Here is a 72,089-nt window from a genome sequence, read left to right on the forward strand (position 1 = left end):
GGGCTTACCCGAAAAATGGCAGAAAAATGGTAAAAAATAAAATGGCGTCGGATCTTCCCGAAAACATGATAGAATGAATACGAGATGGGTGTTTATGGAGAAATGGGTAGAATTAGTAAGATTGGTCGTCGGCTGAAAAATGAGTAAAACGAGTAAGGGCCGGGGGTTACCCGAAAAATGGCAGAAAAACGGTGAAAATGAAAAGTGACTATTTTGTGTCCAATAACACTGAAATTGATAGAAACATATGAAAATGCATATACAGTGTGTGCCGTGACTCTGCTAGAAGAATCCCGCATTTGGTGTGAGTCTGGATCGAATATGATGAAAAGTGACTATGTGTGACAAACTACTCACTTGATGACAAGTGAGTAGTTTGTGTCAAATAACACTGAAACTGATAGAAACATATGAAAAAGCATATACTGTGTGTGCCGTCACTCTCCTTGTACAGTCAAGCATTTTGGATGAGTCTGGCTCAATTCTGATGAAAAGTGACTAGTTGTTGTCAAATAACACTGAAATTGATAGAAACATATGAAAATGGATGTAATGTGTGTGCCGTGACTCTGCTACTACAAGAGAGCGTTTTGGAGGAGTCTGCTTCAATTCTGATGAAAAGTGACTAGTTTGTGTCCAGTAACACTGAAATTGATAGAAACATATGAAAATACATATATTGTGTGTGCCGCGTCTCTGCTAGCAGAATCCCGCATTCGGTGTGAGTCTGGATCGATTCTGATGAAAAGTGACTATTTTGTGTCCAATAACAATGAAATTGATAGAAACATATGAAAATGCATGTACTGTATGTGCCGTGACTCTGCTACTACATCAGAGCGTTTTGGACGAGTCTGCATCGATTCTGATGAAAAGTGACTATTTTGTGTCCAATAACACTGAAATTAATAGAAACATATGGAAATGCATATGCTGTGTGTGCTGCGACTCTTCTACTGCAACAGAGCGTTTTGAAGGAGTCTGCATCGATTTTGATGAAAAGTGACTAGTTTGTGTCCAATAACACTGAAATTGATAGAAACATATGAAAATGCATATACTGTGTGTGCCGTGACCGTGCTACTACAACAGAGCGTTTTGGAGGAGTCTGCATTGATTTTGATGAAAAGTGACTAGTTTGTGTTCGATAACACTGAAATTGATAGAAACATATGAAAATGCATATACAGTGTGTGCCGTGACTCTGCTAGAAGAATCCCGCATTTGGTGTGAGTCTGGATCGAATATGATGAAAAGTGACTAGTTAGAGTGGAATAACACTGAAATTGACAGAAACATATGAAAAGGCATATACTGTGTGTGCCGTGACCCTGCTACTACAACAGAGCGTTTTGGAGGAGTCTGCATCGATTCTGATGAAAAGTGACTAGTTTGTGTCCGATAACACTGAAATTAATAGAAACATATGAAAATGCATGTACTGTATGTGCCGTGACTCTGCTAGCAGAATCCCGCATTCGGTGTGAGTCTGGATCGAATATGATGAAAAGTGACTAGTTACAGTGGAATAACACTGAAATTGTTAGAAACATATGAAAAGGCATATACTGTGTGTGCCGTGACCCTGCTACTACAACAGAGCGTTTTGGAGGAGTCTGCATCGATTCTGATGAAAAGTGACTAGTTTGTGTCCGATAACACTGAAATTGATAGAAACATATGAAAATGCATGTACTGTATGTGCCGTGACTCTGCTAGCAGAATCCCGCATTCGGTGTGAGTCTGGATCGAATATGATGAAAAGTGACTAGTTACAGTGGAATAACACTGAAATTGTTAGAAACATATGAAAATGCATGTAATGTGTGTGCCGTGACTCTGCTACTACAAGAGAGCGTTTTGGAGGAGTCTGCTTCAATTCTGATGAAAAGTGACTAGTTTGTGTCCAGTAACACTGAAATTGATAGAAATATATGAAAATGCATATGCTGTGTGTGCCGCCACTCTTCTACTGCAACAGAGCGTTTTGGAGGAGTCTGCATCGATTTTGATGAAAAGTGACTAGTTTGTGTCCAATAACACTGAAATTGATAGAAACATATGAAAATGCATATACTGTGTGTGCCGTTACCGTGCTACTACAACAGAGCGTTTTGGAGGAGTCTGCATCGATTTTGATGAAAAGTGACTAGTTTGTGTCCGATAACACTGAAATTGATAGAAACATATGAAAATGCATGTACTGTGTGTGCCGTGACTCTGCTAGCAGAATCCCGCATTCGGTGTGAGTCTGGATCGAATATGATGAAAAGTGACTAATTAGAGTGGAATAACACTGAAATTGATAGAAACATATGAAAATGCATATACTGTGAATGCCATGACTCTGCTAGTACAACAGAGCATTTTGGATGAGTCTGCATCGAATATGATGAAAAGTGACTATTTTGTGTCCAATAACACTTAAATTGATAGAAACATATGAAAATGAATGTACTGTGTGTGCCGCGACTCTGCTACTACAACAGAGCGTTTTGGAGGAGTCTGCATCGATTCTGATGAAAAGTGACTATTTTGTGTCAAATAACACTGAAATAGATAGAAACATATGAAAATGCATGTACTGTGAGTGCCGTGACTCTGCTAGCAGAATCCCGCATTCGGTGTGAGTCTGGATCGAATATGATGAAAAGTGATTAGTTAGAGTGGAATAACACTGAAATTGATAGAAACATATGAAAATGCATGTACTGTGTGTGCCATGATTCTGCTACTACAACAGAGCGTTTTGGAGGAGTCTGCATCGATTCTGATGAAAAGTGACTCGTTTGTGGGGAATAGCAGTGAAATTGATAGAGATGAATAAAAAAGAGTATGCTGTGTGTGCCGGGTCTCTGCTAGCAGAACCATGCATTAGGTGTGAGTCTGGATCTAATCTGATGAAAAGTGACTAGTTTGTGGGGAATAGCAGCGAAATTGACAGAAACACATGAAAAGACGCATGTTGCTGTGTGCCATGACTCTGCTAGTGGCATCAAGCGTTTGGGATGAGTTTGCATCGATTCTGATGAAAAGTGACTAGTTTTTGGGGAATAGCAGCGAAATTGACAGAAACACATGAAAAGACACATGTTGCTGTGTGCCATGACTCTGCTAGTGGCATCAACTGTTTGGGATCTGTTCATGTCCACTCTGTCAGTCTTTGAAAGAAATGTAGAGATTTACAAAAGTTTGAACATTCACAGAAATCATAAACATGTATATTTTATTAATGTACCTGTTACCTGAGCAGATCTTGCCCTGATTCCTTTCTTCTTTTTCTCACCATTAGTGAAAAGTTAATCCCATTTTACACATCTAATTGTTTGAATGTAATGTACAGTAACAACTTTAAAGCAAATGTAATACAAGGCCAGTAGACTTGTCATCATGGATTATTATTACACTTTTGGCTGATATGGACACTTAGTAACACAAACAGCATTGGATAATTTTCAGTAAACTGTTCCAAATAATTTATGTTAACGTTCTCTGCAACCATGTTTACACAAAACCGTACTCATAAGTTATATATGTCACATTCAACACTTAAGTACATATAATGTATAATATGAAGGAAAAAACACCATATCACAATTGTATAGAATAAAACTTTATTTTAAAATAGAAAAATGTGAAGGATTACACTAATGTCCAGCAGGCACAGCATAACCCCTGGATGCTTCTTCCTGAAACTATCAAACAAGCTGATGTTCCCATCAACACACCAATACGGGCACCATCACGCTGTTTCTGCTTGCTGTGCAGACTGTGAGGATGATATTCATCTAAGGAACAGTTTTAATTGTGTTTATTTATTTTCATATTTCCTTGAATATTTATTTATTTTCAAATTAACCTGCACATTTATTTGATAATTGGGCATTTTATTTCTACATTTCTTTCTTTATTGTTTCATTTATTTATTTATTGAGCCATGTATTTATTTATTTATTTTTGATTTTGGCAGTTTCAGTCCTTCATATTCTTTCTTTGTATTTGATGTTTATGTTCTTGGCTCACCAGTATGGCTTCCTTGGACACTTGAAAGGAATTGAGCCATCATTAATCTTTTCAGTTCCACCAGTTAAAATGTCTGCTGTGAAAAAGGTCTATTATAACAAATATTTAGAATGAGTGACTCTGTGGTACTAAAACAAAGTTCACTGGATTTCCAAATAGTTTTTTATCAAGGCTCCCACATAATCAGTAACCTGGCCAGCAGACTAAGAGCAGAGTGTTTGTTTTTCATTTCCTGATGAAGTACATAAGTGAATAGAAAAGACAGTAAGCACAGTGAACCTTATGATGGAAACATCAGTTTTCTGTCTTTTTGCCCTGTTCAGATCAGCCCTGTCCACATGCTTTTGGTCTGTTTTTTCCTGCTTTGGCCTCTTGTTCCAGAGCATTAAGAAACTCTAGTAGTGTTCTTCTAACTCTGTGGCAACAGTTTGGGGAAGGTTTTGAATGAGGGACAACCTTCTGCAGGACAAATGAAGTGTTGTGCTGCACAGCATAAAACAACGTGGTGATGTAATGTTTTGAGCTGAGTTTTTTTTTTCTTTACTTTGAGTTAAACCTTAATACATCCGTGGTTTTGAGAACTGCTTAAACGCTAGAGTACAGTAACAGCTGGATCTGTCCATGGTGCTGAAAATCAGGCTGGAGCCTGCTGGACTTGCTGCTGCTTCACTTTAGGTTATTTATATCCTGATTCACATGACAGGGTGCATGCTGACAGATAGACTGAGGGGCAGATTTGTTTGCCCTCGGTAGAGCAGTCTTGACTTTGTGCTTTAACAGAGCTCAAAAGGTATGCAAACAACCGAGAGACAGGCAGAGAGAGGGAGAGAGTCAGCGACAGAGAGAGAGAGAGATAAAGAGAGATATGGGGGGGAAGGGGGGGGGGGGGGGTGTTAGGAGGATGATGTCATAGGTTTTAGTCTGTGCCATGGAAGAAGCGAATGGCTGCAGCCCTCCTCCTTGTCCTTCGCTCCCGTGGCCATTCCCATCCCCAGCGTCAGCACCAGCATTCATCCAGGGAAAAGAGTGACAAACCGCAGAATCAGAACCCGTTCAGGTAGGCTGTCTGCAAGTGGAGGAAACAAAGCGGAAAAGCCCTCCTGTCGGCTGGATGTGAGCGGATCGTCAATCCAACGAGAAGTCAGTCAAGACGTGATATGGACCCAAACACCGGAACAAGCACAGGGCTACGTTCTGCCTTCTGTCTTTTTGTCTCCGTTCTGTATTATGACCAGCCGGCAGTGTAGAGGAGCTAGTCCTGCCCAGAAAGGAGGAGGAGGAGAGACACGCAGAAGGGTGTCGACAGTGAGAGGAAGGGTAGAGGAGAAGAGGAGGGGAGGAACGTAGAGGAAATAATAGAGTAATATTACAAGCTTCTAATAATGGCGGCTAAATCGGACGGGGTTCTGAAGATGAAGAAGAGCGACGTGGCCTTCACCCCCCTGCAAAACTCGGAGCACTCCGGTTCGGTGCAAGGGCTCCATCCGGGCGGCCAGCCCGACTCTGCGGGTACCGGGGACGGGGACTTCGCTAACGGGGAGTCGCGTTGCTGCGGCGGGAGAGGCTCCAACTCGACGTGCCTTCGCCTGCGCAGAGAGCAGCAGAAATACACGGTGTGGGACTGCCTGTGGATCGTAGCCGCAGTGGCCGTGTATTTGGCCGATGTGGGCACTGACGTGTGGCTGTCGGTCGATTACTACCTCCGCCGCGACTACTGGTGGTTCGGCCTGACGCTCTTCTTCGTTGTGCTCGGCTCCTTCTCGGTCCAGCTCTTTAGCTTCAGATGGTTCGTCCACGACTTCAGCACAGAGGACGGTGCGGAATCCGCCGCTGATTGCTCCCACATGGACGGGAACAAGCTATTGAGCGGCTCGGCCTCACACGGTGATGTTACCGCTCAACACCACCCTGCCACGCCGCAGAGACAGGCGTCGACCGCCAGTAAGAACACCACGACCAACAGCACCGCGAGCACCGCGGCGGGCAGCAGGAGCAGGAAACGATCAGTCTACTACTCCTTCTGCGTCTGGTTCGGCCAGTCCCTCATCCACATCCTCCAGTTGGGCCAGATATGGAGGTAGGATGCAGGCCTTGGGATGGGTAACAATGGGGGTGTGTGTGTGTGTGTGTGTGTGTGTGTGTGTGTGTGTGTGTGTGTGTGTGTGTGTGTGTGTGTGTGGGTGTGCGCGCGCGCATGCATGTGTGCATGTGTTTATTTATGTGTATGCTTGTGTGTGTGTGGAATAAATGAATGAATGACCAGAGGGATGCTCTGACAGCACTCTTGGCACGACGATGGCCTTTAAATGATGCCAGCTCCTACAGTATGGCTACCAGCTGCCATCTTTAGCCTGCTCCCTACTACAGGGCCAACACACATGATACTGTGGAAGGCATTCAGGTCACTCTCTCAGATAAAGCAAGCTAAACAGGAATGATACTTTTATCTTGTATTATGAACACAGGGAGTCACACGTAATGTAAAGCAGTGCTGCTGGTATTGAGGATATTTTCTCCACTGGAGAGAGCCTCCATGGTTGGCCAAACAGCTTCTGGGTGGGTCATAAAATGGACATTAAACCAAAATATTAACTACACGGTGGTGGTCTGAGCACAACTCTGGCACCATTATTTTTAAAATCTGTACAGAAACAAAATATGCAGCCGACAGTGTACTGAGACAAAAATGAAAGCTGTAGGCATATAGTCCTGGGTTGCACTTACAGTAACCAATGATAGAAGAATCCAGATTCTTTTCTTAAGTGCAAGTAGTAATGCCACAATGTAAAAATACTCAAATACAAGTAAAATCTTACGTAAGTATCAGCATGTCTAATGAAGTATCAGCAAAATGTACTTAAAATATCAAAATTCAAAGTACTTTTTACGCAGAAAATGTCCCATGCAAGTGTTATATGGTTATATGATATTATTGGGTTGTTAAAGCATTCATGTGTAAGCAATAGGGGAGAACAGGGTAAATCAGGACATTGGGTAAAATGAACCACCCCCTTCATCTAGGTAACCATAAACAAAAGTAAACATGTGACCACAAATTAAGAAAGTATAGTTTATTATATAGTGTGTTACTCAATCAATCTTGAACTAAAGCACATGGAGAGAGTGGTGAGCAAAACAGAGCAAAAAAAATTGTCATGCCAAGTGAAACAGTTTTGTCAAAATGGAGGTTGTGGGGTAAAATATGCAAGTGATGTTGGGGCAAGTTGAGTCATTGGCTCAATTTACCCCAACAAATTATTTTCTCATATTCTTGAGACTAGAGACACTGTTCATGTTAATGTTTTGTCACTGTTAAAAACCTAATTGTTGACTCATGTTAAGTATAAGCCACACACAAACATGCTGTACATACAGACGGGTGACAAATTAAAGGAAAAGCCAACATTAAGTGTCTTAGTAAGGTATTGGGCCACCATGTGCCACCCGAACAGCTTCAATACAACTAAGCATTGATTCTACAAGTCTCTTGAACTCTTCTGGACGGATGAACACCATTCTTCAAAAAGATATTCCCTAGTTTTGATGATGGTGGTGGAGAGCGCTGTCTAACACCTCAGTCCAAAATCTCCCGTAGGTTTCAGTTGGTTTGAGATCTGGTGACCGTGAAGGCCATAGTATATGATTCACATCATTTTCATACCCATCAAACCATTCAGTGACCCCTCGTGCCCTATGAATGGGGGCACTGTCATCCTGGAAGAGACCACTCCCGTCAGGATAGAAATGTTTCATCATAGGATAAAGGTGATCACTCAAAACAACTTTGTATTGATTTGCAGTGACCCTTCCCTCTAAAGGGACAGGTGGACCCAAAACATTCCAGCAAAATGCCCCCCACAGCATAACAGAGCCACCAGATCCCCTCACTGCGGGGGTCAAGCATTCAGACCTCTACCAGTTTTTCTTTTAATTTGTCACCTGTCTGTGTATACAAAAGCACATTTACACACACGTTCTTTCTGTAGCTAAGACACAAAGGTAAATCTTTACTGAAAATGATTAGGTAACATGTTGAACAACAGGGCACAAACATATTATTTTACTTAAAAGTACGAGTTTTTGCCTTTGTTAAATTGATGGCATTAATAAAGTTAAAATTATCTCAAAATTATTTGATTTTGTGTCATTTTTATATCAGTATTTAATGGTAGCATTAATTACCCCTAGAACACTCAATTTACCCCATCTCCATGCTCATTTTACCCCTACCTTGGGGTAAGTTATGCCATAGGACTAACTCTTTTGATGGATCATTGTTCTAAAACCATTATAATTAGATAACTTGTTTAAATTTCCATGGGTACACAACAACCTGAGGTATATATATTAACTATTATTTGAAATAAATACACTTTTTTTGAAGTAAAATCATCAAATGTAAAAAGTGGGTCATGTTACCCCATTCTCCCCTATTTTACTGTTTCAGCTGGTCCAGTGAGCAAATCGTATGTACTATTGGGTGGTTTAATCTATAACAGTGCATCATATTCTGTAGTAGTTTTTTTTTCTCCCCATGAATATGTTAATCTGAAAAGTGACCAGGACTGTAATTACAGCTGTGACAATACTTCCCTCTCTAATGGACTGGAGTAGAATTGGCCTGCAACTAATGATTATTTTCATCATCAATTAATCTGTAGATTATTTTTTTGTCCTAAAAATCTCATCACCATCATCATCATCAAAAGTCTCATGAGCAGGTCAATTTAGTTGCTGTCCTTTGAATCACATCACATGATCTTCGTGAGTAGTTGTCCAGTTATCATAGAGATGTAGATGTTCACATTTTAATTTTTTCACAGTACTTTAAGGACTTCTCTTCCATGTTGGCTTAAGAGTTGAAGGACTAAAGGACTCAGAAGTTCTTAACATGCTCAGAAAATGTAATTTTGAACATCTACAACATGTATTGTAATATGATCAAAAGCTCCAGAATAAACTGGGGTGAGATAAGGACATAAGAAGAGACTAGTAATTTGTTTTATTATTATTATATATTTGATGTAGGTGAAAATTGTCTTTAAACCACATAAAAGCCTCCTGAGAGTGAGGTAGTATTAATCTGATTAAATTCAACTACGTAGTGAAGTGGGAGGCCTAACTTTCAGTCACTGATTATTATCCCAGCAAAATATTTGCTCGCCAAAATTGAAAGTTACACACCATAAAGGATTGCTAAAACCTCAAATCCCCAACAAACAAGAGCATATGACCTCAGGGTGTAGCTATAGCTCTGGCTGCAGCCAAAGCATTACCGTCTGCTTGACCTGTCCTTGGGTGCACATGGTCTTCAAGTTTGCTTTGAAGTAGTAGTAGTAGTACTGTTACTGCTCTGTCTGTAACCAATTCATACTGAGATGGACTCCACCATCTCTGAGATGCTGACCTGGAATAAACAGATCTCAGAACAGGCTCCTGGCATTTGCAATATCTTTGAACATATGTAAGACAGTTCATTACAGAACTATTTGTTTGTTTTGGGGAGATTCTTGAGTTTCAACTGGTTTGTGGTGGTATGAGATGGTGATTTGGGATGGTAACCTTCAAACCTCAGAGATTGGAACAGACTTGTGAACGTGTCTGCAGCTCAGTAGAAAGTAGTTTGTTTCATACAAATATTTTAAAAATTATTTGTTTTTGGGAAGAAAAAAGAACCCGTCAAATACCAGTGCGCAGATTGGATACATCACTATCTCAGTCTCTCTCCCCTGCTCCGCTGTTACGTCTATCAGCAGGTCTCAATGAGGGGAGTCACATCCACCTGCTACATGACGCACATTTCCTAATTTGGACATCACTCCCGGAGTTGGGGATGTTCCCCAGAGATAAAGCCGAGCTACTGGCACATGCAAATGTTCTCAAGGGACTCTCCATAACCTGTTGTTCCCCTTCTCCTTTCCACAAAGTTAAGTTGTAAAAAATAGGCAATAAATGAAAAGTGCAAAGCAATAATCACCTTTGAAGTTCTTCCCTACACGTTACATGCTGTACTGTCTCTGTGTTATGGGTGTATAAATAGGTAGAGGTCTGTCTGCAATGAGGTGATGGGTAAAATTTTAGCTCAGTAGTCAGCGCAGTCGTCTATGATCTGGGAGACTCCAGTTCCAGATGGTGTGGGGACCTCCTTCTTAAGGTAGTTTATTCATGAACCCTTATTGTAACACTTTAATTTTCTCAAAGTGTAATAAAAACAAAAACAGGATTTTTAAGCCCCTTTCCACTTTTATTCAAATACAAATACAAATAATTTTACTGCCTCAACAAATACATATAAAAATACAAATACTGGGCTCTCTGCACATCCCTAGTAGGAAGATCTTCAGTTGGGCATTTCGTGGACATCTCTGAAGTATTGAGGTGAAATATTCTATGATTAATGTACTTTTAATCTTCAAAACAGGTTACAGTGTGATATTTGTGACACTCAAATTCTTCCTTATATATAAGAAAGGCTATCTATTGATCAATTAGTCAACAGAAAATTAAAAAAAAACAATTATTGATGACCAAATAATCATTTAAGACATTTAAAACTGGTTATGGCTTCTCTAAAGTGATGATTTGCTGCCTCTCTCTGTTTTATACCATAGCAAACTAAATATATTTGGGTTTTGGACTGTTGGTTGGACACAACAACATTTTAAGATCACTTTTACTGTGGGAAGTTGTATTTGGTATTTTTTTTGACATTTTAGTGAATAAATGATTAATCAAAAAAATAAATAACTGAAGTCCATTTCAATTTTAATTGTTCTTTATATGATGATTTACGGCAAATTCTTCAAGGTAAAATGTCCTTATTTGCTGTCTCCTTCTGGTTGAATGATAAAAAAGACTTGAGTTGTGTTTGAGGAATAGAGCCATTTTTGTGACAAATCATATTTGTAGAATTTGGGAGATGAGACAAAGTTCCCTGTTTACAATGTAATGTTTTATTTAACAAGTTATGTTTATTACTGCAGTGTTGCATATAGTGTCTTCTTGGACCATGTGGTCTGGGCATTGGATGTGTATGATGCATGAAGTAGACAGAATGGGATCTATATGTGATGTTTGCTATAGACCCAATTTTTGTGTAAACCATTTTATTTTATTTCAAGTTTTTTTTTTAATTATTATTATGGGAAACTACTTGGACAAACTGATCATTTCATCAAAATAAATATACCAGTGTGTTGGGCCTCAAATGCCATGTGCATGAGACAAAGGCAGGCCTGCACGCATTCATGAAGCCTGGTAACAAAGAAATGCACCAAGTCAAACAAAAGGACTCCAAATCTACTTCAACTCCCATCATGCTTTGCTCATCTCACACCTAGGTGTGAAATCAGGCAGAGCCAAACTCTTGGCTTCCATTGGATGAGACCTGCCAGAAACGTACGGGGGAATTTCCCCTTCGGGCCGTGACATCACTCAAAGTATAAACACTCCACTCGCTGTCTAACGTTTCCCAGCTGCTCACCAGCTTATGTAAGGAAGTAACTCCCGTACGTACATGACTGTAACTAGGCAGTACAATCGCAACCTCGCTGGACGAGTGGAGATTTCTCTGTGTTCAACCAAACACATCACTGGATCCAAAAAAGAGTGCTGTGCAACCCAGCGCTCTTCCACCTTTCCTGCAGAAGGCGGTGAATATGGGTGGGCAGATATCTTAGGATACATGTCATCAGATACAACACTTATCTTCACTTGAGCTGGCTTTAATGTAGGAATCGCCATAACCACCTTACAACATGACCAACATGGGGGTACAACTTCTCTTGGCTGCTACCATAACACTCTGCGTAAGACTCTACTCTCTCTATCCCTCTCAATGGCAAATGGTACCAGAGCCCTCTACTGGCTCGGGGCTGCAATAACATGCAACAGTCACCTCATGACAGCAGAGATAGGAAATGAAAGTGTGTTATTTTCAACTTTATTGCTGTTGCTTTGTTTAGATGTTAACGGACTGAGAGTCCGGTTGTTGCTGCTGATAATACAATTAAGTATTGTTGCTTGCTGCTTGTTTGGTTGTGTTTATCATACTAAACTGATTTATGTCTGTCCAACTGCTTGGACTGCTTTGTGTTAGCTCGCCATTGTGTGTGAGACCGTGGGTTGCATTTTATTTGTTGAAATCAGACCGTGGCTGGCAAATTAGGATGTTAGCATGCCATGTCTCTGTGTAAATAAAAGCAAGCGCCACCTCTCCTCATGATCACTGAGATCTTTTGTTCTTTGGTGCTTCCACCTCCTTTCTCTTCCTGCTAACCATGCACATACACAGACATGCACACACACAGCTGCAGTCAGATCTGTTGGGAATGGAGCTAGGTAGCATTGCAGTCAGACATAGCATTTTTTATACAAAGACCAGAGGGTACCAAAGTGTGGCATTTTGAAATCTTATACAATAGGGACTTCAATTTTATGAATGTAAAAATCCATTAATCAAGATCCAGTAATCCAGTAAGCTTTAAAAAAAATAAATAAATAAAATGCACTCATATTCTTGAACACTAATGCACATTCAGAGACAAGCATATATACACATTAATGCACATTCAATGGCAAGTAGAAAGTTTTGAGAGAGTGTTTTGATGAGTGTGTTTGTAAAATGAAGCAGACATGCAAATCTGCCATGTTTACACTAACCACACCAACATTGCTGCTGGATTTAAAGGCAGAATGAGTAGGATTTTCCTAATAACATTGTATAAACTTATACAAAAATAATCCCTCTCAATCATCACTTATGAACCACTAGAAGTGTGTGGCAGTGTATTTATCTGCAGAGACCCTTCTCTCTGCCAGTATTTTCTTATTTCGCTGTGTTCTGACGTTTCTTGGTGTCAACCTTTGGGCAGTGGTTATGTAGCCCCCAGCCAATCACAGCGCACAGGGTGTGAGGGCAGGACTTTATAAAAACATAGTTACATAGCGCTGCACTGCAGCGTAGCACTTCTGGTGTCATTGAGCTGGGGTGGACAATTCATGCACCGCTGTGGGTGTGTCGCAGGCCAAAGGCAAAGGCAAAAGTCAAAGTGCACCATAGATTGAGCATCAAAATGTACACAGAATCGTCTATAATTAGCCACATGTTGGCGCTATAGGTGCCATATTTTAATAGGCCGAGGGCATCCACATAGTACATCCACAGGTACCATGGTTGATGTCTTTTGCATTTATAGTTTTTGAGAAACTGCATAAAAACCAGGAGGAATTATCACAGTAACACGTTAGATAATAGCCTAAAAGGAAGGAATAATAAGAAGGATGGGGTAATAAAAGAAAAAGAGGATGACACAATTTAAATCTAGTGGGAATTAAAGCATGGTACCTATAGCATTCATATGCTCTTAAATAAAAACCTAAATGAAATGATACACTAAAAAATTATAAATGTTTTATTACTTTTTTGGACCATTAATCTTCTTCTTTTTTTGAGCAAGATCATAAACAAAAAAACAACAATGATTAACAAAAAAACATGTATGACACAGGACAGTACTAACGGGGGAAGCAGCAGGACCAGACAATAACCCAAAACAACAACATAAACAATAAATAAATAAACTTTTGGCTTTGTACTAAACTTAGCACAAAAAGTAAGGAAATTTGTGTTTGGTAGATTATTTCTTTGTTGTAACAATGCTTTTTGGCAATAAATCTTCTACAGTTGGAAGGCCTGTTTATTTCCCTTTTAAATGGTGCCACATTTGTAAGGAATATGCATTTGTGGGATGAGCAGTAGAGCTGAGTATGTGGGTTGCGCCCATGAAAAATTTGTCAATTCTTCTCTGCCAATGCCAAACAGCATATTTTGCTGTTGCTATTGAGTCTTGTTTTGAGCTTCTGGTACCCACAGGTGCTGCCAATCAGGTGCCTGATTGTGAGCATGAGCCCTGCTATAGTGGTCAGTAGGTGTCTGCTCCAAGAATCGGCATGCCACATTTGACTGATCTGGATAGGACCCGTGCGATAGGGCCACTTCAAGCTGGTGTTCCACAAAACCAAGTTGCGGCATTATTTGGAGTGAGCCCTAGTGCCATCTCCAAAGTGAGGGCCAAGTTCCATATAATGGAGGGTGTCAGAGACAGGCCACGAAGTGGGCGTCCCAAGAAGACGACACCCCAAGAAGACCGTTTCCTCACCCTGTCAGCACTCACCAGACAATCCTGAACAGACTACACGCAGCCAATCTCCAGTCTCATAGGGCTGCCAGGAGGCCAGCCATGACTGCCCTTCACCGTCAGGCCTGTTTGCGCTGGTGTCGGCAACACATGCATATATGGAGGAACGTTATGTTCAGTGATGAGTCCAGATTCTGCCTACGGCAGTTGGATCGTAGGGTCAAAGTGTGGAGAAGATGTGGAGAACACTATGCTGATTGCTGAACCGATAGAGTAACATCTTTTGTTGGAGGCAGTGTGATGGTGTGAGATGGCATCTCCCTGACTGGAAAAATGAGGCTTGTCATCATTGGAGTCAATCTCAATGCAGAGAGATATAAGATTCTGCAACCAGTGGCAATCCCATATCTCCACAGTCTGGGACCGAATTCTATCCTCCAGAATGACAATGCTCGCCCCCACAGAGCGGGGTTTATCAGACACTACCTCCAGAATTTGGGAGTGGAGAGGATGGAACGGCCTGCCAGCAGTCCTGACCTCAACCCCATTGAGGGGGATCAGCTTGGGCGTGCTGTTCGTGCCAGAGTGACCAATGCAACCACGTTGGCTGTTTGGAATCGGCAGAGAAGATTTGGCAAATTTTTCATGGGCACAACCCACATACTCAGCTCTGCTGCTCATCCCACAAATTCATGTTCCTTACAAATGTGGCACCATTTAAAAGGGAAATAAAAAGGCTTCCCAATGGTATAAGATTTATTGCCAAGAAGCATTGTTACAACAAAGAAATAATCTACCAAACACAAATTTCCTTACTTTTTGTGCTAAGTTTAGATGAAAGGCAAATGGAACAAACAAGTGAGAAAGCAGATGAATGATTTTGGAAATGATGTTTGATTCGAGGGCCTAAGTGACAAGTAGGAACCATTATGTTCGTGTAGTGTGTACTGTGTTCATGGAGAATTAGTGTTCTTGCTGGAGTCCTACATGCTCACGTTAATACATCTGATCTGTGGTATTGCTGACCCTGCTCTCTCGTACTCATGATCATGGTAATGCTAACAAACACTGACTTGATCATTGTAGTAAATTATCATGCAATAAACTCACTGAATTTTTTTTTCCAGTCGCTTGAAAATGCAATCAAATTAATTAACCTGATTATTTATTCTGGGCAATTGATTGAACTTGCATTGTAGTGTATAGTTTGAGTCTGACTTTGGCAGTACCTTTAAATCACATCACAGAGAGTCAGTCCACCAGCAGCTGTCCAGCAGATGGGAGAGAGAAGACAAACAGGCCTGTTTCTACAAAGGAGGTGACATGTGGCTGCTGTAGTGCTGCCTGACTAATGAAGTTGGACTAAACTTGTGTAAAGAGATGATTTATTTTTCCCATGGCACAAGATGTGTTTATCAGAAGCCAAATTAAGGTCACTCAGTGTGTGAATCAGTTAAATGAAGCGCAATTACTCTTCTCTACAGCTCTGCTGGAAAAACCAATGTGAAGCGCTGTGACATCTTCTGGATGACTATTAATATTTTTAACCCGTTCAATAGGTCACTTTACCAATCTGTGGAATGGTGCTCTATCACTCATTTGAATTGAATGTCATTATCCAGCAACTCATTATATTTTCAACCCATCCAGAGAGATTTTATGAAGTTAATTAAACATTAAATTGTACAGAAGTTAATGCATTTTCAATGTATTTAAGTCATGGCACAGGTAAACTGTTGAAATGATTTTGTAAGTTCTAGGGCAGGGCTCTAGTGGTAAGTTAGAGGCTGGGTTGACCCTCAGTTAATTTTATTGCGCTGCGAAACTGTGAAGGATGGATAAAAGAACCAATCAGCCTGTATGTTAAAAAATAGTTTAAACGCAAACCCAAATTACACATAAGTCAAAAGTTTCAATTGTAGGTAAAGAATACCAGTAGAATAACTTATAACTACCTTGGAATATTGCAGATTCATGTTCATAGTCATGTGCATGATCATTTACAGTACAGGAGCTTTTGATACCAGAAGAGCTCCGGATAGCTGTCATTATAATAAATGTCATAGAATGAAATGCCTCAACACAGAAAATGAACATAGATATAAATAGATAATATAAATAAATATTAGATAACAAAACATAGAACATAATAATTGTCTCATAACACCACTACACTACAACAACACAAAGCATACTCAGTGGCATAGGCTACATCCTGTCTTGGAGCATTAGATTTTTCTGGGCTCTGTAGCTCTCTTGTAGGGGATTTCACCGGTGGGGGCCCATTGCTGCTCAGATGCATACAGGCAGCCAGATGGTCTCCCTGACGCCTGTTCCTCAGGTGAGTCTTCACCTGGAAATACAATAATTAGTGAGGCAGTGTTCCTAATCTCTCACCACAAGTTCCTGTCAGCTACTTGAAACGGTGCACATGGTTTGCGTTGATTGTGATTATTATGCACAATGTGAAATTTCAGGAGCACCGTTTATCATTTAGCAAAAGTGCTGCGCCGCTGTTGAAAGTATACAGTGTAGTATTGTGTAATGTTAGTCCCTGTATTGGAAGATCTATCAATCATTTTATAGCAAGTTTCAATCTTGTTTACAATCTTAAATTTACATTCGGATAACAGATTGTGCCTTTAAAGTAATGATACCACACCAGTAATTCATCTAACTATAAGTTAGACTGTACCAGTTTTTCTGCTTTCTCAGAATTTATATCTCTCCATCACCAGACTTTTTGACTGTTTCCGCATGTATTTTGTCTCTTTTCCTCTTTTAATCTTTACTTTGCACTTTCTTTACTTTTTTATTTTTTTCTGTCTCCTTTGTTGCATCCTGCTTTTCCCCCTGGCTTCTGTTTCCTCTCTCCTCATCCCTTCATTCACTCTCTGTTTTAAAAATCTGACAGTGCATGAAGCAGTACTCAAACTGGCATGGTGTTGCAGCAATTGTGGATTTACAGCAAACTCTGGCGATGTATAATAAATGACCTATCATGCAGTAAAATCAGTCTGGATCATCAGTGATCCATGATAAAATTACAGTAACCACTTAATAAAAATGAAACCTAGTATGGCAGGGAACTATGTACTGTACAAAGTGCAAAAGTAGCATTGCCATGGCGACACTGGCTGTACTGACGGTGATGGCCTCGCTAGAGGGCTGAATGTCAGACTGAATGTCAGACTGAATGACTTGACTTTTCTTTTCAATGGATGTGAGTATAGCAGTCAGAACTGGGACACTTTCCTGTGTGGCAGGTTAACAAGTCTGATCTGTTTCTGTAGCAAGGGCGCTGTATTCATTTCAATACTGGAAACCGCTCTGCTCATGGTAAACAGTAACTTTACTGCCTGTAATACATCCGTGGCCTGTATGTGTCTTATTAAGTCCATATTTCTCTCCCTCCCGCCGTTGCGGGGCTTGGTTTAAACCATTCAAGGCTGAAGCAGTGGCGACCCACAGGACCTACAGGACAGACCCAAAGCTTTGGCACTGCGCTCACAGCTGCTGTGTTCAGTGTTGTTGTGGACATCAACACAAACAGAAAACCTGCTGTGTCATTTGAAGGGATACAGTGATTCGTGACTTAAAAAGAACCAGTGCAGTGCCCATTCAAACGTGCCTTTTTGGAACAGTCCTCGCTGCACTCAGACAGAGAACTGAGCGGCTCCGTGTTCACTTGTTTATTCAAAGTTTATTAAACATGTCATGTGTCCAAACAACTTCACACTCGACACTGCACTTTCTTGGGTCCTCAACAGTACTAACACCAAGTGTGAAGTCTAGTCAGAGCCCAGAAGCTCCACACTGCTGTGATGTGATGGTGTTTATATCAAATAGCTCCCTCTGCACTCAGACACAGAGCTGAGCAGCTCGCTGTTTGCTTATTTATTCAAAGCTTATTAATATTAAGTGTGGCGCGTGTCCAAATGGCACCACATTTGACACTGCACATCCTTGGGTCCCCAGCAATACACCCGCTGAATGTGAAGTTGATCGAAGTAACGTTTCTCGAGATATGCAAAGGACAGACAGACAGACAGACAGAAATTCCATGCTTTTTGGTTAGATGAGCTGCAGTCCTGTTCAAGACATGTCTGAGACATCCTGCAGTAAGTCTTGAACGTACATGCCAAGTTTCGTTCACAGTACACAGTTCAATAGTGGAGCTTAAGTCTCTCAAACTTCAAGTCATTAACACTATGGATGTAGTCCCACCTCCAACCACAATATGGGTTGCAATGACACGGTGGCGTTGTCTGTATTTCCGCTCGTTGACTCCACAGGCAGAAGAAGAAGCAAATCAACGTTGTTTATGAGGTATTTTTTATTTACTTTTTGAGAACCACTCATCCAAACAACTTCACATTCAACTCCCTGCACTCCCTTGGGTCCCCAGCAATAGATCCGCCAAGTGTACAGTTGATCGAATTAATGGTTCTCGAAATACACAAAGGACATACACACATACAGACATACATACTAGCATACAGAAATTCCTTCTTTTAGTAGAGATGTGGGAAGAAGGCGCCAGTGTTCTGTGAACTTAGAAAGACCAGCACCAACACACACACATAAACACAGAGATGAGAGATGTGTGATGTGCACCTATCCATGAACAAGCCGCAGCTTTAATGCCGTCAGCCCAGATTTCATTTTCAAATTATTTGACAATGGAACTTCATTTCATGACCCATTAGCCAGCTGCTAAATGACTGCAATGTGTTGGTGATATAGAGGGAGAGAAAGAATGGAAATGAATGAGGGAGACTGACAGAGAGAGACACATAAAAATGTAGGCCACAAACTGAAAAGGAATAAGGAATTTACTCCATTCAGCTCTTGCGTTAGGTCTGGAGAAATGGAGGTAGAGTTGAGGTACAGGTATTGAGACAAAATTACATATTGGACTTTTCTATGATCACAAAGTTGTGTGTGTGTGTGTGTGTGTGTGTGTGTGTGTGTGTGTGCGCGTGCGCGCGCAGTCCATCTTGCAATTGAGCTGTTCTGATGAAACTGCATGGTGCAACTATTGTTTAGATTATGTAGCAGAGGATACATTTTTGTGTCTTCACAAAGAAAGTTTATATTTTCTTTGAAATGCACTTTGCTGACTTTGGAAGTTTATAAAAGAGAAAGGTGTTGTGTGAGCAAGATTTGTAAGTACTTAACTAGTTTGACAAGTCCTCTGATTTTCCCCCAGCTGGTAACTTAAACCCACAGTGTGGAACTTTTACATATAAATGAATATTCGTTACATTAAAGCCCTTGCCAAATGAGTTCACACAATGTTGATTAAGCCCATCACTGCCAGATAAATCTCTGTATTTCACAGTATATGGAGTTTTTAAATCTCATCATGGGTATAACATTCCCAACCTGGCCGTTTGGCTGTTAATTGTGCAGCTCTTCTAGACTTTCCAAATCTTATAGGACCAAATGGATCAAATTCTAATAGTGAAACTATCATGAGGGTTGTATGAGTCTCAAAACTATTTATCCACCATTTTACAACTGCAACAGTAGGTTACGTTCAGTATGTACTGACCATCGGGCATACTGGGACAAATCTTGGTAGGCCAGTGGGCTGTCAAAAAATATGTTTTTGGGCCAGTGGACCATCAAAACATATCAGTTATTTCCAGCCCTCTCTCTCCAGCCTGTCATTCAAAGTGGCCATTAGAGTGTGCTGCATGCCTGTCAGGCCGCATTCAGACCAAATCAGACATTGAGGTGCACCGCCCCAGGGTTGAGCGGAGGTGTGTGGGGGTGTTGGCATGTTTGTGCCCTAGAATGTAACCACTGTGAAACAATCAGAACGTGATGTTTTATTGATCTGATTCACCGGCTTTCTTGCTACCACCGCTCCCTCTCCTCATTCACTCTCTAGTTTGCTCAACCACAGCTGTTCTCTCTCTTGCTTGCTGGTGCTCTCAGCTCTCTCTCTTTTTTCCTCGTCTTTTTTAAAATGAGTCGGGAAGCTGACAGAAAAGTCTAACTTTACTTTTAATATTATCAAATGAAGAGAAATGTCCTCACCTCATCCTAGTAACATCTTTGTACTCAGGCAATCACAGACGAGCTTTCTCCATTACTCTCGCTGCCAGAAGGGGGAGACAAAAAGTCCCACACACAGCTTTAAAAAGGTGAGGTATGTTTATGTTAAATAAGTTGAACTGAGCTACAAAAATAATAATAATAATAATAATAATAATAATAATAATAATAATGATAATACATCCAACTTATATAGTGCTTTTCAGGATACTCAAAGATGCTTTACAAAAGAAACAACAAAACAAAAAGAAATAATGTCCTTGAGTATAGTAAGCTAAAGAGCAATTTAACAGCAAGCTGAAAATCTTGTTTTTGCTGACCACTTCTCACCTTGCTGCAGCAAGGTAGAAGTGTACCCTTTTTTTAAAGAGTTAAATTAATCATTTAATAAAACTGTTTTGTTAATTGGTCCATCGTTTTGAGTCATTTTTTAAGAAAAAAATGTCCTAATTCTGATTCTAGCTTCTTAAATGTGAATATTTTCTGGTTTCTTTAGTCCTTTATGACAGTAAACAGAATATCTTTGGGTTGTGGACAAAACAAGACATTTTTAGGACATCATCTTGGGCTTTGGTAAACAGTGATTGACAGTTTTCACCATTTTCTGACATTTTATGTAGGGCTGCTCAGTTATGGCAAAAATCATAATCATGATTATTTTGGTCAATATTGAGATCACAATTATTCAACATGATTACTTTTTGACCCTCATTTTTGCTGATTGCCAATGCTGATATATGCACATATTTTTTTCCACCTGGCTGAGGAGACTATTACACATGCATTCATAGATTGTGCGAATGATAAAGAAAGACAATATATGAAGGAAGAACTTAAGAAGACCGGAGTTCCAGAGCTCCAGAGCTGGAGCAGTAGTTTTCTTTGAGTTTATTAGACAGACAGGATTAATGTGTAGGATTTAATCTTTGGTCCACAGTCTGAAGCAGAGGGTGGCAGTAATGCACTTAATACGCAGGTTGCCAACAGCTGTTATAAACCAAAAAGAAGAAAAAGAAAAAGTTTCTTCAAACAGAGTGGTACATCCTGTCAGCCAAGGGGTTTCCTATCTGGGAGGCTAGTGGAGCGCTAGCCGTAGCATGACTGGAGGGAAGCACAGCCAGTTAGCCTCTGCTAGCCTCCCAGCTAGCCCTGGCTCTTCGTTTGCATCCAACCGGAGCACCTAGCCCTGGTTTGTTTTCAGGTTAAAGTGGGAAGAAGCAGCTGGTCTGTCGGGCAGCTGAGTGAAGTGGAGCCTGCGGAGGAAGCCCCGGTTAGCCCCGGTTTAGCTGCAGACAGATTCACTCGCTACAGTGGGCGAGGAAATAAAACCATTGAATCAACAACTACAAACACAGTTGATTTCCACCTGTGGAGCCGACATGCAAACTATTTTGGTTTAGTAAATTTCAGCTGTCAGTTAGCCTGGTGAAGGCAGGTTAGTCAGCCACTGGTCAGCAGCTGCTGCTGACAGACAGCCAGTTCTGTGGACAGAGGAGCTTAATGCCTGTCGGAGGCGTTTAGGGAGGGGCAAAAGTGCACCGCTGTAAAGGAAAGGGTTGTGCTACATTTGCAACACAAGACAAAACGAGAGCATCACTATGAAATGACAATAATTCAATGGATTACCAATTATCTTGTTTTCATAATCGTTGGAAGCCAAAATTGTAATTGTTAGTTGCAGCACTAGTATACTCCAATTTGTGTCGGTACACTGTAACATCATTTTTGGATGTGATTACAGGTGCAACAGAGCACACTTCGGACCACACCCAACCACAGCCAGGTCAGAGGTGAAACTTAACTAGAGAGTGCAGGTGAACTCTACTTGCCAACCTTTATTGGATAGCTGACTATAGAGAGACAACATGGGAATGACATGCAACAAAGATCGTTAGCCAGATTCAAACTGGGGATGATGTGGTTCTTGGTGAGTGCCTTAACCCCCAGGCCACCAGGGTGCCCCAACTTATTGTTTGTATTAAAACAACAGTCAGGTGTCCATATGAACAATGAAAGAGGTTGTCTTCACTGTAATCATTCCTCCTAGTTCCTACTGACTATTAAAAGATCCCCTGCAAATGTGCTTTCAATGTAAGGGATGGGGGCCAAAATCCACAGTGTGTCCACAGTCATTTTGTGTGAAAATGCATTCAAAAGTTGATCTGAAGCTTATATGAGGCTTCAGCAGTCTGAGTTAGTCATATCAAGAGGATATCTGCCACATTTACAATCTTTTTAGCATCAAATTCCCTCTTTGTATTTCCTTGGACAGTGTTTCCCCGTTGAGCTGCGGTTGAAGTGTAGTAACAAAGAGAGGGACTCTGGCACTAAACAGACTGTATCGTTGAAAGACATCTACTTGATTTGACTCATTTGGATGGCTGAAGCTTCATATTAGCTTCAGGTAAACTTTTAAATACATTTTTGCACAGAGAAAAGACTGTGGATTTGTCCCCTGTAGGAGAACCAGTGTCCCTCCATCTCTTCCTAATTTCTATGAAAGCCCAAAGAAGGTCTGGGCTCAATCAACGATACCATCTAACCTCAAGAATATGGATGTATATAAGTTTGGAAATTCCTTCAAAGGTAGACTGGGAGTCCTTATTCAACATTAGAATGTCAGTTCTGACTCTTCCCAGGATAGTCCCCTTCTATCCTATATCCAGAGGCTCCCCAAGTGAGATTTATGACTCAGACTAAAAGAGTAGTTTCATTCTTCATCAACTCCTCAAGTCTCAGAAAACACTGGATTAAAAGACTTTTCGTTGAGAAAAAAAAGAGTTTTACCTCAATTTAACCTCATCAGTTTGTTTTGATGAGTTGGGACAATCCTATTTATTCCAAATTCTCTTTCTCTTTTTAACTCCATGCCTACACACACACACACACACACATACCAACACACTCATCCTCCCCCTTTTGTTTTTCACTCTGGGATGACTTCAGAAAAGATGCCAGTCATAAGTTAAGGCAAGGCTCTGCTCGAGTTTCTGTGTTTCTTAAGCAAAAGTTTGATTCAATGTTTATTAAGTATATAACCATCTTGTAACCTATGTATTATTGGTCACAAAGTAATGCCAGTCAAAATGGTCTAACTGAATTCTCTATGATAAAATATAGCTAAAATACTCATGTTTAGATTAAATAACCACTTATTGCATGTACCAACATTGCCCCCTAGTGGTAAAATTTAGTAACACTTTGAACACTGAAGAGAGATTTGAGATATGATTTGTAGTAGAAATTTAATGTGTGTATGGAGGATTACTTTGATAAGTGGAAACTTAACATTAGTAGTTAAAAATAGAATTTAATTAGGGCCTCAGCCCCAAAGGGGCAAAGACCCTCTTGTATCTGTTCTGTTTCTTTCTTTCTTTCTTTCTTTCTTCTTTCTTTATTAATCCACCACTTCAACCCTAAATTTGACCCCCTAAACATGCTCAAAAACTCATGAAATTTGGCACACACATCAGGTCCGGTAAAAAATTTGATAAAATGTAAAAAATTATCCGCAAAGTGCCAAAATGTGCTCTATAGTGCCACCTATGTCACTAAAATGGCCGCCACAGCCCCGCAGGAATGTCGTAGAGAGATTGAACCAAAACTCAATTATTCATCTCATCAAGACCTACAAATCATATGCCAACACCCCTGACCTAAATCCAACAAGAAGTCCACAATTCACACATGAAAGTATGACTTTGTGCCAATTTTGAACCCTGAATAAACGCTATCTCCTCCTAGGGCGTTAATGGTATCGGTTTCAAACTTGAATACTTGACTTATGACACTGTGCTGAACAAAAGTTGTTAAAAACTTTGTAATAACTCGAATGTTTAGATATTATAAGCCCTGAAAGTTGTAGTGCCACATCACACCTTACAATGTAAACCAATGGGGAGGCAATCTCTAGGCATGGACTTTGTGTCAAACAAATGGTTCTGATATCTAAACTATAAGTCTGACCACTTTGAAACCTGTATCAATGGATTCGGGACGAAATATCCTACAAAAAAATGTGATTTTGAATGTAGGATTTGGCCAAAGTCATGGGATTTATGAGGATATTTCACACGAAGAGTGACATTCTCCTCTCCAACTCAGAGAGAGAGAATAGGAGGGGGAGATGGGTGTGGGGGTTGAATGGAACTCATTGAGTGAGAGTGACAGTTTAGTGATAAAGTGTTGCAGAAAAATAAAATAAAAATTAAAGCTGCAAGCAGCGTGGAACGGGCCTTCGCGCCCTTGCGGACGTCGGGCCGCAGTACAGTCGAAGGGCTTCTATCATGGGCATGTAGATGTCTTCAGACCCGGGCTGTTTTAAGACAGTGCAAGAAAGAGATAAACATCACTTCTTTTGTCTACTGTTTTGTGCGCTGCTGGGGCTGCTTTGCTGCAATTTTGTAGGGAGCGCTATTCAGCCAGTTTGCATCACTGACTGAATATTGTCATGAAGATGTGTTCAGGCTGGGACTCTTATCAAACATGCAAAGTTTGGGGCAGACTGGAGCATTTGCACTAAAGTTATTGCAATTTCCTCTGTCATGGCGAAACATCAAAACTCAATGCCACACCACGGCCACACGCTCAACAATAGCTAAATTATAGCATATTAGGCACATTACCGCCACCCTCCGCTTCGGACTGTAGACCAAATATTAAATCCTACACATCAATCCTGTCTGTCTAATAAACTAAAAAAAAACCCAAAACTGCCACTCCACCCACTTGGCACTTTCATTAAAGTTTTAATGCTGAACTCTGGAACTCTAGTTTTCCTGAGTTCTTCCATCATATATTGTCTTTTTTGATCATACTTAGTACAATCTATGCTTGCATGTCTAATAGTTTCCTCAGCAAAGTGGGAAAAAATATGTGCATATATCGGCAATCGCCAAAAATGAAAAAGTAATCGTGTTAAAAAACCATGGTGTCAGTGTTGAGCAAAAATAATTGTGATTATGCTTTTTTCCATAATCAAGCACCCCTAAAGAGAACATAAATTTTGATTTACATACACACACACACAAAGCATTTAAATATGTATGTGATAAATTTTTGTCTTTAATAAACAGTTACTCGTACATTTTTCAGTGCACTCCTAAATTTCTGTGTGCTCCTAATTTTTTACATTTAGGAACACATGTACTCCTCGACAAAAAAGTAAGCATTGAACACTGCTGTCAGATGTGTAGAGACAATAAGTAACTGCAGCTGGACACAGAAAAATACTCAATATATTTGAATGGAGAGTGTGAGCGAACCGCTAGGTGCTTGGGCCCTAATAAAGGAAAAACTGCAGTACAGAGCTACAAATTTTAGTTTTGATTTTATTTTTCTGCAGCACTTTATCACTAAACTGTCACTCTCATTCCATTTTTTCCCTTCCCCTCATAGGTCAACCCCACTACTGAATTATACATATAAGACTCATAATTATTGTAAAATAAATGATAATAACACCAAACTTCATACAAAGTTTGTATATAATGTACTGTAAGTATATAGACCTTTCTGCTGTATCCTTCAAAAATGAGCTGCATTTAACCGTGACACCCATCCCCCCACTCTCTCCCTCTCAGCTGGAGAGAAGGATTTCAGAGTACTCCTCTTGTGAAATATCCTCATAAATCCCATGACTATGGCCAAATCTTACATTAAAAATCATAATTTAGTAGGAATTTTCGTCGCAAATCCATTGATACAGGTTTGAAAGTGGTCTGACTTATAGTTTAGACGTTAGACGCTTCAGTTTGACACAAAGTCCATGCCCAGAGATTGCCTCCCCATTGGTTTACATTGTAAGGTGTGATGGGGCACTCCAACTTTCGAGGCTTACAAAATCTACACCATTCGAGTTATTACAAATTTTTTAATAACTTTTATTTAGCATAGTGTGATAAGTCATGTATTAAAGTTTGAAGCCGATACCATTAACGCCCTAGAAGGAGATTATTCAGGGTTCAAAATTGGCACAAAGTCATATTTCATGTGTGAATTGTGGACTTCTTGTTGGATTTAGGTCAGGGGTGTTGGCATATGATTTGTAGGTCTTGATGAGATGAATAATTGAGTTTTGGTTCAATCTCTCTACGACATTCCTGCGGGCTGTGGCGGCCATTTTAGTGACATAGGTGGCGCTATAGAGCACATTTTGGCACTTTGCGGATAATTTTTACATTTTATCAAATTTTTTACCGGACCTGATGTGTGTGCCAAATTTCGTGAGTTTTTGAGCATGTTTAGGGGGTCAAATTTAGGGTTGAAGTGGTGGATTAATAAAGAAAGAAGAAAGAAAGAAAGAAAGAAAGAAACAGAACAGATACAAGAGGGTCTTTGCCCCTTTGGGGCTGAGGCCCTAATTAAAATTTGTAGCTCTGTACTGCAGTTTTTCCTTTATTAGGGCCCAAGCACCTAGCGGTTCACTCACACTCTCCATTCAAATATATGAGTATTTAGGGCCTGAGCCCAAAGGGTGAAGACCCTATTGTTTTTCGTGTGTTTGTTTCTTTCTTATTATTCTTTCTTTATTAATCCGTCACTTCAACTCTAAATTTGACCCCCTAAACATGCTCAAAACTCATCAAATTTGGCACACACATCAGGTCTGGTGAAAAATTTGATAAAATGTAAAAAATGAACCCCCAAAGTGCCAAAATGTGCTTGAGAGCACCACCTATGTATCTAAAACGGCCGCCACGGCCCGTAGGAATGTCGTAGAGAGATTGAACCAAAACTCAATAATCCGTCTCATCAAGCCCTACAAATCATACACTGACACCCCTGACCTAAATCCAACAGGATGTCCGCAATCTCAATTTCAAAGTACGACTTTGTGCCAATTTTGGACCTTGAATAAATGCTATTTCCTCCTAGGGCGTTAATGATATTGGCTTCAAACTTTACTACATGACTTATCACACTGTGCTGAACAAAAGTTATTAAAAACTTTGTAATAACTCGAACCGTTTAGATCTAGTAAGCCCTTAAAGTTGGAGTGCGACATCACACTTACAATGTAAACCAATGGGGAGGCAATCTCTGGGCATGGACTTTGTACCAAACTGGGGCGTCTGACGTCTAAACTATAAGTCCAACCACTTTAAAACCTGTATCAATGGATTTGTGACGAAAATTCCTACAAAAAAGTACTCTGAAATCCTTCTCTCCAGCTGAGAGGGAGAGAGAGAGAATGGGAGGGGGGAGAATGGGATAACTTTAAGAGCACACTGAAAAATGTTCAAGTAACAGTTTCCTTACTTTTTTTTCAAGGAGTACATGTGCTCCTAAATGAAAAAAAATTAGGAGCACACATATAACTTTAAGAGCACACTGAAAAATGTTCAAGTAACAGTTTCTTAAAGAAAACAATTCATTACATACATATTTACAATTTATCACATACATATTTAAACTGTGTGTGTGTGTGTGTGTGTGTGTGTGTGTGTATGTAAATCACAATTTATGTTGTTGTTAGGGGTGCTTGATTACGGCAAAAATCATAATCATGATTATCTTGTTCAATATTGGATCATAATTATTTAACACGATTACTTTTTGACTGTCATTTTTGCCAATTGCCGATGTTCATACATGCACATATTTTTTCCCACTTGGCTGAGGAGACTATTACACTTGCAATCATATATTGTACTAATGATCAAGAAAGACTATAGCCTATATGAGGGAAGAACTTTAATGCTGAGCTACTGGACTCCAGTCTTCCTAAGTTCACCTAAGGGTTTTCAATTTACTAATTGAAATTTCAAGTGAATGGGTGCAAAACTTGCATGATTTTGATGACACAGGTGTGAGCAAGGCAGCCATGTCTCACCCTGCAGAAAATTCTCATCCTCACACTGCTGAGATTTGATGTTTTGCCATGACAGAGGAAGTTGCTATAACTTTATTGTAACTGCTCCAGTCTGCACCAAACTTTACATGTTTGATAAGACTCCCGGCCTGAACACGTGTACATGACAATATTCCATCAGTGATGCAAACTGGCTGAATAGCGCCCCCTACGAAATTTCAGTAAAGCAGCCCCAACAGCGGGCAAAATAGTGGACAAAGGAAGTGATGTTTATCTCCTTCTTGCACTGTCTGAAAACAGCCCGGGTCTGAAGACATCTACATGCCCATGACAGAAGCCCTTCGATTGCGCCGTGGCCCGACGTGCGCAAGTGTGCGAAGGCCCGTTCAACGCTGCTTGCAGCTTTAATTTTCTGTGTCCAGCTGCAGTTACTTATTGTCTCTACACACCTGACAGTACACATTTCAATCAAACTTTGACCAGGTCATGTAAAAGTCTTTACTTTTCTAAAAGTAGACGATGAAAATTAGGGAGTGAATTTCTTTTACACACAAACTCATCAAAAGTTTTCAAATTATTAATTGAAATTACAGTGAAAGGGCCCAAAACTTGCATAATTTTGATGACACAAGTGTGAGCAAGACAGACATGTCTCACCCTGCAGAAAATTCTCATCCTCACACCGTTGAGATTTGATGTTTCACCATGACAGAGAAAATTGCCGTAACTTTATTGTACATGCTCCAGTCTGCACCAGACTTCAAAGGTATGTAAAGTCAGACCTGTCAGCCCAGGTCTGGAGACATCTACATGCCTGTGACAGAAGCCCTTGGACTGCACCGCGCCCCGATGTGCGCAAGGGTGCGAAGGCCCATTCAACGCTGTTTGCAGCTTTAATTTTATTATGTAACTTATTCAGAGCGTTCAGCTCAGGGTATTGGGATAGTGATTACGTTATAGATGTGTGTGTCTCTGAATATTTGAGTGATGTACTGAACTATGCAATTCATGTTTAAACATGAATTGCATAGTTCAGTACATCAAATAATAATAATTAAATATGATGAAACATGTAAGCTTTGATTTAAACTTAATTTCAAGTAACCAAGTCAGGGGAGATCATGTATTAAGGATTTTCTGTTTTGCATGGGAGATTATCCATCTCCACCCAAAAACATGCCCCTACCGAAGGCCAGGATAAATTAGCGCATTGAGCTACACCCGAGCTTCTTCCTTTTTGTTTCTCCTTTTTCTCTCCCTGAGGGCTTCTGTCATCTTAACATATCATGTGATCTCCTAAATTAAATTTATTTTCTTCTAAGCTATGTGCAGTATTGTAACTTCAGTGAAACAAACTTTATGTTGAAATTCTTTCGCACTTAATGTCTTGAAGTATCATTTTATTCAGCTGGTTTGTCAAATATCGTTAACCTCTAACTAAATTTTCTGGTAATTACGTTATCATTCCAGCATTTCACCATCAGTTACTCATAACTTAGATAATTTAAAACATATTACACTCATTCTGGTTCATCAATTTATCTGTTTGCATTGATATGTCATTCACTTGTTAACCATTTTAGTTAAATAAATTTGCATTTATCAGCATCTCGTTGTCTGTGGCTTCAATTTAAAGCAGAGAATTAGATCTCTGTATCATAACACTTTACTTCACAAGTGAGATTGATAAAAGTGTTTCTGTGTCTCCTCCCGGAACAGTTCAGAAATACAGGGGGGTGATGCCTTTATCATGAGCTTTGTGATGAATAATTGTGGATGTCCCTATACCGCCATCACTTACATTGTAAGTGCATTATGAAGGGATCTTCTGATGGCCAGTATGAACGGGAGGAAAGATTACAGCAAGAAAAATATGTTTCAATGTTCATTTGGGCTCCTGACTTTTGTTTTAGGATGGACTTGAAAAATTGTGAACCTTTAAATTATAATTAAGCTGTACTGTGTTAAGCAAAATGTGTGTTCTGCACCAACTGCAGTACCTTGGCTCGGGTTAGGGATTTGCGCTGTGCTCATTTGAAGTTTGTATGCAAGTGATACAAACTGCTAAAACTGTCATTAACAGTGATCTGGAAGAAATGGTGGAGTGTTAGAGGGTTCAAGAGGTGCAGCTGCAGAAAGTGAAATGCCCCAATAGTAGACTGTGAACATTACAAAAAGTGTACAATAATGCAATTAAGTCTGTGGTATTGTATTGTCTGCATTGTGAGTGTATGCTGTAGGGATGTGCAGAGAGCCCAGTATTTGTATATGTATCTGTATTTGTTGAGGAAGAAAAATTATTTGTATTTGTATTTGTACTTGAATAAAAGTGGAAAGAGGCTTAAAAATCCTGTTTTTGTTTTTATGATGCTTTCAATTTTAGAAAATTAAAGTGTTACATGAATAAACTACCTTACGAAGGAGGTCCCCACACCGGGTGTGTAACTGGAGTCTCCCGGATCATAGATGACTGCACTGACTACTGAGCTAAAACTTTACCCATTGCCTCATTGCAGACAGACCTCTACTTATTTATACACACAGAGACAGCGCAAGCATGTAACGCGTAGGGAAGAACTTCAAAGGTGATTATTGCTTTGCACTTTTCATTTATTGCCTATTTTTTACAACCTAACTTTGTGGAAAGGAGAAGAGGAACAACAGGTTATGGAGAGTCTCTTGGGAGCACTTGGCATGTGTCAGCAGATCTCTGGGGAACACCCCCAACTCCGGAAGTGATGTCCAAATTAGGAAATGTACGTCATGTAGCAGGTGGATGTGACTCCCCTCATTGAGACCTGCTGATAGACGTAACAGCGGAGCAGAGGAGAGAGACTGAGATAGTGACGTAACCGACCTGTACACTGTTATTTGACATGTTTTTTTTTTCTCCCCGAAAACAAATAATTTTTAAAATATTTGTATGAAACAAATATTTGTAAAACACCCACTATTTGTGCTTTGCCGAATAACGTATTTGTATTCGGGCGCACCCCTAGTATGCTGTTAATTGTATAAGAAGTATTTGGCTATTTGATTATATATATTTATGCATTTTACACCCATCATAATGTCCATTGTGTGACCAGATCTGCCAAAGCTCTGCTGAGGAAGGTGCTTGTATATTATAACGTGGTAGCCTGTTGTACAGGCTGGAAAAGCCCAACTATAGAAGAGAACTTTGGTGTGTACCCTGTTCAGCCATTACATTGTTCTGCTAGTGACTGGGAGGAATTTTGAGTAATATCAAGCGCTATAATAAAATCAAGGAGGGTCTCTTTAATTTAGGGATTATTAGTGAATGAGCCTACAGCAACATCACAACCAGGATCTTTGTCCAGCCTGGCTGTTTTGCACTGTATTTGGGCGATAATGACTTTGTTCAGGTGTCATACCTCATAGAAGCATTAGCAGAACAATCTGTCTCTCAGGTGTCATCACTGCTTTTCTCAAGTATTTATGAAAGGAAATAAAGGTGTGAAAGAAAGTTTGAGAAATTCAGTTGGGTGGAATTCAGTGTATTGTTGATGTGCTACATGTTATGTTTCATCCTACCTAGTTGATATTGATTGCAGTTTTCCTTCATTTCATCCAGGTATCTTCACACCATCTACCTGGGCATTCGGAGTCGTCAGAGCGCTGAGACAGAGCGCTGGCGTTACTACTGGAGGATGGTCTATGAGTTTGCAGATGTGAGCATGTTGCATCTATTAGCCACCTTTCTGGAGAGCGCTCCGCAACTGGTGCTGCAGTTGTGCATCATCATACAGACACACAAGCTTCAGGCTGTGCAAGGTAACAGTCACACACGCACGCACGCACACACACACACACACACACACACACACACAACACATCTACAACTGTGTGATCATAGAAAAGTCCAATATGTAATGTTTCTCAGTCATTTTTCTAGCTAGTGAAACAATCTTTTTTTCCTATCCTGAGCCAGAAAATTGATTGAAATTGACATTGCTTTGAGCACTTGTGTGTAGGAATTGTATGTGATTCTTTCAAATTCTGTCTGTGTGTTGTTTCTACCCATTTTTTGTATTTTAACTGGTTTATCCTTTCACATTTACACTAACTGTATATATATATATATATATATAATATGTGTGTGTGTGTATGAATAAATAATCTGGACCCACGTGTAAATGCAAAGGCCTGTAATCAGAGGTTGTTATCCAGATAAAATAAGTCTCATATTTTGATGCATCTGAGTGCACTTCTCTTCCAACACTGACAAAGGTAACTGAAATAAGCTGAAAAAATGGGTAAAAAAAACCTCACTGCATCTATGAAAACAACAGCCACCTTCAAAGAAGCAAGCTACTAAAATCACATTCTAAGCTAACAGTCATGCTTACAATGTTTGTGCTAAGAAAGGGTAAACACATTCTGGACTCTGTGTACTGGACACACATCTGTTTCTATAATCTTACCATGATGTGGCACTGAAATCAAACCCACTTTGTCTCTGTGTTGCAGGTATGACAGCAGCAGCCTCCCTCGTCTCTCTGGCCTGGGCCCTGGCCTCTTACCAGAAGGCCTTGCGAGAGTCTCGGGATGACAAGAAGCCCATCAGCTACCTGGCTGTCATGATCCAGTTCTGCTGGCACTTCTTCACTATCGCAGCAAGGGTCATAACCTTCGCCCTGTTTGCCTCTGTGTTCCAACTCTACTTTGGCATCTTCATTGTCCTGCACTGGTGCATCATGACCTTCTGGATTGTCCACTGTGAGACAGATTTCTGCATCAGCAAGTGGGAAGAGATTGTCTTTGACATGGTGGTGGGCATCATCTACATCTTTTCCTGGTTCAATGTCAAGGAAGGACGGACAAGGTGAGAAGGACACTCAACTACATTCAGTGTGATGTTGACCTAAAGAAAAACTCGCTTTCAGTGGTTTGATTTTTTAAAATATTCTTTATTTTAATTGAAGCTCTTTACTATTCTGTAATTTCTTATTGCAAAGACAGCTGGTCACAGGAAATTCCTTCAGCCGTCAACTGTCTGGAGCTTCAGCACAAACAGATCTGCGTATGATGAGCTGGGAAGGAATAGGTTACTTCAAAATTAATTTTGAAGCATCTTTGTACAAGACAGCCTACCTGCAGGTCTCCACTGAGGGAACAATTCCGGCGGAGGCTCCGCTCTCAGGGCAGCTCCACTGTCAGGACAGGAAATGCCACCAAAATAAAAGACGATACCTCCGCTGTCAGGAAAAAAGACCACAGAACAATTGGCTGTCACAGAAAATACGCGTTGCTGTTTATGTTGATTTTGTCAATGATATACAGTATATTAAATAATTCTGTCAATGTAGTAACATTATAGTATTCTATGATTTTTTTTAAATGTAGTGATATACAGACAGGTGTCAAATTAAAGGAAAAACCAACATAAAGTGTCTTAGTAAGGTGTTGGGCCACCACATGCCGCCAGAACAGCTTCAATGTGCCTTGGCATTGATTCTACGCGTTTCTGGAACTCTACTGGAGGGATGAACACCATTCTTCCAAAAGATATTCCCTTATTTAGGGTTTTGATGATGGTGGTAGAGAGCGCTGTCTAACACATCGGTCCAAAATCTCCCATAGGTGTTCAACTGGGTTGAGATCTGGTGACTGTGAAGGCCATAGCATATGATTCACATCATTTTCATACTCATCAAGCAGTTCAGTGACCCCTTGTGCCCTATGGATGGGGGCATTGTCATTCTGGAAGAGACCACTCCCATCAGGATAGAAATGTTTCATCATAGGATAAAGGTGATCATTCTGAACAACTTTGTATTGATTAGCAGTGACCCTTCCCTCTAAGGGGACAAGTGGACCTAACCCATGCCAGCAAAATACCCCCCACAGCTAGGGTGACCAGACTTCCCGAAAAATTTGGGACAGTCCTGAATTACCTGAACAGTTGTGTCCTCTCCTGTTTGTCCTGAAAATGAACCTTTAAGATAATAATAATTATAATAATAATAATAATAATAATAATAATAATAATAATAATAGATAGATAGATAGATAATATGAACAAGCTAAAAACGAGAGCTCGACTTGACTTGAGACTTGAAGGCAAAAATGCTGAGGAAACCTGACTTGGTGACACAGTAATATTGAAAAATGCTGCGCTAAATATATCTTGTCTTTGGGAGTGCTGCCAAATTGTCATGAATAATTAATAACATAATGGAGATACGCTTAACAAATAATACAATGTAGAGGACTCTAAATTCAAATGAGAGAAGCCTTTCATTAAATTATCAATGAGGCTCTTCTACATGAATTAGTAGCTCAATATTTTTTTTACTCTCTGGATCTGTGAAAATATTCTGATCAAATCACTTAGGCTATAGGCTATAATTCCTGCTTTTAGTTATTAAAAAAATATCCTATTTGTTTTCGTAAAATTTGTAAGAGTATTATTGATATGTTTTCACTTGTCCATTGCACTGATTAGTGTAACAAATTGTTGATGTCATTCAACCTGTTTTAAAGCAGATGATGGAGAGTGCAGCCACCACTGTGGGAGGAATTTGTGAAAAAAATATCTAAAAAAAAATGTTTTCATAAACTCCTATAACTTAATGACAATCACAGCTGCTGAAAAGATGTGAAAAATGATTGTAACATACCTGTCATCTGTGAGTAATGGTTTAGGCATCTTGTAAACACAGCCAGGACACTGTACTTCAAATCCCCCTCAGAGCCAATCCATGTATCTCTCTATTTTAACCATCTGTCCAAACTGATCTTCATAATATTAATGACAAATTATCAGATTATTAAATTATAGAGTCTGGTGTTACTCTATATTACTTTATGCTTTTGAATCCTTCTGACATTTAAAATTAAGCTGCCTGTTTCATGTCATTGGTTCAGTTGTTTCAACATGAGAATATCAAAAAAATTAACTGAACTAGGTATAAACACTGTGAGTCAACTGATCTCAGGAATACTAATTTGTTTCCAGTGAGGTATTATTGAGCTTATATAATGACTTTCTAAGGTAAACATTACTATTGCTGCTCTCCAAACAATGTGTACTTATTTTTGAAATATGTATGACTTGTAATCCTGTTTTGAATTTATTCTTTTTTAAAATGAAATAGAAGTTGCAGTTCCAAGGAGAGGGGAAGTGTAGCTGCAGGCAGCCGTGGAGAAGGAGTGATCTGACATACACATGTCAGATGTGATAGGTACCGCACTGACGAAATGAATGAAATTGAAATTACTTTTATGTAACGGATAATGATTTACACAGTTACATACAACACCACCATTGTGTTTCTTTTTCCCAATGACAGACAGTTGACTTCATGAACAAAAATAATACATTTTAGTGTTGAGTTTTGACTTTTACGTGTTTTACTCTTTGTTGACACTGAATGTAATGTACTGGAGGCCACGCCCACCCCAACTCCCCTGTCCCGAATTTCACCCTTTCTCGTCTGGTAACCCCACACACAGCATAACAAAGCCACCAGATCCCCTCACTCTAGGGGTCAAGCATTCAGACCTGTACTGGTTTATCCTTTAGTTTGTATTAGTATTTACAACCTTTAAAAGACTCTAGCCTATATATATCTATAGATCTAAAATAAATATACCAAAAAGAGCTTTATTTTAATGTAGCATATATGGAAAAGTTTGCTTTGTGTATGTGAAATTGACTTGATGAGCTAACACTAGCCACTGTTGGCGTAACAGATAGCCTTACTAAACTTAGCACAAAAAGTAAGGAAATTTGTGTTTGGTAGATTATTTCTTTGTTGTAACAATGCTTCTTGGCAATAAATCTTATACCGTTGGAAAGCTTGTTTATTTCCCTTTTAAATGGTACCACATTTATAAGGAACATGCATTTGTGGACTGGAACCTGAACATGTGGAGGAACGTTATGTTCAGTGATGAGTCCAGATTCTGCCTACGGCAGTTGGATCATAGGGTCAAATTGTGGAGAAGACACAGAGAATGCAATGCTGATTGCTGCACCGATAGAGTAACATCTTTTGGTGGAGGCAGTGTGATGGTGTGGGGCGGCATCTCCCTCACTGGAAAAACGAGGCTTGTCATCATTGGAGGCAATCTCAGTGCAGTGAGATATCGAGATGAAATTCTGCAACCAGTGGCAATCCCATATTTCCACAGTCTGGGACCGAACTCTGAATTTGGGAGTGGAGAGGATGGAATGGCCTGCCAGCAGTCCTGAAGTCAACCCCATTGAACACTTGTGGGATCAGCTTGGGCGTGCTGTTCGTGCCAGAGTGACCAACACAACCACGTTGGCTGACTTGCGACAAATGCTGGTTGAAGAATGGGATGCCATAGCAGTGTGTGACCAGGCTGGTGACCAGCATGAGGAGGAGGTGCAAGGCTGTTGTGGCTGTGTATGGTTCTTCCACACACTACTGAGGCTCCTGTTTGTTAAATGAATAAATTGTAAAATTGCCAATATGTCTTGTTTCTTCAAACTTCAATCATCCAATCCACCAAACACCAAACAAGAGTAAATGGCAGAATAAGCTGTTTGGCATTGGCAGAGAAGATTTGGCAAATTTTTAATGGGCACAACCCACATACTCAGCTCTGCTGCTCATTCCACAAATGTATGTTCCTTACATATGTGGCACCATTTAAAAGGGAAATAAACAGGCTTTCCAACGGTATAAGACTTATTGCCAAGAAGCATTGTTACAACAAAGAAATAATCTACCAAACACAAATTTCCTTACTTTTTGTGCTAAATTTATTAGATTTACACAAACTGATAAGCTATTTTAACAGCACTAGTATGGAGCAAAACATTCAAACTATATCATGTTCTGGATGCAAATTTGCATCACTGTTGTGTAGAGGAAGCTTCAAATAATGACCAGAACAGACGTCGTTCAAACTGAACATTTTACTCACCAATATGCTGCAGTTTTGCAGAAGTAAGCAACAGACTTTGTACCCGACATCTTGAACACAAATATCATCACTAAACCTGCAACAAAGCACAGGGCGGGTTACTTCTTTGAAACTTCAAAATAAAAGCATACTAAGCATGTGACTTGGAACAATGTATTTCGTTATTTTTTGTCCATAGTAATATTGAATAAATACCATTCCCATAAATTCTCACATTTTCTGTAAATACTGTAACTGTAAATACTGTAAATACTACATAAGATACCGAGGGTGTGAGAGAAGACCGTTAGAGTTATGCTGAGCCACAATGCTTTATCGGCACTTAGCCTAAAGCTAACTCTCTGCTAACATTGATGCAGTACAGTAACTCCGCAGGATCACACACTATGTTTTTAACATTTCATTCATATAGCTACAATTTAACTACTACTATTTAAACAACTAGCATGAATTGCCTTAATTACTTTAAACCAAGCAAGTCACAGTCACCACTGTCACCATACATAGCTCTTGAAAACAACCATGGGCATATCTCGTGTCTTCATGTTATTTCCATAGACTATATATAAAGATGGATGTAATGAGGTGTGACGTCACCCATCGATTTGCATTGGAGCCAGGGAGAGCAGCAGGTGAGCCAACTGTCGATCACAGCTGACAATCAATGCCTACACGGCAGACATCAAAGCTACTATAAGTCTTCAAATCTTATTAACAGAGCAATAATTTTCAAAATGACTACCAGCACACTTACTAGAGGCCCTGAATTTAGAGATTGAGATCACAGTAACTTGTTGGAAAAATGACTGATTTTAGTATCTCTATACAGAAAAGTTGATGCTTTTTGAATGGGAGTCTATTTGAGCCAGGTATTTTTTGGAGCAGCATCTAGTGAGTTTCAGTGGCATTGCACTTTAAGGTATTTCTGCATTGGCTTCAGCCTCAAGTCCTGGTAGTTGCCACTTGGTTATTTCCTGTCCTGACAATGGAGCTGCCCTGAGAGCGGAGCCTCCACTGGAAGTGTCCCCAGAGAGGAGCCCTGCAGCCACACCCCTCTCTCTTTGTATAATGCTTTTTAAGTTTCACTTGTAGTATGGATTATTATTCATATTTCCTCAGTTCAGTTATTGACCCAAAAGCTACAAAAGAGTATTGTGGATTTTTTTTTTTTTTTTTCTGCGATCCATCCATGATTGTTCAATATGGATGTTAATTACTGAGGATACTGACCTGGTTCATAACTATTACACATAGTCATTTGATCTAGTTTTAAAAAAACATTTGATTAGTGCAGCTTCAAACATTTTTTAGCAGCCACCACTACAAGCTAAAGTGCTCATTACACCACACAATCAAAATATTGGATAGGTTGATCATTTACAATTTTATATCCTTGCTGACAGAACTCTTGACCTCAGAATGGCAGTGTAGAGCGGGCATACCAAATTCAAGAAAGAGCTTGGAAGCGTTCAATCAAAGGAAATTATCATCTGAGGGTCATCAACATCCACAGCCAAGTTTACTAGTTTGTACTTGTGTACAATTGTGTCAATTAAAGGAAAAGCTCATGGAATGTCTAAAATGAAAAGCGTTCGTCCTCTGGGCAGCATGAAGGTGCTCAGTAAATTTCAGTAAATTTAATACCTGTACAGTATATTTTTGATAGTTGATGGAGCTGTTGGATGTTTGATGGGGGCAATAAGAGAAAGATCAAGAGATCATCAAAAATGTGAGGAATCATCCCTGCTGTGGACCAAAAATTTGGTGGGTCAGACCAAATGACCACTATGGCCATCCTCATGGCTCACTGCAAAATGCAACAGGCACTTCCAACCACACATTTACCAATCCCACTAATACTGGAGATCACCTTCATGCTTTGATAGCTGATGTAGTTTCACTCTATCTGATTAACTTCTTTTTTGTGTCTAATGTCTTTGTGCAGGTGTCGGCTTTTCATCTATTACCTGGTGATCCTAGTGGAGAATGCAGCTCTCAGTGCGTTGTGGTATCTCTACCGGTCGCCTCATACCACAGACGCCTTTGCAGTGCCAGCACTCTGCGTCATCTTTAGTAGTTTCCTTACTGGCGTGGTTTTCTTGCTCATGTACTATGCCTTTTTCCATCCCAACGGGCCACGCTTTGGGCGCTCACCAAGCGGTCAGGGCCTTGACCTGGACCCCACTGCTCAGTTCTCCACACTACCACCTGAGGGTGCCACCAACTCACTGCGCTCCAACCGGGGAGCCACCACAACCCTGGAGCGTGACATAGGGAAGTATTCTGAGCGAGATGGCTGCATGCCGGTGTTTCAGGTCCGACCCACAGTGGCATCCACGCCATCATCTCGTGCTCCACGCCTTGAAGAGACCGTTATCAAGATTGACCTTTGTAGGAACCGCTACCCAGCCTGGGAGCGCCACGTCCTTGACCGCAGTATACGCAAGGCAATTCTGGCCATAGACAGCTCCCTGACTCCTCCACGGCTGCAGTACAAAGATGATGCCCTGGTGCAGGAGAGGTTAGAATATGAAACTACATTATAGTTCTACGATAACTGTTCTCAGAATCCATAAAAGGGTGCAGCCATCAGAGGGTTATCCTGCTATCACATTAACAGCAACAAAGACTGTGGCAATAAGAATATGTTTCTACCAACAATCCCACTTTCATCTCTCATTCCTGTCTGTCTTTATGGACTCCTCAACATCAGTGCCCAACCCAGGACCCTTCAGCCCTGTTGGTAGTGATCACAGCAGAGATTTGGCACAAGTTCAGTTGATGTCACCGGATATGTTTGGGTTCTCTGTAAGGTTGTTGCTGTTATTTTTACTTCTGCTCATCAGGGAAATCCTGTGTGGTATGAACTAAATGCAAATCAACAGAGTGCTTCAGCACTCTGCTCAAACCCTAAGAGGCTGATGCACTGTTTTGTTTAAGGTTGGAAATGACACATGAATTACACAGTCATTCCTCTAATGTGATGAGGAAAGGAAAATATCACACATTCAGCATCATTAGAAACTTGAAACTGTCATATCTGTCTTACTGTGTAGGTGTCCTACTGTTAGGAAGTTCTGATGATGTGATCCTTAACAGCCACAACCGCCTGGATAATTCCATTGTTATCTACATAATAACACTCATTGCTCCTGTTCTCTTTGTGCCAAAATGTTTCCTTCGAAATATCCTCTAGCCTTTGAGGATGTGGTCCAACTTAGAGATGGCTGAGTAGTCAAAAAGTTCTTCTCTGGCCTAGGTCAGACAGAAAGCGAACTACATGAAGACAGTGGTCAAAGTAGCATCTATACTCAGTCATTTTGTTTTGTTTGGATAAAATCAACCAAACCTGGCGGGGAGGAAAGATAGGGAGTGAGAAAGAAGGGATGACAGTTTGACAGACACAAGCTCACAGTCTTTCTTTCATAAGGAAATAAGTGAAACTCACCCAATGCCAAGAAAAAATCTTCCTGGCAGCTCAACTCAACTATTAGCAGTCCAGCCTCACAAACTTGGCTGTGCAATGATACTGATCTTAACTTGTCTGTGGAGGAGAATGTGGAGGGGAGAGAAGAAGAAATAAGCAAAGTACCAGACAGCATTGAAAAGGAGATGACAGGAGAGGATGCAGAAATGAATCAAGGATGGAGAGGAAGAGAAAGCACAGACAGCAGCCATCTCAGCCAAATTAAACCAACCACGAGGATGTACAGTACTCTGATACAACATACAGCATTTTTTACTTTACAAATCATGTAGAGGGTACTGAAGTCATTGTAATTCTGTGTTTTGTGGTTGAGTGTGTATGTGTTCGCATCGGTGAGTGTGTGTGGTTAAACAAGAGAAGCAGCTCAGGATGACATGTGATTGAATGCCTCAGCTCTGTGCATCGATCAGTGAAAGGACACCTTGACATTTTGACTTGAAGTCTGGCTGTTCTTTGATAAATACACATCACCCTCTGGGGAAAATGTTCCTGTTTTTGTCCTTGAGCTTACCCAGAAACAACATTTAACATTGTTTCACACAAGATAGCATCATACCAGTGGTGTTTTTGATGGCTTTGATGAAGCTTTATCTATGAAAGCTTTATCTGTTCTACCTCTGATCCAGGACGGCCATACCACATATTCCGGTGTAGCAGGGGTAGCTGATGTAATCCAGACATTTTCAGTGAATGACTTCTAATGCAGGACAAATGACTGCAATTAGGAGTGTGGCATGGATGTACTGAATCAGGGCTAGACCTGATGATGAAACAAGACAAAAGGTTTAAAACTCTGCCAGCTATTCTTAGAGCCCACCAGTAGTGGAACTGAAAGTTAAGGGTTTGCAGATGGTGACACAGGAGGAAAGATCAGGGCCTCGCCATTGAGATTTATCCTGTGAAGACATTTAAATCCACAACAGATTTAATCTTATCAGGATCTCTTGTCATGGCTAGTCAAGGAACATATTCAACTGAATGGTGCCATTAAAAGAAGCATCAGTGGGTCACCAAAGTCATCTTTAAGGATTCATGAATATCAATACCAGAAGTTGATAAGTCACTGTGCTATTAACCAAAGTGTTGATAGACAGATAGTCAACAGACTGACCATCATTGCCCAACTGATACTACCAGTCAAATTGTAATTGTGTTCCTTTTATGTATTGTGCATGTATGAAAACTAAACCCCTGGTCCTTCCCTATGATCTGAATCAGTGTGCAAAGAGACATCTGGAGACTACAGACAAAATGGAGAGCTGTACCATCATCCCCCACACTCCCAACTCAAACAGCCTGACTTAAGGAAATGCTGGGAAGCCAGGCAATGACATCATTACATAAACTCAGCACAAAAAGCAAGGAAATTTGTGTTTGGTAGATTACTTCTTTGTTGTAACAATGCTTCTTGGCAATAAATGTTGTACTGTTGGAAAGCCTGTTTTTTCCCTTTTAAATGGTGCCACATTTGTAAGGAACATGCATTTGTGGGATGAGCAGCAGAGCTAAGTATGTGGGTTGCACCCATGAAAAATTTGAACCAGCCTGGTCACACACTGCTGTGGGATGGCATCCCATTCTTCAACCAGCATTTGTCGCAAGTCAGCCAACGTGGTTGTGTTGGTCACTCTGGCACGAACAGCACGCCCAAGCTGATCCCACAAGTGTTCAATGAGGTTGAGGTCAGGACTGCTGGCAGGCCATTCCATCCTCTCCACTCCCAAACTCTGGAGGTAGTCTTTGATAAACCCCGCTCTGTGGGGGTGAGCGTTGTCATCTTGGAAGATAGAGTTCGGTCCCAGACTGTGGAGATATGGGATTGCCACTGGTTGCAGAATCTCATCTTGATATCTCTCTGCATTGAGATTGCCTCCAATGATGACAAGCCTCGTTTTTCCAGTGAGGGAGATGCCACCCCACACAATCACACTGCCTCCACCAAAAGATGTTACTCTATCGGTGCAGCAATCAGCATTGCATTCTCTGTGTCTTCTCCACACTTTGACCCTATGATCCAACTGCCGTAGGCAGAATCTGGACTCATCGCTGAACATAACATTCCTCCACATGTTCAGATTCCAGTGCACATGTTGCCGACACCAGCGCAAACGGGCCTGACGGTGAAGGGCAGTCGTGGCAGGCCTTCTGGCAGCCCTATGAGACCGGAGATTGACTGTGTGCAGTCTGTTCCGGATTGTCTTTGCAGAGAGCTGTTGGCCATATTGTCCTGCAAGCCTTGACTACAAATCTGTAGAAGACAGCCTACGGTACCTAAGTACTGACAAGGTGAGGAAATGGTCTTCTTGGAGTGTCATTTTCTTGGGATGCCCACTTTGCGGCCTGTCTCTGACATCCCTCATTATATGGAACTTGGCCTTCACTTTGAAGATAGTATTAGGCCTCACTTCAAATAATGCCGCAATTTGGCTTTGCAGAATACCAACTTGAAGTTGCCCTATTGCATGGGTCCTATCCAGATCAGTCAAACTTGGCATGCCGATTCTTGGAGCAGACACCTACTGACCACTGTAGCAGGGCCCATGCTCACACCTGGGGGTACCAGAAGCTCAAAACAAGAGTCAATGGCAGAATAAGCTGTTTGGCATTGGCAGAGAAGATTTGGCAAATTTTTCATGTGCGCAACCCACATACACAGCTCTGCTGCTCATCCCACAAATGTATGTTCCTTACAAATGTTTAAAAGGGAAATAAACAGGCTTTCCAATGGTATAAGATTTATTGCCAAGAAGTATTGTTACAACAAAGAAATTATCTACCAAACACAAATTTCCTTACTTTTTGTGCTAAGTTTAGATGAGCTGCCAGTCAAATCCACCATGTTCAGGAATTTCAGCTCTCTCACCTACCACCATAGAGTCAATGCAGTGTCATCCACATGGCATTGCATATGTCTTTTAAAATTTGAAATGTCTGCACAAAAGAAAGTTCCAGGTTATCTTTTATGTTTTGTTACATCACAAGTGCAATGTTTTTTTTCTAAGAATGGCAAGAGGAGAGAAAAGCACAAAACAAGTCAATGGGATAATCATGGCATGAGACTGTAAACCTGTTCATGCTACTAAACCAAGCCAGCCCCAGCTGTACTGAGCTGTTCTGACCTCAGCTGCTATCAGTCTGCATTATCAGTCTGTATATGAAGTCTGAATTCTGTTGTAGGTCATTATAATTGATTGTCCAAACTGTAGTAAATTGAGCATCTTATCATTTTATATCATATTATAGGTATACAAATATAGATACACAACACTAAACTGGTTAAAATAATTCCTTTGAAGTCCAACGTAATACAGACCACATAGAGAGGAGGATGTGTTTCTATAATCAACTGCCTTGGCTAATATTGGCATATTCCAGCTATTATTTGTGGTTTTCTCATAAGATACAAAAATCTAATACTGGATTATCTAGAAGGATTCTGACATATTTTTGTGCTTATGAACAGATCCACTGTGTTCACTCCATAAAGCACCATACCAGCATGTTTTAGACAATTTACTACCGCACAATTTACTTCACAGCCAATTGTTGTGCAAACTATGCTGCTTTGTTTTAGAAATTTGAATGTACTTAATCTACTGTTCCAATAAGCCATTGGTTTCCTTCACTTCCCATATGGTATGAAAATCAAAGACACTTGAAAGTTGCTCAAATTGTGTAATCCAGTGAACAACAGGTCTATATTAGTTCTTGTCAAAGTTACATTATTGTTGTGAGGTAATGCAGTGCAGACTTTTCAAATTAATCTGCCCTGAAACACCAATATCTACCATTTTGCACTGTACATATGAATACGAATGAAACCAGTGGAAGCCTGGAACTGTATGTAAAACACATTCACAAATCTAAGAATGTGCAGCCAAGTATGCATATTGTGTAGTTAGAGCTAAAATCTGTAAACACTCTGGTATTGTTCTTTGTTGTTTGTTAAGGTTTTTATTACTGCTGCTTTTATCATAAGTGACTCATTCTTTCAGTTTAGAGTGTCGCTCATGGAACAGTTTCTATATGAAGTATATGTCAAATAACTTAAATACATAGTTTTAAGGCTTTTTTATTTGCCTATTTGTGCCACCACACTACTGTGGCTGTATGTGAGTGTGTTGTCTCATTAGTGCGTGCAATGTTTCATGTATCAAGCAGTTCTTAGGGAACATTTTCAGCTGCTGCAGTTGTTCTGTTTTTAAATGATTGTTTTGCCTTTCACTTAATTGTGAGATTTTGGTTTACTTACGTAAGATTCATAGTTTGTTCATTTTGTGATAGAAAGACAGGGGACATGCCAGAAAAATAAGACACTGGCTTAACTGAACAAGTAGAAAAAGCCACAGGATTCAGGATGGCACAGTACTGTTAGACTTTGAACATGGCACACACTATACAAGGCTGCATTTAGACAGCACTACAGGATATTCAGTTCTTCTTTTGTACACCAGATGATAGAGAAATCAACAGCTGACGAAGCCACCAAACAAATCCACACATAAGAAAATCTTTTCAGAATGTATTTATTATTATTCTTAATTTTGATATGCTATACATAGAACTCAAAGAACAGCTAGCAAGTATTAGGGTCAGAGGTTTCACACTGGACACACTTAGTAGAGTAACTACATCAAATAGCAGATCTTTCCTTTCCTCTTTCATTGACCTAATTCACCAACAGAGGTCCTGAGTGGGATTATCAGCCAACACCGCTTTGTAAAGAAATCTCTTAAAAATCACTTAAAACCAGGAAGAGTTCACTCACTATGTAAATGTACACTGACAGGTCAAGTGAAATCACATATCATTTCACTTGACCTGTTTTCCAGAAATTTCCTTAAAAGAAAATCAACTGGAAAGAATCATTATTGATGGCTTGACAAGAAAATCTGATTGATGTTTAAACAGCAGATTTCCTCTGTAGCTTACTTTGTTTAAATGCAACCTTGTATAGTATTATTTGAAAGGGACATTGACGTTATATGAGTTTATTTGCAGTGTATCCCAAATCCAGTGTAGCCTTTGTTTACTTGTCACCATCTCATGAACTAACACTGAACATAAAGCTACCTCAGTTTGTTTAATGGACAGAATACCCTCCACCTTCTTATTGCCAATACCTTTTCCCCTGTAATACTTTAGTTACAGCTTCCTGTTTCTGTAAGGAACTCAATTAGACTGAAAATACAACATATCCATTAACAAATAATATTCAGTGCACTCAAAAGTATAACACTGACATTAGATAATGAAATTGAATGTTAAATTGACTTTTTAAAATTTGCAATGTACCAAACTGCAATTTAATTTGAATTGGAATTATGTATTGGTATTCTAGGTGACCATGAAAAATGCCATTTCCATTTAATTTTCACTAGAATTGGCTAAAAACATGTATTAATTTGAATTAATTCCAATTATGCATTTTAAACCTGCAAATACATATATTTATTATTTTAATTTGTCATATATCATGCATATGTAAATTGATAATGAAATGGCAGCATTTAGTTTTTACTGCATCTGGCCCTTGGATTAAAGATGTTGTCAGTAAACTAAAGTTTATTGGCAATGGTTGGTCTGCCTTCACTTTCTTGTACACAAGCGATGACTTGTTTAATCTCACTGAAATGAGTTGCTGTCATAAAAAGAAGGATCCTCGACAGATAAGGATTTGGCTGGCGATTTTCTAGATTTTTTCCTATTGTCAGCAAATCTCAGGTGCAGAGCCAAACCAACAATGAACTGAATGTATGTGTATCTGAATCTTTTACAATGTACAATGTAGAACAAAGAGGTTGTGATATGTAACCAAACAGGTGGCTTTGGGTCTGAAAGGTGAGGCCAATGCAGAAGTGCCTTAAACCTGCATTCTCTTTAATGGCCAGCAGAGGGCAACTCCACTGGTGTCAATGACAGCTTTCACCCAACACCTAGCTGGTTGTTTTGATTTAAAAAATATATCCAAAGATGCTATTTCCTCTTCTGTTCTTGCTGATTAATGCTGTTACCTCTTCTTAAGACTCTTTTCTGAAGATTATTTGAAAGTTATTTTGCAAAATGTCCCACTTTTTAAGTCCAAGTTTGAGATGTATTCAGGAGCCCATCTCTGGTGTACCCATCTCTCATAGAACACAACCACCACTTTCCTAATGAGTTTATGGTCTTAATCGCTAGTTTCAAGTCCTCTTCAAAGAAGATACAGCAGGGTATGCTTTAGGGCCTGGCTACCTTGTGATTGACAAGTCCCTACCCCAAGGGTGTGTGAGGGAGCTCCTCCCCAGCTCCATGCTTTCATCCAAATATGGTCACTTTTCATCACTTCTGGCTCCAAAAAACCAAGATGGCAATAGTCAAAATGCCAAACTAGAGGACTCCACAAACCAATGGGTGACGTCACAGTGGATACATCCATTATTTTTATACAGTCTATGTATGTAACACAACAGGCTGGCAAAGCTCTTTAAACGGAACCACATTCAAGCGCATGCGCAGTGGTGTCTGCCTGAGGGAGCATTCAGACTGACATTACCTCTGCATGAAAAAACACAGCCCAACCCCCGTTAATTGAAGCAGTGGGGGTGATACAGCAGACAGCTCTACAAAAAAGTTGAACCAGATAACTTTTCAGGGTTGTAAAATCCTGTCTGAGTATTACAAACCTCAGCACAGTATTTTGGCATCTGATAAGCATTCATATGCATTTATCTGGAGCTTTGGATTATATTTCATTGTCTCACTGTTTCCTTAATAAACACACCCCACCCCTTGCACTGTTTTAAACGTATGGCTGATTTCAGTCTGAATGCTGCCTTACAGGGAACTACTCTCCGGAGACTGAAAACATGATCGCTGTTATTACTCTTTGGAGCTCTTTCTAAACAAACTACCATGACCATAAACTTTAGGGTGAAGGAACATGTCACCCAGTGCAGGGGTATGACTCACTAACGTGTTTTAATGGTTTTTGGACAACAGTGGAGGTCTACAGTACAGAGGAATAACATATATCAAGCTTTGGATACACACACAATACTTGTTAGTAGGATGAGTTCATTGTTGGTTTGGTTCTACACATGAGATTTGTTGACACTAAGAAAAATATAGAAAATTGCCAGGCAAATCACCTAACCCTAACCCAGGCAAGTGCTCAATGTCTGATTGGTCGTGGGTATCCTGCTCATTACAGTGTATCATAAATAGGACATGGCATCAACAGACTCCCTCCCTCACTCCAGTCATAAATCTTACAAGCTGCTTTCTATGTTTTGTTAGCCTTAAAGAAGATATATTTCTAATTTGTTTTCTTTTTTTCAACCTCATCTCCCAATGGCAGGCTGAAGTGAAAGTGCAGCTTGGTTTTCTGGTTAGCCAAGTGTGTGTATGTGTGTGTGTGTGTGTGTGTGTGTGTGTGTGTGTGTGTGTATGGGTGGAGGGTGGGGATTATTAGCATTATTTGTGTCAACAGCAGTTACTGTGCTTATACTAGGACTGAATCATTGTCTAACAAGGACATTGTATAGACCTCAGTCCTCCATCCTTCTCTCTGATGAAAGGCTTTGTGTCCAGTTCTAGGAAACATAGCTGGCTGCTGATTCTCTTTGGTTGGAATTCAAAGCATAATGTAACAATGTTACATGTAACAATACTGTAGATAAATAAACAAGCCATGATCACAATGATAAAAATGCAATTTTCCATTGCTTTCTATTTCCCAAATCTTAGGTAATAGTTTTTCTTTGCCTAAACTTAAGCAACATTTAGGCAGATCAGTAAAGCGTCATCATGAATCATTTTGCAACTGTCGTGTCATTTTGAAAGCCTCTGAACAACACCTATCCTGTCATTTAGGTATGAGGACTTGTTGGAGGAGACACATGGGAGTTAGCAATGACAAAAACAATTCCACAGTCACAGCACTCCACTCACACAGCCAGCATGTACTTGTGTTTCTATGTGGCTCTCTGAGATGTGAACAGGCCATGTTTCTTGTGAGCATCTTTGCCCTCAGGCTGTCTCTGTTCATCAGCTGTACACTCTACTGTACTCTCTACTGATGGTTAGGATGAGTTTGAGATGAGATAATTCAGCCTTAGTACAAGCACAGTAACCAGCAGGTGAATGATGATGCGATTCTAGTCCTGTATCCTGTCACACTATAATCATTTTGTACAGATGTCTGTTTAGAGAGTTGGTTGAACATGGAGTACCACAGATAATGAAATGATCAATTTAAAGCTAATCTGTAAATAAATGTATGCAAAGTGTACATGTTAAAAAAGAACATTCCTCTCTTTTTGAGTTCTGACTGTGAAGGGTGTCTTTAGAGGTTTGATGCCACCATGATGGCTGTAACTATGATGATATACTACAGAGAATAAAACGATAAATGTGGTGTATGTGGTGTATTTAAAAATGATACAAATGTTTAAGACAAAAAAAATATTGGTCTTTTCAGTAAGTTGCATTGTGTGATGAAAGTCTGAAATGCTAAAAATGCATTCAATGGGGAAAAGTACATTTTATTGTAAAAATAAGTCAAGAGTGATAAACAGGATCAAAATGACATTTTTGTATATATGAAATTTTTGTAAATTTTTATTTGAATCTAATGCAACACAAACTACCAAAATTCATTTAATAAAGTACACTGTGGTCATTTTTTTGGCCTCAAGTTTGTTCATTTGTTCTTTCATTTATTCAGGTTGAGGAAAGAGTACAGGGTCAGTGTATAGTATCAGAATAATGAAAAAAAGTATCTAAAATGAGAAAAATAAAGCCATCCAGAAATCTTCAGATTAGTAAGATATGTGCAGGTTCAACTTGGGTTTTCCAGTGTCACAAAACTGGTTTACTTTAATTGATATAGATCACCAATCTATGCTACACAACTAACCTGCAAGTTACATGGGTAAGTAAATGTATTAAGCTGCTAAGATTAAAATTTTGGTCTTAAGTGCATGAAATTCAATTCAAACCATGATGCATAAAATATTTCAAATTTACTCTTGAAATCTCTTTTTTCTTAAAGAGGCCGTACTCTGAGCCTCCCCAAGCCAACAAATCAATGCATGTTTAACCACCTTCAGCATTCGTTTTTGCAATAAAATCAGTGTAAATCTGACATTTTAATATTTGGAGCTAACACACCACATGTTTTTATGAATGATTTTGGACCACTGTCGCAAATGTTAAATCAGTAGCAAGAAATCTAGGTGTCATTTTTGACTCAGGCCTTATATTTGAACAATATGTCAACTGTTAAATCATGCTTTTTCTACCTCACGACTCAGTTGGTCTAAAATGCAACAGCTCGACTTTTAATGGGTTTTAACAGACATCACATAACCTATAAGAACATAATGGTTCTGACATTCCTCCACTCGCTGCCAGTCCATTTTAGAATCGATCCTATGAGCCAGTGCACAGCTTTATACCCTCTTGCAGGCATTTACACACCGTTCCAAAATGTAAATTTATAACAAAGGGTGACCAGGCCTTCTTGGCTCAACTTCAGTACAAACTTTTATAGATGTGCTTTCTGTCATCTTTTATCTTGAGGCAGTCATGGTTTTAATTTCTGTATTGATCTCCTTTTCTTTTCCTTTACCTTATTCCCATGGGCATCATTTTAACGCTTTAATTTAAAAATGCATTGATTATTTATATGTGCTTTTGTTGTGTGTTTTGTTTATAAATGTGCAGGGAATGTTAAGGACTTTGTAAACAATATTTCTAAAAAGTGCTATATAAATAAAGATTATATTATTATTACCTGTTTGATACCTTTTAAGAGGTGGTCATGGCCTTGTGGTCACTCAGAATCTGTTCGGTTCTTAGTTGCATCAGGTGTTTGGACCCTGATGTACATGCTTGCAGGTCTAGTTAGTAATAGTAGAGTAGCAGTAGCAGTAGCAGTAGGCGACATCAGCAGTCGTGGAAGGTCTATAGTTCTCTATCTATAGATAGATATTACTTTATTGATCCCCGAAAGGAAATTCAAATTGTCAAGAGCTCATCAAAATATAAAAGCAAAAAACTATCCAGTCAATTCAGGAGGAATTGAACAGTCTTATTGCTGTGGGGATGAAGGATTTCCTGAATTGCTCCGTCCGTGCTGCAGCCACTCCTCTGTCGCTCCAGGAGGCTGTGGAGAGGGTGTGTGCTATTGTCCATTATAACTTTCAGTTTGTTCAGTGTGCCTCTCTCCACCACAGATCTTAGCGGGTCCATTCTCCTGCCCAACACTGAGTCCGCTTTTTTGACCAGCTTGGCTAATCGCTTGGTGTTTTTGTCTGTGAGGCTGCCTCCCCAGCACACTGCAGCAAAAAAAGAGTGCACTGGCCACCACCGTGTGGTAGAACATGGTCATCATTTCCACACACACATCAAAGGACTTCAGTGTCCACAGGAAGAACAGGCGCCTCTGCCCCTTCCTGTAGAGGGCGTCGGTGTTAGGGGACCAGTCCAGCTTGTCATCCACAAGGACCCCTAGATTTTTGTAGGTGTGCACCACTTCAATGTCCACCCCACAGATTTTCACTGGCTCCAGAGAGGGCCTGTGGAAATCCACGATCATTTCCTTTGAAGTCCGAGGTATACAATGTGAATGGGAATGGAGTAGTACAGTCCCCTGTGGAGCCCCCGTGCTGCTCATTACTGTCCCAGAAACACAGTTCCCCGACCTGACAAACTGCGGCCTTTCTGTCAGGTAATCAGTGATCCAGGAAACAAAGGAGGGATCCACTCCCATCTCTCTGAGCTTGTCTTTGAGTATGATGGGTTGGATGGAGTTGAATCCACTTGAAAAATCAAATAACATGATTCTTACATAAGTGCCTGATTCCTCCAGATGAGAGAGGGCATGGTGGAGCATGTAAAAGACAGCATCATCCACTCCAATGTGTTCTTTGTATGCAAACTGCAGGGGATCAAGTTTGTCTTTGATCTCAAGCCTCAGTAGGCATAGAAGCAGACGCTCCAGGGTTTTCATGACGTGTGACATAAGGGCCACTGGTCTGTGGTCATTTAGTTCAGCCGGACATTTTATTTTTGGTACCGGTACAATACAAAATGTTTTCCACAGAGCCGGGACCCGCCCCAACTGTAGACTCAGGTTGAAGATCAAAGCAAAGTCTCCCGAGCTCCAACTTCACCCCCATCTCAGAGACAGACAGGGGTGGAGGCAAAGGTGTGACAATAGGAATAGCTGCAGCAATGGAGATGGACATATGTGTAGGTGGAGGAGAAGGAGGAGCTGTGGTGGAGAAACACTCATGTGGAGGAGAAGAAGGAGCCGCGGTGGAGATGCATCCATGTGGAGGAGAAGGAGCAGCAGTGGAAGTGGGTGTGGCCACAGTGTCAAATCTGTTGAAGAACTGGTTAAGTTCATTGGCTCTGTCCACATCACCCACTATTGGCTGTCTTTTCTTTTTGTTGTAGCCAGAGATGGTGTTGATTCCTCTCCACAACTCCCGGATGTTGCTGTGTTGTAAATTTCTTTCAATTTTCTTTTTGTATTCCACCTTTACCATCTTCAATCTCCTCTTCAACTCATGTTGCACCTGTTTGACTTGTTCTTTGTCACCATCTCTAAAAGCTTCCTTTTTCTGGTTGAGGATTGCTTTTATGTCACTTGTGATCCAGGGTTTGTTATTGGGGAAACATCGTACAGTCTTTGTAGGTATGACTGCATCTCTACAGAAGTTGATATACTCAGTAAAACAATCAACCTGACTGTCAATGTCCATACTGTTCCCATCTGTTTCCAGCAGCACATTCCAATCTGTGCATTCAAAGCAGTCCCTTAGTGCCTCACTAGCCTCAGGTGTCCATTTCCTGACTGTGAGGGTAGTGGTAGGCTGACTCAGCACACAGGGCTTGTAGCAGATCTGCAGAAAAACCAGCTTGTGATCTGACTGGCCCAGTGGTGGTAAGGCAGTAGCCCTGTAAGCTTCTTTAACATTGGCATATAGCAGATCAAGTGTTTCACTTTCTCTGGTAGGACAATTAACAAAGTGTGTAAATCCAGTCAGGTGGGAAGACAGTTTCACATGGTTGAAATATCCAGATATTGAGACAAGTGCCTCAGGATGTTTAGTCTGTATCCTGGCAACAGTTTCATGGAGAACTTCACATGGAACTTCAGCAGGAGGAATGTACACAAGTATTGTTATGATATGACTGAATTATCTTGGTACATAGTATGGTCTCATACTAACTGCCAATAATTCAATATCTGGACAGCACATCTTCTCCTTGACAGTAATATGCGAAGGATTACACAATCTCTGATTCACAAATAAAGCCAGTCTTCCTCCTTTCTTCTTTTCACTAGCTTTAGTGACTCTTTCCCTCCATATGAGAGTGAAGCCAGGTAGTTCCACACAGGAATCAGAGATGTTTTGATTCAACCAGGTTTCAGTATAACACATGAGGCTTTCTGAGTCTTCGCCAATATCTCCAGCTCATCACTTTTGTTGGGCAGAGAGTTGACATTTCCCATGATGAGCGATGGCAGAAAGGGCTTATATCTCCATTTCCTGACCTTCACCTTTGCACCAGCACAGCAAACACGAAAACACCTCTTTATCTCAGCTATAATAGGGTGGTATCCTCCAGATTTGCTCAGTTTCAATGAAAGACGCTCTTCTCTTGAGTAAACTCTTCTCCCCACAGAAATATCCATCAGCAATTGACAAAAAATAATAAAAATACAACAAAAATAAAGTAAAATTTAATAAAAAATTGAGAGCTACCAGACTTTGCTGTTGCTTGTTGAAGTGCATGTTCTATCTATCTATCTGTCTGTCTGTCTGTATATCTGTCTGTCTGTCTGTCTATCTATCTGTTGGGACGGGTAGGAGAGTTTGGTTATTAGTAATAATTCATAATTATCATAGATAATTATGAATTATGAAATCAAAAGATTATTATATCAATCAATAATTCGGGCACCAACTGTTGCATCTGTGAGGAGCACAGTTGGTTATTTGCAATAATTATCAATTATCAATGATAATTAATTAATCATAACAATTAATAGAATTATTAATATGAATTAACAATTACAGGGCACCATCCGGAAACTGGGACCAATAACCAAACAAGGTAGTCTCATAAAAAAGTTCACCTAGAATGTTAATATCTGAGAGATATCAACATTCAAGGGTGAACAAAGAAGGGTTGAATTCGAGCTCTGACTCCTTCAATCAGCCTTTTTTCACGATATGTTAAACACAATAATGACAAAAGCTCTCTTTAAGCTGTAACAGTATTAAACTTAAATTAATTAATTAACTTAAAATTAAACTTAGCAAAATTAACAGAGTTAATGAATGCTCCGTTCAATAAGCTACTATTCTAAAATCTAATTCTACCAAAACAAAACACAAACAGCTATGTACAGGGTTGAGCACATGCAGAGTGCATGTGTGTGTGTGTGAGTGGGTGTGTGTGTGTATGTGTGTGTGTGTGTGTGACAAGATGGCGACCGGGCCTGACATGATGACGTCGTTGGTCTGCGACGTGGCCGTGACTATGGGAGGAAGTCACGTCACGCGAGAACCAAATGGCGGAAGTATGGCAGTGTCTGGGTTAGGCAATAGCAAGATGGCGTCGCCTGGTGGTCGGCTGACTCACAGGGGGATAGAAGTTCCCCCTAATTTAATTGAACATGGAGTTCGTATTTTTCAGGGCATCGTCTGATTTTAAAGGGGCGGTGATGTCATGGCTGTGTCATCATGACGCTCCGCTGTGCAGGAGCGTCTCCGCCAATGAGAGACTATATGTTGACTGTTTCCTGTCGAGGTGTGAAATTTGCAAAGCATCACTGGAAATGGACTTTGCAATGGACTCTCATTGTCTGTGAGCAGCATTTTTGGCGCTGTTACTTTGTCTCAGAGGGAACAAAGGAAAAGGCACCTCATGGTCAGGCCTCAGTGGGTACATGTAGGCCTTCTCTGTGTGACCTCGTGGTTTGAGGCCCAACATATCTATCTAGACTATGAGCATAGCCAATGACAATGTTTTGAGATGCAGTAGGGGCAGATAATATAGATATGACAATCAAAGCGAAAAACAAGTTGTTTTCTGGTTTTGATATATATATATTTATATGCAGAGGTTGCGGCATGACTATCATGACTAAGCTGGACACCCGGCACCCCCGTAGCCGATTACCAAGGCTGAAAGTCTGCTAGAGGACATGAATGCAGCACTACGTACTGTTCCTACTTAGACCATAACTGAGAGCAATCAGCTGATAAACACCACAGCAACAGTGATCCTAGAAGTGCTTGGCTACAAGATGAACACCATAAGTCACAAAGAGCATTACTCTCCATGGAGAATGAGACTGGAGGCCAAGATCAAGGCAACACGGAGAGAAGTTAGTCAACTCTCAGAACTACAGAAAGATGTGGGGACAAAAGGGATACCTAGGAAGTACAACATGCTGTCTATACCTGAGGCACTGAAGACTGCCAAGCAAAGGCTTATAGCTCTGGCTACCCGCCTGAAGAGATACACAGGAGAAGCAGAAGCTAGGAGAGAAAATAGAATGTTCTCCACCGAACCATCCAAAGTGTACTTTCAGTGGCAGGGTAACAACACCAAAACAGATCCACTCAGGGCTGAGACTGAACAATATTGGAAGAGCATATGGGAGAAGGAGGCAGGACAGTCCTGATCATGAAGTACCCCCAGAAGGGCATGATCTCATCCAGCTACTGGCCAATAACCTGCCTCTGTACAACATGGAAGCTCCTGTCAGGCATCATAGCAGCTAAGATGAATAGGCACATGGCCCAATACCTGAGCAGGGCCCAGAAAGGAATTGGTAGTAATACCGGGGGCGTCAAGCACCAGCTACTGGTCGATAGAGCAGTCATCCAAGACTGCAAGACCAGGCAGACCAACTTGTGCATCGCATGGATTGACTACAAGAAAGCCTACGACTCAATGCCACACAGGGATACTGGAATGCTTGGAAATGGACAACATCAACAGGACACTAAGAGCCTTCATCAAGAACTCAATGGGGCTGTGGAAAACAATGTGGATGCCAACTCAAAGCCAATTGCACAAGTTACCATCAAGTGCGGCATATACCAAGGTGATGCACTATCCCCGCTACTGTTCTGCATAGGCCTGAACCCCCTCAGCCGGATCATCTCAAAGAGTGGCTACAGATACCAGTTCCGAAGTGGAACAACCATCAGTCATCTCCTCTACATGGATGACATGAAGCTGTATGCCAGGAATGAGCATGACATCGACTCACTGATCCACATCACCAGGATCTACAGCAACGACATCAGAATGTCATTCGGACTAGCTAAGTGTAGTTGGATGGTATTGAAGAGAGGGAGGATGATCAAAACCGAGGGGCATGAACAACAAAGGACAAGCCCCTTGCACAGCATGTACCACCGACAGATAGAGGAAGTGGTTGATATCAAGAAATACTACCAGTGGCTGGAAAAGGCTGGACTGAAGGACAGCACAGAAGCACTAATCATGGCAACACAAGAACAGGCACTTAATACAAAATCAATAGAGGTGGGGATCTACCACACCAGACAGGACCCCAGGTGCAGGCTGTGCAAGGGTGCTCCTGAGACAGTTAGGCACATAATAGCAGCATAATATCTTTGCGCAGATGCAGGCAGGAACAGCGTACATGGAACGCCATAACCAAGTGGCTGGCATAGTGTTGTGAAAGAAAATTGAATAGTAGGTTATCATTTTATAAATCTTTTGTATATATGTTACAAATGTTTTCAAACTAAGGAGTCAATGTTTGTCATCAACTGAATGTGATGTAATGTCATCGTCATTTTGGGGACATGTTGGTGAAGAAATCCTACTCCTAGGCTAGTTGAACTCTTGAACCTGTTTCTATCTGAGGATTGCTTGCTGACCTCTGGGGTTAGCTAGAGATATCTTTGTCTTAAGCCTACTGTTTTAGAGACCATACTTGTTTGTAAGAAGGTGTAACGGTTTGTGGAAGTGTCCATTTAGGGACCAGACTGTTTTTAGCTTTGCTTCTGGAGAGGTATAAAGCTGTCTAGTTTGAGTTCACAATCTTTAGAGAAAGGGCTGGCTTTAGGGAAAGGGCCAGCTGAACAACATGCTTTCTCTCCAAAAATACAAGAAGATTGTATTTTTGTTTGTGTTTGGACATTTGTATAATTGTTACTGATGATGTGATGGATTGTACAGTGTTTACAACTGCTTCAACAAGTAACAATGTTTAATGCTTTCTTTATGTCTCCACGTGCCTTCTTTCTCGAGAGAAAATTTCCACAACATTTGGGGGCTCGTCCGGGATGCTAACCCACTGGCCTTTTTCCTGGAAGAGTTGACCTGTCCAGTGGCCAGGACCGATCCTAGGAGATTGCAGAAACCTCGGGGACCTATGTAAGTTAGGGTCTTTTTGCGAGAAGGCTGGGGTCACCTTCCAGGAAATGGGGACAGTGGTAAGCAATCTTTGGTTTGTTGGTAATTGTGATTAATTCTGTGGAAATTGCATTTGTTATTTGCCTCCAAAATTCTTAGGGAAAGGAAGGGGGTTTAGTTCGAAGGCATGCATTGGTGGTTGTTGAAGTTTTAATGGCGTCATAGATACTCTAAGCTTAGAGAGGGAATTCCTAGGGAATTTGCCTAAAGTGAGAGAAAAGTGTTCTCTTGCCTAAAAAGTGCACAGAAAAGAGGCAGGGTTAGAGTCCGCTGCCAGGGTCCCTTTCAAGGTTAAAGTCCTTGATAAAAGCTAATAGGGGTTAGAGTCCCCTGGGCTAAAAGTGCGAGGTAAGACCGGGAACAACAAACGTGAGCCTGCGTACAATACGAGGTGAGATCAGAGTTCCATCAATATGTGAGCCTGCGTAACTAAAAGCCATATAAATAAAAGGGGTTAGAGTCCCCAAAAAGGCCTAAAATACGAGGTGAGATCAGAGTTCTATCAATATGTGAGCCTGCGTAAATTGTTAAGAAGCGCTTAGTACGGTTCGAGTCTGTGCTGTACAGTACTGTTTTTCTTTGTTTGAGTTACTGCATTTTGCTGTGCGGGTATGTGTCTGCAGCTCCTACCTGCAAAGAAGTTAATGAGAGGAGAGTTCAGAAAAGATTTAACTTTCCAAAGCAAATGTTAGCAAGAAGTTGTTAAACTCGAGAGAGTAAAGGAAAAGTGGAAAAAACATTAAAATAAAAGAAAAAAAGAAAAGAAAAGTGAGTTATGATGGCTCTGTTGCCAAAGTGGCATACGAATTCAGGATTTCCTCAATATGGGAGTCTACAACATGCTTCTCTTAGGAATCTGAGATAAAAATAGGTCTTAAGTAAGAAACCAAAGTTACTGAATATTGTTTGTGTTTAAGTGGTTGTACAAGGGTTTGTTTTATTGATGCATCACATGATTAGGCTCTTTCTGATGATGGAGATGTGCTTAGATTATGGAACACAGGAGGGAATCAGTGAGGAACTGAAGAGACCTACAACTCTGATATAGAATTTGTGTATGACTGTTTTGTTGTTGCATTGCACGGTTAAACATGATGTGTGTTAAAAGGGTAGACATTACATGCTGTAGCTTCGGCCCACACCCGTTTCAACTGTCTTTAAGTCGTGTTTCAACTGTGATGTTGTTATTAATTGACTGTGTTTGAGTTTTGGACAGTTTGGTTGGATGAAATGGGACGGTTGAAGATGTCATCGAGTGTCAAGTCATTTTGAAAGGTTTTGTGGGACAGAGTAAGCAGAGAGGCCTACACACAGGCAGGGTCTAAAATAACCCTGTGCAGCAGTTCCCCCAACTCCTTCACATGAAGGCATGTGGTCATGAACGACACTGAACTGAGTTTGGACAGCAAAACTGAAGCTGCTTCGGGGCACCAGGGCTGTGAGAAAGCCACAGGAAGGACCAGGAGGGTCATGTGGATAAGCCTGGTGTAATACAAGGACAAAAGGACTCGATTCAACACTTGCTATAAGCTAGTGGCTGCAAGGGTCTGAGCAAGACTGGTTCTGAGAAGAGCCTGCTTGAACTCTGACTGCAAGAGTTGTTCTCACAAGGCTGGGACGAGCAAAATCAAGTTTCTGGGACAGTGTTGAGAGGTTTGGTAAGATCGTCACTATCGAACCCAGGTATATGACTCTGGGACAAGGAGAAACATCAGAGCAAGGGACATTGTTCATCATCATGGGACACTTTTCATCTAGTTATTGTACACTGAGTGTTGTATAATACATGCAGTTCCATGTTTGAGAATGTCTTAATGTAAGAAGAGTCAAGGATTTGTGGGTTGTCAAAAGGGGATCTCATGTTTACCTTTTTGGAATGTGTTGCAAGAGGTTTAATTTTACATCAGATGTAGTGTTTTTGTTGCAATGTAATGATGATTAAGTGTTTAGGTGTTTAGGTTTCAAGGAAAATGTATTGAGTTTGGGGTCTCTTGAGTTCTGATATGCACAAAGGATTATCAAATGATAAAAGGAGGGAATGTGAAAGAAAATTGAATAGTAGGTTATCATTTTATAAATCTTTTGTATATATGTTACAAATGTTTTCAAACTAAGGAGTCAATGTTTGTCATCAACTGAATGTGATGTAATGTCATCGTCATTTTGGGGACATGTTGGTGAAGAAATCCTACTCCTAGGCTAGTTGAACTCTTGAACCTGTTTCTATCTGAGGATTGCTTGCTGACCTCTGGGGTTAGCTAGAGATATCTTTGTCTTAAGCCTACTGTTTTAGAGACCATACTTGTTTGTAAGAAGGTGTAACGGTTTGTGGAAGTGTCCATTTAGGGACCAGACTGTTTTTAGCTTTGCTTCTGGAGAGGTATAAAGCTGTCTAGTTTGAGTTCACAATCTTTAGAGAAAGGGCTGGCTTTAGGGAAAGGGCCAGCTGAACAACATGCTTTCTCTCCAAAAATACAAGAAGATTGTATTTTTGTTTGTGTTTGGACATTTGTATAATTGTTACTGATGATGTGATGGATTGTACAGTGTTTACAACTGCTTCAACAAGTAACAATGTTTAATGCTTTCTTTATGTCTCCACGTGCCTTCTTTCTCGAGAGAAAATTTCCACAACAGTGTACAGGAACATCTGCACTGAGTATGGGCTGGAACTTAGCATAATTGTGGATCTGAGCCACTGTGTGAAACAGTTTTGTCAGAATGGAGGTTGTGGGGTAAAACGTGCCAGTGATGTTGGGGAAGTTGAGTCATGGCTCAATTTACCCCCAAAAATTATTTTCTGATATTCTAGCGACTAGAGACACTGTTCATGTTAATGTTTGATCACTGTTACAGTGTTGCAATGTTGATGAATAAATACCTAATTGTTGACTAATGTTAAGTTTAAGCCACACACAAACATGTTGTACATACAGACAAATTAAAGGAAAAGCCAACAATGTTTTAGTAAGGTGTTGGGCCACCACGTGCCACCAGAACAGCTTCAATACACCTTGGCATTGATTCTACAAGTCTCTGGAACTTTTCTGGAGGGATGAACACCATTCTTCAAAAAGATATTCCCTAGTTTTGATGATGATGATGGTGGAGAGCGCTGTCCAACACCTCAGTCCAAAATCTCCCATAGGTTTCAGTTGGTTCGAGATCAGGTAACTGTGAAGGCCTTATGATTCACATCATTTTCATACTCATACATCAAACCATTCAGTGACCTCTCGTGCCCTATGGATGGGGGCATTGTCATCCTGGAAGAGACCACTCCCATCAGGATAGAAATGTTTCATCATAGGATTAAGGTGATCACTCAAAACAACTTTGTATTTATTTGCAGTGACCCTTCCCTCTAAGGGGACAAGTGGACCCAAACCATGTCAGCAAAATGCCCAGTAACAGCCAGGTACAAACTCTCTATGTGTTACAGGGTTGGTGGCACACTGTGTTATAATTAACAAGGGGAGCACTTGAATTAACAACTAATTCTGACAGCTTGACAGGATGGCATTGAATGTGTGCCATTCGAATGCTGAACCAAAATTTTTACACTTCCTACAGAGTAGGTTCAACCTGAGTGGCAAGCAGCAACAGCAATCTCTTAGTTTAACACTACGAGGGCTTAAAGTGGTAGTTATCAACAACTCAAGATTTGGGTTACCAATTGCTTTAGCTAAAATTGATTTGAAAAAATCAGTTCTCCCAACACTTCACTTGTTTGTAAGTACAGCTAGATATCTTCTCCTGTGGCAGACTGGTCGTGTTAAATATAAAGACTTTTGGATAGTCTAAAGGTTTTAGATTCCAGAATTTTGGTGCTGGCCAAAATTATGCTGAAATTAATATTGCACAATTATGAATAATTGCCAACAATACTCTGCCTCATGCAGGGCGCCATTTTGTTGGGCCATGGCTACAAGTTTGGCTATCAGCAATAATTAACGATTATCAAAGATAATCGTTAATTATTAAAATCAATAAAATTATTAATCAGAATTAATAATGACGGGGCACCACCCTGGACTCAGGGAAAAAGAATTCAGTCTCAAAGTGTACTAATCTATGAATTTGGGACTTTGATAAATAATTAATTTAATAACTATAAACAAAATCACCATATTAGTAATTAGTTATGGTTGAAGGATTTGGAGTTCTTTACAGAGCAGGGGTTGGCAAAACTCATTCTTGTGCAACATTAAAACAGACAACAGGTATATCCAAAAGCATTTATTTAACGAAAGGGTAAAAGCAACACACAATACTAATCTAGCTAAGTGTACCTATATATAAGTGAGTGAGTGTGTATGTGTGTAGGGAAGACAATAGCAAGATGGCTGCAGTCACCTGGTGACTGAGCACATTGCATGCCGACAATTTGGCTGATAAAGGGAACTACAGAGATAAAAGGCCAGACCATGTGGTGTCTTGAACCACATGTGCTGCCTGAACCAAAGTTTGCCAAACTAGGTTTTAACCTCTTAACTGTGTGGTTCTCTATTCAAGGCATATTGGTGTATGCTAAAGGTGCCAGGTTAAAATGAGGTTAGTTGCATGCAAGGCCTAGTTACTGGATGTAACATGTGTTACACCTAGCGGTGTGGCTATGCAGTAACCTGACTATAAGCAAAAAGGACATCACAACAACAGTTCAATGTATAACCGTAACCAAATCAATACACGTACAGTACATTGTTTGAGTTAAACATTCTTGCTTAGCCGTACTATGCTTCATTGTGTTGCTAGGCTATGCCCAGTTGTTACCAGTTCATGAAGGAAGAGATGCTTTGTGGCGTTCTGCTTTGTAGCCGGTGAATCCATGGGTGAGTCAGGCTGAGAAGGCTTTGGCTCTGAAGCTGAAAGATGCAGGCATTGCTGGGGAGACAGCACCCTAGTTGTGCAGAGGGCCCAGGTCATTCCTTTGTGTAGAGTTAGCGGCAAGCTAACTCCATTTCGCGGCTCCTGTACTTGTTAAACTGGCCAGCAGACTTGTGTGTTAGCTGCTGGCACAAGGAAACTTAGTTTCTGAGTCTTAGGCAGGCTCTCACGTCTTCTGCCGTAAAGAAGACTGTGTGTGTCTGCTGTGAGCAGGCCACACAAGAGAGCTGAGAGATGCTCCAGCAGCTGCTGGAGGTGTGAAAGAGCAAGCAGCTGCTCCTGCAGCTGAAGGAGAAAGAGAGCAAGGAGCTGCTCCTGCTGCAGCTCGTGGAGAAAAGAGAAAGATAAGAGGGGAATCTCTAGTTTTGATCACCTGAATCCATGGGTGGAGCTTCACACTTTGGTTGCGAACCCCAACATAACAACCAGTAATAATAATAGCAATAATACCCAGAGAAGGTGTCAAGGCTGGACCACGCTGTCATCACTCAGGTTCTGGAATTTCTTGTGAGACAAGAAAGCAAAAAAAACTCCGGGGAAGAAGCCAAGTTAGTAACATGCATTAAACGTACATGAATGCATACAGATGGAGAGGTGGAGGAGAAGACGGCCCTAACTATAAGCTTTATCAAAAAGGAAAGTTTTAAGCCTAACTCTTAAATGTAGAGAGGGTGTCTGCCCCCCAGACCGAATCTGGAAGATGGTTCCACAGGAGAGGGGCCTGATAGTTCAAGGCTCTGCCTCCCATTCTACTTTTGGAGACCACAAGTAAGCCGGCACTCTGGGAGCGCAGTGTTCTCTTGGGGTAGTAGGGTACTACAAGCTCTTTAAGATATAATGGCGCCTGACCATTAAGGGCTTTTTAGGTGAGGAGAAGGATTTTAAATTAAATTCTGGATTTCACTGGAAGCCAATGTGGCGAAGCTAAAATGACAGAAATATGATCTCTTTCTCTAGTTTTTGTCAGTACATGTGCAGCTGCATTCTAGATCAGCTGGAGAGTCTTTAGAGACTTGTTTGGGCAGCCCGATAATAAGAAATTGCCATAATCCAGCCTCAAAGTAATTAAAGCTGCAAGCTGCGATGAATGGGCCCTTGCGCCTCCCGCACGTCAGGCCGCGGTGCACTCGAAGGGCTTCTGTCACGGGCATGTAGATGTCTTCAGACCCGGGCTGTTTTCAGACAGTGCAAGAAGGAGATAAACATCACTTCCTTTATCCACTATTTTGTTTGCTGCTGGGGCTGCTTCGCTGAAATTTCGTAGGGGGCGCTATTCAGCCAGTTTGCATCACTAATGGAATATTGTCATGCAGACGTGTTCAGGCCGGGACTCTTATCAAACATGTAAAGTTCGGTGCGGACTGGAGCATGTACAATAAAGTTCTAGCAACTTCCTCTAAAATCTAAACAGTGTGAGGATGAGACTTTTCTGCAGGGTGGGACATGTCTGTCTTGCTCACACCTGTGTCATCAAAATTATGCAAGTTTTGGGCCCTTTCACTGTAATTTCAATTAATAATTTGAAAACTTTTGATGAGTTTGTGTGTAAAAGAAATTCACTTCCTAATTTTCATCAAGTCTATTTTTAGAAAAGTAAAGACTTTTAACCCACATGACCTGGTCAAAGTTTGATTGACATGTGTACTGTCAGGTGTGTAGAGACATAAGTAACTGCAGCTTTAGTTAAGAGCCCAAATTTAGTTAAGATTTTACTTTTCTACTGCACTTTATCACTTAGTCACCCTCACATTAACCCCAAACTTCATACAAATTTTGTATATAATGTACTGTAAGTATATAGACCTTTCTGCTATATCCTATAAAATTGAGCTACATTCAACTGTCACACCCATCCCCTGACTTTCTTCCCTCCCTCTCCCTGTCAGATTGAGAGCAGGATTTCAGAGCAGTCTTCTAGTGGAAATATCTTCATAAATCCCATGACTTTGGCCAAATCTTACATTAAAAATCACATTTTAGAAGGAATTTTCGTTGCGATTCCATTGATGCAGGTTTGAAAGTGGTCTGACTTATAGTTTAGATGTCAGATGCCTCAGTTTGGCACAAAGTCCATGCCCAGAGATTGCCTCCCCATTGGTTTACATTGTAAGGTGCAATGTGGCACTCCAACTTTCGGGGCTTATAAAATCTAACTCGTTCGAGTTATTACAAAATTTTTTAACAACTTTTGTTCAGCACAGTGTCATAAGTCATGTATTCAAGTTTGAAGCCGATACCATTAACACCCTAGGAGGAGATAGCGTTTCTTGGGGGTCCAAAATTGGCGCAAAGTCGTACTTTGATGGGCATATTGCAGACTTCCTGTTGGATTTAGGTCAGGGGTCTCAGCATAGGTCATGTAGGTCTTGATGAGACAAATAATTGAGTTTTGGTTCAATCTCTCTACGACATTCCTATGGGCCATGGCGGCCATTTTAGTGACATAGGGGATGCTATAGAGCACATTTTGGCACTTTGGGAGATAATTTTTACATTTTATCATTCAGGGTTGAAGTAGCAGAATAACAAAGAAGAAAGAAAGAAACAAACACACGAAATACAATAAGGTTTTCGCCCCTTTGGGGCTCAGGCCCTAATTAATTCACACATATACATATACATACCTACATACATACATACAGACAGCTGTCTATTGCGTAGGCCCACATGGGATGTTGAATATCCCGTTAAATGTGTTTTCATCTTATTAACTGTATCTACATTGATTGATCAAGGCTCCCAGTCTGTCTGTGAGCTTGCCTGTTTCATCAGAGGCAGACAGGTAGGCTCATTTGCTACAGTGGGTGGGGACATAAAGCCAATGATTCATTATGTATATCATCATATGCATCATCATCATGTATTTATAAATACAAACACTGTTGATTTCGTCCCGTGGAGCCAACATGTAAACTATTTTGGTTCAGCAAATTTCTACTGTCAGTCAGCCTGGTGAAGGCAGTTTGTCTGGCCACTGTCTTCTCAGCCCCCCAGAAGCTGCAACTGACAGACAGCTGCCTCTGTGGACAGAGATGCTGAACGCAGGTCTGTGTCGGTATGGATTAAACGGATATAACACCTTCCTCCTCTTTTGTTGAGTGAGGGGGAGGAGGAAAAGATCATCATCTCTGGATGTCAATATCATCCAGTGATGATGATGATGATGATGATGATCTCTGACCTGCGTTCAGTGTCTCTGTCCACAGAAGCAGCCATCTGTCAGCTGCAGCTCCTGGGGAGGGTTAGTGCCAGAAGGTGGCACTATAGGGTTAGAGTAACCCTGTCGCCACCTACTGGCAACAGGAAGTTATAAGCCTTGTACTTCTACAAACTGCCCCTTGCAGGTTAACCAGATCCACCTAAAATTTTGTAAATTAAGCTTTATGATGTGTTTGATGATAAATAGTGAAGCTTTTCAGTTTTCATCAAATGCTGTTGCCATGGTGACGCATTATTTGCAATGAAACAGGGAGCTGCTTTTGAGGTGCCAGACATGCTCGAAAAACTCAAGAAACTTGGCGCACGCATCAAAACCTGCGAAAATTGCAAGAATATACAGGGATTGCGTTCATGTGTATTTAGAAGGCTCCATAGCGACCCCTAACGTGTTGCAGGCCATAGTTGGGATAAAGTTGCTCCAGTATTCATGAAATTTGGAACTCACGTTGCTCTCATAATTTTGGAGGTATTCACAGTGGTTTTCATTAGCTCCGCCCAACCGGAAGTCGGCTATTTTGGATTTTGTGCATTTTTTGTGTATTTCATGCTTATTTTTTGAAGTTCCCCTTGAGGGTTTATCAGATTCTTTTGAAATTTGGTTGGTATAACTCTCAGACTAATGTGACACTAAAATGCAAACAAATAGTCAATACCTCGAATGTCATAGGTCATGTGACAACAAAATATTATGGGAAATCTTCAGATGGCCACACAAACTGGTCATTTTTCATCAGCTCTGATCCACACTCATCCCAAATGCTTGACTAACAGAGTCATGGCACACACAACATATGCTTTTTTATGTGTTTCTATCAATTTAACTGCTATTCCACACAAACTAGTCATTTTTCATCAGATCGGCCACAATGAGTTGGAAATATCAGCATATCGGATATTGGCAAAAATCCAATGTCGTGCATCCCTAGTTAAAAGTTTTTACATTCCTAAAAATAAACTTGATGAAAATTAGGAAATTAATTTGTTTTACACACAAACTCATCAAGGGTTTTCAATTTACTGATTGAAATTCAAGTGAATGGGCACAAAACTTGCATGATTTTTATGACACAGGTGTGAGCAAGGCAGCCATGTCTCACCCTGCAGAAACTTCTTTTGACAAAAACAGGAATTACATTCAACATTCAGCTCTTCCTCCACCTTCCTCCTGCAGCTCACATACACCGCCATCTTTGCCTGTCCTAAAACAAAGTTCAATATCTGACATTTGTTCTTCTGTTGGTGAGTATATTTATAACCACAACTAAAAGCCTGCTTCATAAAAATTTCTCCATATTTGCTAAAAATGGTTTCCAATAACACAAACAGAGCTGTCAGACGAGTGCACTCTCAGAAACAGTGAAACACTGTCTCTCTTTGGCTACAGAAGGGGCATTTCTCCTCCACGGCAGCATTAATAACAGAGATAAATGAGTTCACTGCTACAATGCCATGTAGGATTCCCCACTGCAGGTCTGCATGCTTCTTTGTTAAAGGAGGTTTATACAAAGACCTCCATGCTGGTTTGACGTCAGGGTCTAAGTCCAGATAAGTTCTCCGTGGGGTGTCACAGTGTCCATTTAGTTTATTCTGGTTCAAAGTTTTAACCATCAACTTATACAGAGTCTTTCCTCAGGCGTCCTCCAATGAAGCTCCCACAGGGTTGACAGACTCAAGTAAAGGACCAGAACAGTCTTTAAAATCTGGAAAAAGTCCAATGGCGGGATACGGGTCCATACAGTTTGGCAGCAGCGCACCATCACAAAAGTCAGTTAACAGAAAGCACTGATGTCCTGTCAGCTTCTGTTTCCAGTGTTTCGAGTCCTCCTCTAGTATTTGTAACCCAGGATGAAAACCTGTTTGGAGAAAAATTCCCCAAACTCACCAAAGAGCCTCTTCAAAAACAGAAACAGAGGAGTTAACCTCACACATTCAAAAAAACAGTGAAAAACAGTTTCTCTCTGAGGACAGAAAGGACAACGCTCAGAAGCACTTGGATTTAAAACAGAAATAAAAGCATTTACAGGCAGGACGCCATGTAAAAACCTCCACTGTAAGTTTCCCACCTTCTTGGTTAACAAGGTTTTATAAAGTGCTCTCTATTGAGGCCTCACCTCGGCACTCAGACCCAGGTGAGACCTCCATGGTGTGTCAGCACGCCCCCTCAACTTGGCTTTGTTCACCATCTTTACCAACAGCTGGTACATCCTTCACCCAGTTAAACCATTCAAGTTTACACCTCCGGGTACAGCACAATTCAACAAAACACCAGAGCAGTCTTTAAAATCAGGAGTCAATGTGATTGCTGGAAAAGGATCAGTCGGTGGGTAAAACAGAGCCCTGGCAGTATAAGACCAGGAGGTTCTGTGAGAGCTGGTCTCTCCACACTCTGAGCTGGTTGGTTAAGAGTCTCTCTGAAAATACTCCCAGCTGAGAAGCCAGAGCAGAAACCATCTCTAGCTTAGGTCCACACAGTCTCACCAGCTGCCCCAGCATGACGATTCCAGAGGAGACAAACCTCTCCATCAATGAGGTTCCCGGTCCACAGAGTGTTTTAAAACGTAGTCCATAGACGACAGGTTCCTTTAAAATTCAGTACAAAGAGCTTTCACTCAGCAGCCTGTGCTTCTTAAACATGCCCCACATCCTGAACAGCCCCTGATAAAAATCAGAAAGCCCACTCTGTAGTTCTGTAGATCCATTAAAAACAAATTCTCAGTCAACCCTTGACCTCCATCTAAGCCTAGGATCACCCGAGCCACAGGCCTCTACACCATGTCAGCAGTCTGTGAAAGAGCTGGAGGTGGAAAACAGCACCCCTACTGGCCAGGTTAATCAGTCCTTGTCCTCATTCATCTTTAGATAAGAACAAGACACTCTGTGGGATCCAGTGGAGTTGATCCCAGAAAAAGTCCACGATCACCCTCTGGATGTTTGACAGAAGGTTAGCTGAAGGATCAACACAGTACAAATGGTGCCACAACATAGAAGCAATCAAATTATTAATAACCAGAACACAACCTCTAAAAGACAACTTGGGTAAAATCCACTTCCATTTTTTAAGTTTGCCTTCGGCTTTCTCTAAAACATTGTCTCAGTTCATAGAGACAGTGGTGGGATCTCTGAGGTATAACCCGAGGTATTTGATGCCTCCTTTTTTCCAGGTGAGCCTCCCAGGTAAGCTGAGCTGCTTTAAATAATCACCTACCATCAGAGCTTCACTTTTTTCCCAATTAACTTTTGAAGAAGAGATCAGACCAAAGTTTTCCACACTGTCAACTAAAGAGTCAATGTCACTCTGTTTTTGGACCAACACTATGACATCATCAGCATAGGCAGAAAGCTTAACAACAGAGTTGGAACCAGGGAGATTAAAACCAGAGAGTCGTGTTCTTAGTTTGTGTAAAAAAGGCTCTAAGGCCAATGAGTACAACATGCCTGAGAGGGGGCAACCTTGTCTAACCCCCCTCCCTACCTTAAAAGGAGCACTTAAACCACCATTTATTTTAAGTACACTTTCAATGTCTCCATACAAAGCCTGGATCTGGGCTATCAGACCTGGATTGAAACCAAAAGCTCTGAGTGTTTGTCACAGGTAAACATGTTCAACCTGGTCAAAAGCCTTTTGTTAATCTATGGAAATCAGCCCAAGATCTAACCCCAAAGAACTGGAGAGGTCCACAACATCTCTAATTAAAGCTATGTTGTCTGTTACCAACCTGTAAGGTACACAATAGGTCTGATCCACATGAATGACCTGCTCCATCTCCTTCCTCATTCTGTTGGCCAGAACCTTGGACAGAAGCTTATAGCCAGTGCAGAGGAGAGACACAGGACATTGGTTTTTAATATCCTGTAACTCTCCTTTTTTAGGGAGGAGAGTCAAGACTGCTCCAAGCACCGACCAGAAGGTCCTATAGAAGTCGGCAGGCAGACCATCAATTCCTCGGGATTTTCCACCCCAGTGCAGCACACAGTTCTTCAGACGATATCTCATTCCCTAGCTCTGCATTGGCGTCTTCCAAGACCTTTAGCAGATCTGCATAAAAGAACTGAGACACCTCCGGATTCTCGGTGTACTCCGACGCGAACAAGTTACCATAAAAACTCGCTGCAAACCTGCGGATGTCAGCAGACTCCTGCAGCAGCTGCCCAGTATGTAAGCATAGTGACATCATCTGCCTCCTCTGCCCATTTTTCTGCTACAACCCAAAGAAAAAGTGAGAGGGAGCATCCATCAAAGCCACATTTTGAAACCTACTGCAGGTACCCAGCAAGTCAGCCAAGACAGACATTTTAGTTTTGAGGTTCTCAATGTGTCCTCTTTCTCCTGTGGAATCTGCAAAAGCCTGCAGCCCCACCACTTCTCTCTCGAGAGCTCTTATAGACCTGGCCATGTTTTTGGAGACATTGAAAGTGTACTGTAGACATAGTTTCTGGATCTGACTTTTCCCATTATCCCACCATTGTTGCAAGGAGCTGTAGACCCTCTAAAATTTTTCCAAAAGAAATTCAAAACATCTGTAAAATTTCCATCTGATAAAAGGGATGTGTTAAAATGCCAATAAGCACTGTCAGATTGTATCTGCTTGATAAAAACAGAAACCTGAACCAAAGAGTGGTCAGAAAAACCAACTGGACTTATAAAAGAACTTCTAAAAACATTTAAGTGATGTTTAAAGCAATAAAACCTATCGAGCCTGGCCATGGACAAAAGGTTGTCCTTAGTATGGACCCAGGTGTACTGATGGTGGCTTTTATGAAAAACTCTCCACACATCACTCAGCTCATGAGCTTCACTTAACCTAAAAATACAATTCTTAGAAGCCACATGTGGCTCTGGATGGTTCCTGTCCATTTTTGGGTTTTCGGTACAGTGAAAATCCCCTCCAAGGTACAGAAACTCATCAGAATGACATTGTTTAATTACATCACCTAAAACATCATAAAAGTCAAGTCAACTTAACAGAGAGGCTCTCTTGGTGATATCCCTCGCTCCATTCAGATTTAAGTGCCAATATTTAAAGTGCACATGTGCAAAATGGGCCAAACCTGGGATAAAAGCACACAAAATAGAAAAATTAAAAACATATTATTCATCAGTGCGTATTTGATTCTTCACCTTCAGAACTATTTTTTTTCAGTCTGGAGATCTCCTGATCAGAGAAAACAGGCTGCACAAACTCTTCTGTGTTTTTCATGTAAACTTTTACTGAGTCCAGAAAAAGTTGCAGGTCTGGAAAATAACTGTCCACCTTGACTTGTCTCAGCCCCTTTGTGTCCTGTAAAAACTTTTGAAAGAATATCCACTCTTTAAGCTCTCGTTTTGACAGTCAGAGTCTAGCCTTTCCTCTGGTTGAGAGGATGGACACTCTGTCATTGACTTTGACACCCTTTTCACTCTGCCTTCAATTTGTTTGGTTTCTGTATTCTTCCGTTTCACTGATGATTTCACAACATCCTCATCCATGCACTCTTCCTGCTCCTACTCTAGCACAGACTCTGCCACCCTGGCAGCAGTCTGTCCCACTCTGCTCACTTGCCTCCTCACAGTTTTCTCCTCCTGACTTTTGCTGTCATTTACCCATTTGACACCTGTCTCAGCTTCCAAATCGGTTTGTGAATCAGGTGACCCCACATTATTTTTCTCCTTTATGCTTGTGTCACCTTGTATGTCCTCATCCTGAGACGCTGCCCTGCTCGACGCAGCACAGACCGGCCACCCAGACTGCTCCTCGCCAGGAGCTGGATCCGGCCGCCCCTCCCCTCTCCGGGCATGAGCGTACGAGGTGCCCCTCCAAACCATGACCAAAGCACTTCATATTATCCGTCGTTACATGTAAAGTGTAATCAAAGTCATCTACCTTGAACTCTAAAATCAGGTTTAAGTCTTCCTCTTTTTTGTTAAGAATCATGAAAACCTGTCTGCGGAAAGACATGACCTGTTTTAAATGAGGGGATTTACAGCCCAGAGGAATCAGTTTTATGGGCGATACAAGTTCATTTCTGATGAAAGGTGGAACATTTGAAATGATTACTTTTTTAGTGGGGTTCACCAACGAAAACACCGGAGTGAAGGTATGAATAATCACACCACTCTCAACCACACGGTTTACTTTGTCCATGCAGTCCAGAAATACAACCACAGAGTTGTTCATCTGGGAGGCAGATTTAATGCTGCCATACCCAACAACCTCCCCAACAGCCAGACTACACTCCTCCACACTGCATCTAACCGCCGGAGCCAGCTTAATGGCATGCCGGCGAGTTAGCTTCTCTTGGAGAAGCTACTTGCTGTCATGCTGACCAGCAGATGCTGACAGCAAGTGGAGGCTCTCCAGAGCCTCCACTTGCTGTCATGCTGACCAGCAGAGCTGGCAGCTGACGCCACCAACACCACCCAAAGTTCACTCAAACACAGTGAAAGACAAAACAACACGATCAACAGTGACTTTACATACACAAGAAAAAACATAAAAAGACAGAGAAATAAAACTCACAGAGCAAACTCACCACCGCACTCATCACGCTCACTCCCAGCATGCACTCAGAGAGAGAGAGAGAGAGAGAGAGAGAAAACAATATCACCAAAAAAAAAAAAAAGATCTCCAGCACATATAAACCGGAGAGACAGCAGGGAACAAATGAACCAACCCTGCTAGCCTGACACAAAACCTGAAGGAAAGGTAGGAAAAGAGGCTGAAAAAAAAAGAAAAGAGGAGAAGAGACAGAAGAGACAGAACATCTGTAACACTGAAAGAGGTAAAACAAATCTGTTTTTAAAAAAAAAAAAAAAAAAAATTAAATGCCTAAAACATCACTAAATTAGCTAGCTTTGTGATTCTGGCAGTTGAAGCAGAGTGTGTTACCATGGAGACGGAACAGAACAACTGCAGTTACAGCAGAGAGGTAGAATACCCTGCTAACTGTAGCAGTGCCATAGCCAAGAAAAAACACAAAGAGGCAACACTCTTGTCCAATGTAGAACAACTGTTTGCTGACTACATCATATGCAATGGCAAAAAGATCAAAAACAATGTTCTCTTTCATACGGACAACATCAGCACATGGA

At 40.7% G+C, this 72,089-nt stretch overlaps 1 protein-coding gene across 1 annotated transcript; it reads left to right on the top strand.

Annotated features, from left to right (window-relative positions):
- The first annotated feature begins 3,918 nt into the window (after positions 1-3,918).
- Positions 3,919-41,812, top strand: xkr4 (XK related 4). The gene is made up of 4 exons (XM_042428821.1): positions 3,919-6,100; positions 31,637-31,836; positions 32,533-32,887; positions 38,909-41,812. Exons 1-4 carry the CDS (start codon positions 5,406-5,408, stop codon positions 39,507-39,509), a joined length of 1,851 nt encoding a protein of 616 aa, XP_042284755.1. The 5' UTR covers positions 3,919-5,405; the 3' UTR covers positions 39,510-41,812.
- The last annotated feature ends 30,277 nt before the right edge of the window (positions 41,813-72,089 follow it).

Source organism: Thunnus maccoyii, chromosome 12, assembly GCF_910596095.1.
Source record: "Thunnus maccoyii chromosome 12, fThuMac1.1, whole genome shotgun sequence".
In the NCBI taxonomy this organism is placed as follows: domain Eukaryota; kingdom Metazoa; phylum Chordata; class Actinopteri; order Scombriformes; family Scombridae; genus Thunnus; species Thunnus maccoyii.

Excerpts from the sequence above, each read along its gene's own strand:
- xkr4 (XM_042428821.1), top strand. The coding sequence starts at position 5,406 with ATGGCGGCTAAATCGGACGGGGTTCTGAAGATGAAGAAGAGCGACGTG. Across the intron at positions 6,101-31,636 it reads CAGTTGGGCCAGATATGGAG|GTATCTTCACACCATCTACC; the intron begins GTAGGATGCAGG and ends CATTTCATCCAG. Across the intron at positions 32,888-38,908 it reads GTCAAGGAAGGACGGACAAG|GTGTCGGCTTTTCATCTATT; the intron begins GTGAGAAGGACA and ends GTCTTTGTGCAG.